Raw genomic sequence first — 72089 nt, forward strand, 5'->3', positions numbered from 1 at the left:
TTAAAGCCATCCAAAAAAATTCCTTCTTAACCTTGTGGTAAGTTTTTAAAAATCCCGAGTGCCCTCCTAAGGGGGAGGTGTTCTATTCCAAAAGAATATTTTGTTTGAGTTGGGAATTCTTACAAAGATATAAGAGATCTTTGGACCATAATGAATCATTTTTCCATCTAAATGTATCATATGTATTGGGATCTTGCTGCAACTTTTGAATGAGTGTCCACACCTATTTTTCATTCTTCCATTCATCCCTTGCTTCGGTTATCCAATCAAGATGGATACTGTAGATTTCACAAAGAAATGCTTCCACATCCTCATCCTTTCTTGAGAGTGCAACTACATAACAGTTTGCTTCCTTTTTTGTAGATGATTTCAAAGTCGTAACCCAACATATTTGTGACCCATTTTTGTTACTCTTCTAAAGAAAATTTTTGTTCCAAAAAGTATTTAAGATTATCATGATCTGTTTTTACCTTGACGTGTCTTCCCATTAGATAAGGTCACCATTTCTTTAGTGCATGTAGTATTGCCAACATTTCCTTATCATAAATAAGTTTGTGTAAATACTTTCATTTGATTGGACAACTTTCAAACGCAATGCATATTCCTTCTTGCATTAAAACAACACCAATTCCATTTCCTGAGGCATCACATTCCACAATAAAGGTTTTTGTGAAGTTTGGGGTAGCTAAAACCGATGCTTGACACATTGCCTCTTTAAGATGTTCAAAGGCCTTAGTTGCTTCTGGAGTCCAAGAAAATGCACCTTTATTTAGTAATATTGTTAGAGGTGTTGTTGTTATCCCATAATTCTTAAAAAACTTGTGATAATACCCTATCAACTCGAGAAATACTCAAATATGTTTTATGGTTGTGGGGATTTTCCATTCCTTAATGGCTTTAATTTTGTTAGGGTGTACCTTAACACCTTCATCAGATACCATATCACCCAAATATTCCACCTCTTGTACTCCAAAGAAACATTTGGAGGTTTTTTCATATAATTGTTTCTCCTCCGATAGTTTGAGCACCTTATACATCAAAAAACACTAACACAAATTTTCTAAGGAAGGGTTTGAAAATGGAATTCATCAAACCTTGAAATGTGGAAGTTGCATCAGTAAGGCCAAAAGGCATAACCAAAAATTCATAATGACCCAAGTGAGTTCTGAATGCTATTTTCAGAATGTCTTCAATCTTCATTCTAATTTGATGATATCCTCAATGAAGATCCAGCTTGGTGGAGTAAATTGCTCCATGTAATTCAACCAAAAATTCTTCAATTACAGGAATGGGAAATTTATCTTTAATAGTGAGCTTGTTGATCTCCCTATAATCCAAACACATACGCCATGATCCATCCTTCTTGTTCACCAATACTACTGGAGTAGAGAATGAACCTTGACTAAGTTGAATTATACCAACCTCTAGCATTTCTGCAACCATACGTTCAATTTCACTCTTTTGGGCATAGGGATATATGTAAAGCATGATTTCTGGAGGAAAACTTCCTGGAATCAAATGAATATCATGATCATGATCACGAATAGGTGGGAGGTCTTTGGGAGTCTCAAACATCTTGGAATGATTGTCCAAGCCTTTTTGTAGATTTGGAGAAATAGGATTTCAATGTTTGAACCTCTAGTGATAATAATTGTGCAATTACAACCCGTTGTTATTTTTTCAAAAGATTTTTCATGCCATTAGAGCTGCTTATCTTTCCTAGTTTCCTTGCGATACCCCATAATTCAGCTTCCTTTCCTTCCCAAAAAAAATCAAGAAAAGTTCTTGAAAATTAAAATTTATCATCCCAAAGGACTGTAACCATTGGACTCTTAGTACAATATCAGGACCACTAATTGGAATAGAAAGCATTGGTCTATTCAATACACATTCCCCCATGGCTAGCTTGATGTTATGAAAAATTCCAAAGGAATTTATAGTTCCTCCATTTTCAACCATCACTTGAAACTCTAATGCTAGTTATAGGAAGCAATTCAATTCCTTGGCTATCTTACAATGAACAAAAGTATGGGTACTACCTGAATCAATAAACATTATTACCTTTCTCTTCTTGATATATCCTTCTATCTTGAGAGTTTGAGAATTCGTAATTCCTACCAATGCATTACAAGATATGGTCAGATTCATTTCTTCTTTCTCTAGGGTCAGTTCCCGGTGTATATCCTCCTCTTTTTATGTTTCTTGTTCCTTTTCTTCCTCCTCTTCATGATCTATGTAAAATAATTTCTTCTCAACAAAGTTATGATCTTTAGTGTATTTTATTTCACAACTATAACAAATCCCTTTTTCTTTGTTTTCCTCCAATTGTTTTGGTGTCAACCTTGTAGATTATGGAAGGCTAGGAGCAACAACACTTCCATCTTTATAATTGTGATTGGTAAATTCCTTGTTGCCATAATTTTTCTTTCAACTTTTCTTACCACCCTGAATGCCTTCTCTAATGAATCAGGTTCCCAAAGGTGAACCTCATGTTGGATGTTATCCTTTAAAGTCCCTATGAAGAAATCAATCCTATTCTCTTTTGGAATATCAATTACCATGATATTTAATTTTTGAAAGTCCTCAGTGTGCTCTACCATTGAACCCTTTTGTTTGAGATTTATCAATTGGATAAAGAGGGTGTTGCTTTTTGTATCATCATAATGTGTTATCATTTCCTCCATAAAAATTGACCAAGTGAAAAGTGGTTTATGAGAACAAATCCATTGATACCATACAAACTGATTGGGTTCTAAATAAAAAGATGTAATTTGTACCTTTTGTGTGTATTGCACATCATGGAGATCAAAATATTGCTTCATATGTAGTATCCATGTTACCAGATACTTGCCATAAAACTTCCTCATATCTATATTTGTAATGTGGTTGGTCTTCAACCCAAATTTAGAGTCTTTAAATTCATTATTAACATTCCTTTTATTCCCATCATGAGTTTCATGGAATACCTTGTCGCCATTAGGAAGCATTTATTGTAGTAACTTTGTCAAACCTTCCTTCAAACCTTCCATATCCACCTTAAAACCTTCCATCTTAACATTCATTTCATCCTTCAAATTTTCCAGGTATGCTTTTAAACCATTCTTCAAAGCTTCCATTTCATTTTTGGTTACTCTTTGCGTGAGCAAAATTTGTTGCACTTGATCTTGTAATTTTGCTATATCATGTTGCATTTCTTCCTCTTCTTCATGTGCCATAGTAGAGCTTTATGGTTGCTTACTAGGTGTGTCTATTTTTTTATTCGAGGAATCGTGGAGTCAAACAACTATATCTATACTTCACTATGCCCTTTGAATAACTTCAAACTGATTTTTCAAACAAAATTTATGCAAATTTTTAAAAAATACACACCTTTTTCTTTCTTTTTAGGAGCTTGATATTGAAATCGTTGTATATCTATAATTTAGGCTCTCCAAGGTCTGAAATTTCGTCTTTTAGTATCCCTCTAGGTCTTCTTTTCAACCCCACAAGTCATGTCGATATTGGATTCTTCAAGAAAGAGTTATGCCCAATCTCCCACAATGACCTGATTATAGACTAGTTCAATAGAGCGAACTTGTAGGAGTGTCACATGTGACTCTTTCAACCTTTAGCACTAAAAATGATACACACAAAAATACAATCTGTGCATTTTCATTCATTTTTTTTAAAAATTCAAATCTGATGCTCAAAGAGAATGTTATGACGATTTCCCTAGGTCACTTGTTTGAGATGGAATTCTGGAGCCTGCAAAAACCCTAACTTCCTCGGATCATATCTCTGAAAATATAGTGAACCAAGATCTGAAATTTGTACATGAAGTTAACCAATATGTTGGCTCCACATTATTGCAATTTCATATTTTTAAGCCTTATGTAAAAAACATTATAGAAAAAATTCCAATATGACTTTTTCGTAGAAGAGAAATCCTAAAATCCAAAGCTTTGATACCAAATGTTATGCAACCATCTCACAAAATAGAAGAAAATATAGATGAGCTACTTAAAAATTAGCCTCTTCGAAGGGGAAACCTCCTTTAGATTACATAAATAAACAATTATTGGATGATATAAATGATAATACCTCCTTGGTATATATAAGTCTAAGGGATCACAATATAACTAGAGCCTACATAGCAATAATAATGTAAGGGCACAACAATAAAAATAGTGGGCTTCTATGGAGCACAACAATAACAATATGGGGAATACATGGTCAAAAACAAGAATATGTTGCTACAGTAAAAATAACAATAAGGGGGATACACTGGTATTATAGGGACCTAACAAATCAATAACCTCAATTCTCATCCAACCCAAAATACATTCATCAAAAGTAAGATAATTCAAGAAAGTCATGATTGAAATTGAAGCTAAAAGTATTAAATTTTGAGAAAAGGGTGTTGGGGAGCAAGGGAGTGTGGGTGGGGGGATAAGTAAGCTAAATTTGGGCTAGTTGATGCCTCAACTAGGTAATAACATTTTTGCAAAAGGTGTGAAGATTAATCTTGAGAGGGTTGAAGCTATTAAAATTGTATACCTACCTTGACAAGAGAAATTAATCTACTCCCTCTTTGGGAATGTCAATTTTCCTAAAATACTCATTCTTTGATTTTCAGAGATTGCTAAAGATGTAACAACAATGTTGAATAGAGGAATGGATATTAGCTAAACCAATGGAGCTAGGTATTCTTCTAATTAAATTAGGATATCCCTAAGATATGCTTCATTAGTTACCAATCCTATTTACACTAAAGGGTTTATGGTTTCCTCATTATCCTTCAATCACATAGTTGATGTTATTTTGTTGAAGAATAAATCCCAATGTTTTGAGAAACTTGACGCCTTTTCAATAAGGCTATGAGATGTAATGAATTAAAGTATAACATTGTGGAAAAATAAGCATATGCACTAGTGAAGGATCTTAGGGCTTATAAGGAATACATTTTTCATTCTTTTGTGATTTATTATGTATCTCATCACTTAACTAAGGAAATATTGTGTCAATAAGATAAATATGGAAGAAGAGTAAGGTGGATTACTAATATCCAAGAATTTGATTTAACCATCGAACCCACCAAGTCGACAAAGGGACAAGGGTTGGAAAACACTATGGTTTGTTCTAATTGTTAAGCTATTGGGATGAATCCTTGTGTGGCTAATAATTGGGATCATGCTCAAAGGTAGTTAGATTAGAGGCTTCAAGAGCTACCACTTTATCTTGAGTCTCTTATATTCTATTTTCGCTTGGATGCTTAATTCCCTAATGGTAAGGATAAATCTTAGAGGAGGTCATTAAAACTCAATACTATTTAGTATTGAATTCTAGGTAGAAAGATGTATCAAAAAGATCATGATGGTAATTTGTTGATGATATTAATGATAGAATATGATTATGAACATGCAATTAAGGATATGCATGATGGTGTATGTTGGGGAAATTAGCTAGTGAATACTAGAACAGATAAAAATTTAGGTTTGGTTCCTATGAACCCACCTTATTTTATAATGTGTATGAATTTGTTCAATTCCATGTAGAATTTCAAAAAAATGTTTGAAGGTAGAAGATTCCCAATTTACCCTTAATTCCAATCAAAGTTGAGGATTTATTTCAATTATGGGGTTAGATTTCATTGGAGATATTATACCTCACTCTAGTGGCTAACATAAATGGATCTTGACCATTACATATTACTTTAGTAAGTGGGTTGAGGTCATTCCCACCAAACATTACATCATGGATATCACCATCAATTGTTTGGAGGAAAATCTATTATCCAAGTTTTGGTGTCGTGTGAGGATAATAATTGATAATTCCCAAGCATTTAGAGCCACTAAATTTATTTTTCTAATAACTATAATGTTATCTTGGTTAATTCCTCTATTTATTATCCATAAAGGATTGGAAAGGTAGAGTATTCCAACAAAAATATAATAAGGATTATCAATAATCCCATAACAAACAATGAGAAATCTTAGGATTCCCATTTTACATATTCATTATAGGAATACAATTTAAGCACCAAGAGGGCTACTCGAAAATCACTTTTCAATTTTTTTATGAGGTGGATGTGGTCCTCCTACTACAACTTAGGTTTCCATTAATGAAAATTTTATAGGGTGTGTTGGAGTAAGCATACAAAATGAATAGAGGGGATAATAAATTGATAGAGATGTAAGAGAAAATAAGTCAAATGCACTTAATTTTTTAGGAGTATCATCAAATATGAAGTGGGTCTTTGATAAGAAGTTTTAGCCCCAAGATTTATGGTTAGGTTATCTGATCCTTCTTTAGGATAAAAGACACAGATGACATTGTAAGCATAAAAGGTTCAACAATATCCAACTTGGTCCTTTTATCATTGATGATATTTGTAGTGTCTCACTCTAGCTTACTGAATTTGATGTTAACTCAACCCTAATATAGCCTTATCACACATACATTATTCTTTAAGGACCTCAGGTTAAGGATATAGTTATTTTACTTTTATTATTAGAGGATGTGATAATAATTGTGATGTACCAATTTGATGTTATTTTATTTATGATGATGATGGTTGTGATGGACCTATTTGATCGCTCTGTAATCATGTTGACGAATTCATTATATGTTGTCTTGTTTACATATTCTGAGGATTAGCTTATTTATTACAGTTAGAAATTATGTTGATGATTATGTCATAATGATAATTTAGCATGTATAATTATATCAATGACTAAGATTATGAGAAAATATTAGTGATGATTATTGAGTGTGGTAGGGTACCACATGGATGCGCCTACATATGATGAGTCAATGACCTCTAGTTTGGTCAATTACATACTATTGACACTAAAATTTAAAGTTCAAATTACTTTTTTCTATGATTACTAATGACATGATAATGGTTGTAAGCATAGGTCAGTTTCTTGGCCAAACGACTCACACATCGGTGATGGGGATGTACAGGAAAAATGGAACTCCATGGGAGAGGTGGGACAGCGTCCCTGATTCTACCCACTAGCACTCGCACTGTAACTTGGGATGGAAGGAATTAGGATACCTTCACCTTGAATCTCACAATGTCATGAGGGTAGACCCTAGATTGGATCGCCCATGAGGAATTACTTGGGGGTGCGCATCAAGGAATATTCCTTAATTCCCAGCACCATTATTCTTACCATAGATGGAAACACAAGTGATTACAATGGTCTCCATCATCACACCCATTTTTCCCCTCGTAATCACAAGATGCTTGAAGGGAAGTAGTGTGGAAACCTTGGAACTTTGAAGAGAAGTTCTTGAAGGGAATAATTGACTTGACACCCTTGGCATCAGGAAGAAAAAGTTGAAAGATAATTAAGGGATGACCATGCAATGATGAGCACTACTTCACATAATATAGTAAGTGGTTTTTAGAATCAAATTAATTAAATCATAAGAAAATCTTTGGAAAAGGGAGAATAGGAAGAATTATAAAAACCAAATGAAATGAGTAACTCTTCCTTGCTCACATTTGGAAAATATTAAGTATATAATGTGTATTGAAATAACCCTAAAGTATGTAAGTGTTCTAATAAAAGGGGAAGGGGACATAGAGTTAAATTGAAAACACTAATCCAAGGGTAGTTTAACCTCTTACACTATAAGGAAAAGACCTTATAGCGGAGATTTTTGTGGAAGGCCCTATAAAAATAGCCCAAAAATATGTTTGTAGTGGAGTTGGGTGGGTGGATGTTTTAGCAGATATTTTTTAATGGTGTGTCTATAATACACTAATGCACCGATGTGTTATTATACCTATACGCACCGGTGCTTAATATCATATGGTGCATTGTGATAGAGTTAATTTTTTATAAAAATAAAAACATAACGGTGTGCTAAGTACATAATGTGCATCGGTGCGTATATTACTCGATAGCACTAGAAAAGAGTTAAATGTAAGAAAAAAATCAGTCGTAAAATTCATTTTTCCTAGTCCAATTCTATACTCTCATGATACCTCAGTGCTAAACCCATACACGAACTCCCCGGTGCATAGACAATATGGACACGCACCATTATGGAGTTTTTACTTAAACATAGTGGTGCGCTTATTATATTATACTCAACAGTGTCATTAATTGAACCAAATGCCTCGATGCTTAATAGAAAGTGGTGCACCATTGCCGGGTTATTTTTTATACAAATAAAAACAATGTGCGCTGCCTATATAAGGCATGCAGGTGTGTATACTACTCAACAACAGTGGACAAAGGTTAAATTTAAAAAGAAAAATGGTCGTAAAATTCATTTTCGCCATTTTGATGATATACTCACATGATGCACAGATGTTATTCATGTATTGAAATGCCCCGGTGCATAAATAACAAGGTGCACCATGATATGGTTTTTAATTTAACAAATAGTGGTGCAGTTACCCAAGCAACCCAAAACAAGGTTAAATAAAAAAAAACTACTAACCATAAAATTCATTTTTACCATTTGCATTGTTGTGGAGCTTTCAAGCAGTGGTGCTACTATTGCCTCTCTGAAGCGCCCTACTGTCAGTGCTTCCCTTTTTTTCCATCCTTTCGTTTGTTTCTCATTGTGTGGCTTTCAAATTTTCTCAAATGGTGGTCAAACCTACTTTTTTCATTTACGTGGACACCATGCCTTCCCAATGAGAAAATGTCTAGGTAACGTTTATGTTTCTCTCTGATTTAATCTTTTAGTGGAGTAGAATTGAAAATTAGGTAAAAACAATCATTGTTTCTTAAAATAAAATCCTACATGGTGTGTTTGACAGGTTTGAATCACATTGATTACAGTGCACCCTATAAATTTATAGGGTGCACCGCAAGTTGGTGTGTTCCGTTAATCCACCATATTATTGTCATGCATTTGGTAAATTGAAACACACTGGGAAAAGTTATAATTTAACAGCGATGCATCTGTTAAAAGTTACTTCCCAATTTTTCCCAAATGCATCACATCCATAATATTAAAAAATTATAACTCAGTGTGTTCGTTAGCCTAAACGTTTTGTTTCGGTGTGAAAAGGTTAAGGATACGCATCAATGTGTAATGTTATGTCAATGCACTGCTTTGAAAAATAAAAATAACCAATGTGTTTATATGTATGTGAATCAAAAGCGCTACGTCAAGTCAATGTACACACTATTGTCAGTGCTTTCAATTTTTGTAACGCACAATGTTCGGTTCATTCCTTTGTTTTGGCACACTAAGGATGATTTTTTAATTTTTTTTATTGAAATTTATATGTCTATATTTATAAACATATTTTTAATTTAATAAAAAAATATATGTTTTATGTATGAGGTTGATGTATTTTATATGTCAATCATGCAAAGATGTCAACAGAGGGAGGAGCAATAGTAGCAGGAGCAAAGGGTGGACCAATACAATATGGTCTGATTGTGGGAGACACAAAATAGGGAGAGAGGTTTATACCCTCGCCCTATTACCACAGTGACCCAAGTCCTCTTGAGGAATGTAGGCCTACTTAAGTACTATAAGGAGACTACATCCATGAAGGGGAACTCTGGGTTGTTGGCACAGCTAATCTATTGGTGGAATTCCGCCAACAAGCTTTTTGTGTTTGTCTTGATCGGTGGTATCAACCCATTAAGGAGTACATTTATTTTATCACTGGACTATCTTGGAGAGGGGAGGATTTTACCCAGTTCCCTTATGTCTCACATGGTGTTTCCGCAAAGAGTCAGCTTGTCTACTCCCCGAGATATGTTGGGGATCATGTAGTGTATCCAGAAAATTTTCAGGTGTCTGGTGGATAGCTATGGATCACTTATTTTGGTGTAGAGGAGGTTAGGCACCTCTCACTATTAGTGAGTACCATTACACATTATACTAGTGATGGGAAACAGATTATTTTCCCTCTTTTGTTTTATGTCAATTCTTTGGTGCAAAGGCCATGATGTATTAGATGGTCTGCCATTTTTTGGCAATAGTTTTGTATGGATTTAGATAGGTGTTGTGTTATGATACATGGGAGAGCGAGCTTCCCTTTTTCTTCAGAGATTTTTATTTTTTATTTTTTGAGAGGTTTCCAAAGACGATGCCTATTTTTTAGCGTCACCCTCCTAGGTCGATGATTGAGGCATGGATGCACATGTGGGGTGAGATGATGCCTAAGAGGAACCAGTGGGAGTATCTCTGCATGATTTATGTCGAGGCACTAGAACTACTGGCAAGTGAGGATGACCACATGTTTTTCTTGGAGTCGTGTCCTTATGCAGGGATGGATTGGTGATAGTGTCCCAACATCCTCTTCACACCAAATGAGCCTACAAATGATAGAGGTAATATTAGTGTTTTCTTTAAATTAATCTAGTTTCATTTTATTATCTTAATTAATTAGAATAAAATTTATTCTAACATGTTCTTTAACTTGTTTTATTAAATTGTTTAATGAAATTGTCTAATTATTGTTTTGTACTATATATTTTGTAAATATTGGCACATTCGTTGGGGACATGCATCCTCCTCCATTGGATGCATATGTGGAGATGGTCCAAGTCGCGGTGGGTGAGGCACATCCTCGGATGCAGATGGGCATGCGGCTGTGTACAATTGTTGTCAGGTTCAGGATGGAGTACTGTGACCGACTCTCTACACTTTTGGTTGAGGAGGGAGTCTGACTTGTGATTGCTCAAGGCATCAGGGTGGATCCTAGGCTCATAGAGCTCTTGAGGGATTCTCCCTGCGATATGATAAGTCTTATGTGTCATATCGTCGAAGCTACCAAGATATTGGTAATGAGGAGGGAAGGGCATGCAGAAGATACACATGAGTCTTCACCCAGTACCACCCCATCAAATGATGATCAAAGTACTGGTGATCCTTCTGGTAGTACTCCACCTCCTCCTCCTCCACCTCATGACCTAGTACTGCATGTTTCTCCTCAGATAGAAGACCAGCCACCTTCTCCTCCACCTCATAGTCCAACTATTGAGGCAGTTGACCGTCCATCATCTTCTACTGTAAACGTGTTTGCCACTACGACTATTGTATAAGATATTTTAAACCAGTTATTTGACTTGATGAAATTATTTGACTTGTTATATATATATATATATATATATATATATATATATATATATATATATATATATATATATATATATATATATATATATATATATATATATATATATATATATATATATATATATATATTTTATATTTATATTTATATTTATATTTATATTTATTTATTTATATTTATATATCATTTTTTTTGTTCATGTTGATGTACTTAATTTATATGTTGGTGTTGATGTATATATTGTTAGTTCATGTTAGATATGTTCATTCAATGTGCTTGCAGATATATGTGTATGTGATAGCAGTGATTTGACATGAGACATATATTTGAGGATCTGTGTGGTGATGATGTTAGATTACAATTCTTGTGTTTTGTTAAATGTGATCATGATGATGATGCCCTATTAGATTATTAGATTTGTGTGCTAGCTAATGATATTTATATGTGCTAGAGGTATATATAATTAGATGATGTTAGCGAGTTTGAATGTGTATTTTAGATGATGTTTATGTTTCTTAGATGGTTAGATCATCATGATGTTTATTTTTATGAAATGGTATTTATTATAGATTATGTATTGACAAACTTATATCAAAAATTTATATATGAAATTACATGCAAAATGACTTAATTTTAAAAAATGCAAAGATATTTTAATAAATTACAAAGTTAAATATGGTTGAAACTATAAATGTAAAATTGCCATAAATATTTTTCTATTGCTTAAATTGTGCATACATATTCATTCTAACCTAATTAGTAAAATATCTCAATATTCACAAGGAAAAAATAATTAAAGGTAAAATAATTTAGTTAGTTCTTAATAAGATGAAATGTGTAACTCATTCAATTTTTAATATGAAATATTAATAATAATAGTACATTATTCAAAAATACACATTAAACAATAAAAATTACACATGGCCTATATATAGAGATAGAAAACCACTATAGATCCATCTTAATCACATATTTATGAAATGATAAAAGATATTAAAGATTTTGACATGTACACCTTTTTCAAGTTTTGCATTAAAAATAGATTTTCATATAATGAGATTCGGTCTCTATTTGTTCTTAGTAGATTAGTTGTTAACATGGATCTATACTTGTTTATAAAATTCAATCTATTGTTAAATTTAAAAAATTAAGCGAGAAAATTTTAAAATTAATTTAGATTTAATATAACTTAAAATTTTATATTTTAATATAATTTAATTTATCACTAAAGTTATGAGAGTTTCAAGCAATTTAAATTTAATATTTATAGAAACTCTTACCAATTTAAATTAGAAATTTATCTCTCTAAAGATGAGGAAGAAATTTAAATAATGCTTGTAAAGTTAATTGTAGTTGGGGATTTGCTCTATTGGAAGTTCTCCCTTAAAGAGGAAGGTGAACTTTTTTCTAGTAATAAAGATATAACATTTTGGTGTTATTTTGGTTCTTTATTGTTGAAGAAAAGTGTAACTAGGTTCAGTGTTTTTAAATGTAATTTTGATCTTTGTACTTATCAAGAAAAAGAAATATAATTTTTGTAAATTATTCGAATGAGTTTCTTGCTCATTCCATATGTCTAGGAAAGTAAAAGAATCAAAATCATGTTAAAGAGCTCTTCTTGAGCATGAATATGGGTCAACCTAGTGTCAAGTAGCCCTCCAAGACAAGCACCATCCTCCAAAGAAGAAGATTGCTAGCAAAGCAATGAAGAGATCAGTTAAGTCGGCCTCAAAATATACACAAATGACATGTCGGCTCAATAAAAGAAACACATTAGTTCACATTGACATGTCATCTTATTATGGAGGCATAACACCTATAAATAGGCGGCTAGAGTCACCACAGAAACATAGAATTTCGGATAAGTATCTCTGCAACTTCGGAGGTACAGGAACTCGGATTTCGAATGGGTACAGGACTGTCTATCTTCGCATAAGGCTTAGACTTCGGATGGCATCATTGTAGCTTCAGATGAGTGCTACATAAATAGTAACATTCTTGGCATAAGTATGATGATAAGGGTTTCGGTGCAAGAGGGGAACACTATGTCTCATCATTCTAGATAGTATCATCTTGGCATAGCAGTGATGACAAGAATCTCAGAGATCCCACATCAATCTACACAGTCTCGACATAATTCGGAAAAGAAGGTCCTATAGTAACACTCTCTGTAGTCATGATCATAAGCATAGATATGATCTCAACGGAGACTCTATCACAAGGTTATGATCATAACAAAGGATCAGCAGTCATGACCTTGGTGAGACTAGGTACAGACCTTAAGAAGATCTCGGTGGTATAGTTAAGACCTCAATGAAAGGAAAAGATGTTGCAGCAACAGTGAAGATCTTGATGATGACCTCAGTGGTGCAGCAATGATGATTATCTCAATAGTGACAAATAAGAGGATTGGTGTCTTGGTATTGGAGTGGCATAGTAAGTCAAGGGTCATGGTCTTGGTGCTCATCAATTGGAATCTCTATAAGAAGAATTATGTGTGGGTTTTCCTCTCCAAGAGGAAGAAGCTTTAGCCCTAGAAGAATGCCAACATCTTTTGTTCTTGTATCTTTGTTTTTGGTGGCTACTTAATGAAATAAGAAACACGCACTCTAATAATAAAAAGAAGAATTTTCTAATAAGAAAAATAAAAATGCCTCACAAATAGTTATCAAGTCAAGAATAATCTCATTAACTACATGTGCCCTAGATTCTTCAACATGGGATTAGAGATAAGGTGCTAAAGTCTAAGGAATAGCATAAAAGAGACATTCAAGGATCAAGTTTGCATCTAAGCGAATCAAAAGACGAGTTTGAAAATATGTACAGTGTTGCATCTCATCTGCATATCAAGGAACAACCTTGGATATCATAGTCTTGTTGGAAATCACGGTTTCAGGTTCATACTACAAAACTCAAATCTATGTCACAAATGTTGAAAGCAACCATGATATTACAAAACCACAAATCGATCATCCTCTGCAATCTCAGGTCTGCAATTCTCAAGTGTACTTCACAATCTCAGTGCTTCCAATGATGAATGGATCAGTACACAGGGATGCTTTATGTCTCAGGCTCATAGTGATATTCTATACTACTACATGATTTAGGGATGCCACTACTGCAAGAAAAATAATAGTCTTAGATCTCCTTAAGAAGAATTCAAATAAGTGGCATTATAATCTCACTTCGTGGTGTCAAGATCATAGAACCTCCTCAATACAAATATCTCACACAGTTTAGTTTCACATACTTACAAGATATATTCATTTCGCAACATGCAATCATGGTGACATCATAGTATGCTGACTGTTTCATACTACCTCAATAAAGTCACAGTTTGGAGATAATGTTGCTAAGAAAAACTACGATAAATCTACTTGGGCTAAAGAAGTGTTAGCTCCTATATTATGGGCAAGCAGTGCTAAGTCTCAGTACCATAAAGAGATGATCAGTATCTATACATTGTTGCAAATACTACACAGTCTATTTATGTGTCAACAATATAGTAACATATATCAATAATCATAAATACCTGATAAGTCAAAGTGCCTAAGAAGTTAAGATGACGAAGCAATTTTGAACATCATAATAACATATAGTCTGCAGTAATTTTTGTCATGCTTGGTGCTAGACAATGCAAGTAGTCTTGGTAAGAGGTTTTCAATAATGCTCTAGCAAGAATCTCATTCAAATAAGCATCAAGGTAAGGATCTCCTCTTCATGTGCCAAGAAAGTATTTTTCATGGTTATGATCTATCTTTGATTTAAATGACTTCATTGTACAAATTGATATGTTGGTCCTTGTATAAGGAGGATAGTCTCAGTCTTTATAAATAGGTTAAGTCATTGAAATAGGTCTCCTTTGAATTCATGAGAAGAAACTTTTAAAGTCCTCTCACATAGATAATATTGGAGACTTAAAAGAAGATGGAAGAAGAAAAGATGGTCCTTAAAGGACAATATCAAATAGAGGAGAAAAAGAAAATTCATGCTACTAGTTAGGATGGAAGGAGTTGAATGGATTCCATAATAAGAGGGAATATAATTATTGAAGTTAGCCTCTCTCTATAAAGTCTCTTTCTGGGCTCCTATATTCTGCCTAGAATGTGACTACAATATGTTATAGGATGTGGTGTAACATTATGGAAGTATTAGAAACAAGATCTCGTGACATCATCTTGAGGGTGACTATGATCACGAGGATAAGTAAGATACCTTTGTCAACAATTTAGGGTTTCTATGAAAGAAGGAAAGTTGTAGGCAACAACTTTGCAGAACTCAAACATTTGAAGAATGACCATCATGCAACAAAATGGAAACATCTGTTGGATAGGGATCTTTAAGATCCTCAAGATTCTCTGATGGAATCTTCGCTAGAGGATTCACTGATTTAGGGATGAAGCAAGTGTTTCAATAGAGACTCCAACCTTTGGAGTTCATGAATAATTATATGATGATGTAAGAGCAGTTCAAGGTCTTGAAGATATTTCAATTAAGGAAGCTGCTGAAAGAAACCTGGACAACCTAAAGGTAAAATGAGGTATGTATACTTGTATTTAAGTTTTATAATGTCATGTCGTATGGTTGTAGATTGATACTTCTATCTTGAGAAGCATGATCGAAGGAAAAGGATCTCCTCCTCTGAAAGGATGCAAAAATACATAAGTCACACTAGATGAAATCAACATAATATGTCCTCATATGAAATATGAGGTGGTTGACTAAAATTACATAACTCTTATTAGAAAACTCCAAAAGGCACCTGGGAATGGAATGTGTAAAGAAGGAAGAGATCATGAGATATGCAACCCTGATGAAGGAAATCAACATCCAGAAATGTCAAGAATACTTGACTAGAAAATCTCCAAAAATATATATGAAGACTCTGATGGAAAATATGTAGACCCTTGACAATGGATATCTTTGGGAGATGTGTCGACATGAATGCAGGATGTTGATACCTACATAAATATGTCATGATGAAGAGCCACCTAGTAAGGTACGATTTTATTTAATGATATATTTGATTTATTGAATAATATCTAGATAAAGACTCATCCTCAGGACTGATTTACAAAGAAGAGAAGTGAACGTTATAATTATGGTCTGGAGTGATGTCAAGGTGGGGAGCCAGCCAGCTTAAAATGAAAGAAAATAATTTTTATTTATAATTCATTATCAATTTAATAAATTATTATTATTATTTTTAATTCCTCCATGAAGCTGGCTGAAATCTGTCTTCATTCCACTTTCTTTCCAAGTAGTAAAAGAAGTGGCAAACCCCCAAACTGCAAAGCTGGCTGAAATTTGTCTTCATTCCACTTTCTTTCCAAGTAGTAAAAGAAGTGGAGGACCCCCAAACTGCGAAGCTGGCTGAAATATGTCTTTGTTCCACTTTCCTTCCAAGTAGTAAAATAAGTGGCGGACCCCCAAACTGTGAAGCTAGATGAAATTTGTCTTCGTTCCACTTTCTTTCCAAGTAGCAACAGAATTGGTGGACCCCCAAACTGCGAAGCTGGCTGAAATCTGTCTTCATTCCATTTTCTTTCCAAGTAGTAAAAGAAGTGGTGGACCCCCAAACTGTGAAGCTGGCTGAAATTTGTCTTCGTTCCACTTTCTTTCCAAGTAGTAAAAGAAGTGGCGGACCCCCAAACTGTGAAGCTGGCTGAAATCTGTCTTCGTTCCACTTTATTTCCAAGTAGTAAAAGAAGTGGCAGACCCCGAAACTATGATTCTAGCTTAAATATGTCTTCATTCCACTTTCTTTCCAAGTAGTAAAAGAAGTATTAGACCCCCAAACTGCGAGGTTGGCTGAAATCTGTCTTCGTTCCACTTTCTTTCCAAGTAGTAAAAGAAGTGGCGAACCCCCAAACCATGAAGCTGGCTGAAATATGTCTTCGTTCCACTTTCTTTCCATGTAGTAAAAGAAGTGGCAGACCCCAAACTGTGAAGCTGGCTAAAATCTGTCTTTGTTCCACTTTCTTTCCAAGCAGTAAAAGAAGTGCGGACCCCCAAACTGCGAAGCTTGTTGAAATCTATCTTCGTTGCACTTTCTTTCCAAGTAGTAAAAGAAGTGGCAGACCTCCAAACTGCGATGCTGGCTGAAATCTGTCTTCGTTCCACTTTCTTTCCAAGTAGTAAAAGAAGTGGCATACCCCCAAACTGCAAAGCTGGCTAAAATCTGTCTTCGTTCCACTTTCTTTCCAAGTAGTGAGAGAAGTGGCGGACCCCCAAACTATGAATCTAGCTGAAATCTGTCTTCGTTCCACTTTCTTTCCAAGTAGTAAAAGAAGTGGCAAACCCCCAAACTCTGAAGTTGGCTAAAACCTGTCTTCGTTCCACTTTCTTTCCAAGTAGTAAAAGAAGTGGCGGACCCCCAAACTGCGAAGTTGGATGAAATATGTATTCGTTCTAATTTCTTTCCAAGAAGAAGTGGCGAACCCCCAAACTATGAAGCTAGCTGAAATCTATCTTCGTTCCACATTCTTTCCAAGTAGTAAAAGAAGTGGCAAACCCCCAAACTGCGAAGCTTGCTGAAATCTGTCTTCGTTCCACTTTCTTTCCAAGTAGTAAAAGAAGTGGTGGACCCCCAAACTGTGAAGCTGGCTAAAATATGTCTTCGTTCCACTTTATTTCCAAGTAGTAAAAGAAGTGGCAGACCCCCAACCTACGAAGTTGGTTGAAATCTGTCTTCGTTCCACTTTCTTTCCAAGTAGTAAAAGAACTGGCGGACCCCCAAATTGTGAAGCTGGCTAGAATTTGTCTTTGTTCCACTTTCTTTCCAAGTAGTAAAAGAACTGGTGGACCCCCAAACTATGAAGCTGGCTGAACTTTGTCTTTGTTCCACTTTTTTTCCAAGTAGTAAAAGAAGTGGCGAACCCCCAAACTGTGAAGCTAGCTGAAATCTGTCTTTGTTCCTCTTTCTTTCCAAGTAGTAAAATAAGTGGTGGACCCCCAAACTGCGAAGCTGGCTGACATCTATCTTCGTTCCACTTTCTTCACATTTCAGGGGGAAATATTTGAGCAAACATCGGGAGTGGCTATGGGATCACCTCTTTCACCTATTGTAGCTAATCTCTTCTTGGAAAAAATTGAAAAGAAAGCTTTGACGCCAATCCTCTAAAACCTAAGTTTTGGATAAGGTTCGTGGACGACACCAGTGTTGATTGGCCTCATGGGGAGGAAGAACTTAAAAACTTTTTAAACCATCTCAATAGCATGTTTGATGACATTGAGTTTACAATGGAGGTTGAGGAGAATAATTGCATACCATTTCTTGATGTCCTCCTCATTAGAAACAAGGATGGTACCCTAGGGCACAAAGTATTTAGAAAGAAGGCATATATTGATAATTACCTTCATGCTGATTCACACCAACACCCATCTCAAAAAATGGGTGTGCTTAAAACCCTTTTTACTAGATATTATAGAATATCAAACGATACCCACACTAAGGAAGAGATTACTTACCTAAAGAAAGTATTTACCAGCTAAGGATACAATAATAAAAGCATCATTAAAGCCATTCAGAAAACCAGATCTGGAAGTAAGAAAGATAAATCTGAGAACCAACCATCTACTAATTCTTACCTTCCATAAATTCGTGGGGTCACTAACAAGCTAGCTAAACTTCTCATGAAGAAAGATATCAAAACTTCATTCAAACCCTTGACGACTATTAAACAAAGAATGAAATATGTCAAAGACAACCCTCAGCACCTCTAGTAGAAAGGTGTTTATATGATCAATTGCTCTTGTGGAGAATACTATATTGGGGAAACAAGTAAGTCTGTCAGGATCAGGCTCAAAGAGCATGGTGCAGATATCCGTAATGAAATAATTTGTTCTTTAGCTTTAGCTGAGCATGCGGGCAAGACAAACCACCATATTTTCCTAGAAGACACAAAGGTCATTTCCATTGAAAAACATCATTTCAAGCATAAAGTACGGGAGGCACTCAAAATCATCAAAAACCCGCATAACCTCAATAGAGATGGAGGATTGGAAGTTAGCAGGAATTGGATTTCCCTTCTCCCCCTCATTGAATAAAAAATTCTCCCCTCCCCTTCTCATCGACCCTACCATTCTGCATCATGCCCTCCCTCAACCCCGACCCCTCACAATTATCTCTTATATCACGTTCCCCTCTCCTCTCAAAAACCTCTCATGATTTTTGTATGAATCATAACCTCTTTTTAAACCTCTCTCTTCTTTGGACCCTTCCTTAGTTACCAACTCCATCGCTCACATAACCTAAAAATAATATTAAGCACTATTGAGAAATACCACTTATATAAGCTAATAGCATGAACTAACACTAGGTATAATTAAGTTACATAAATGAATATATTAACAATAATCTAATAACATAGCCTTAAATAAAAGCAGAAACCTAAGTATTAGTAATATAATACATGAAACATAAGAAATCATTATTTAACCTAAATAAATTAGATTAAAAATATAAATTATAGAAGAATCAAAAAACTTATTACAATATGTTGAAAAGATAAGGTAACAATAAATTATCAGTATCAATAAATTATCAATATCATTATCAAATATAATTAATATAACAATAATCATATTGGAATATATCAACCATAATTAAAAGACATAATAGCAAAATAGTATTAAGGAGGTTTAAAATATAAATAATTTATTAACCATAAATAATTAATTACCTCTTTTAAATAACGTCACTAAACTAATAACACATGCTTATATAATCTAACAAATTTGAAACACCAGATTAACTCCTTTAACATTAAAACAAAAAATTAAATTTAATAAAAATAGAATTAAATGTAATTTATTACATAAGTTAAAACATAAAGGTAGTTATATAAATAATCAATAACATCATTATTTATAATATCAAATATTACATTAACTCACACTATAACTTATTAACAATAAATAAATAAAACCATAAATTATTATTAAACTAAAATAAAATAACATGGAGGAATTAAAAATAATAATAATAAATTTATTAAATTAATAATGAATTATAAAGAAAAAATGGTTTCTTTCATTTTGAGTTGGTCAGCTCCCCACCTTGACATCACTCTAGACCATATTTATAGCGTTTGCTTCTCTTCTTTGTAAATCAGTCCTGAGGATGAGTCTTGTTCTAGACTCGAAACATAGAGAACAGAAAATGAAGACTGTAGAAAATTTGAATCCTGAATCACAAAAACCACACCACAAAAATCTACAAACCACCAATATCTAGATAATTTCATGCATGGCTACTTACAAGCAAAACTAGCATTCATGTGATGAATGGAAGAAGCATAATGAGAAAGAAGCAATCATATGACGAAGGTTCCAGATATGGATAGGGCCACATTCCATGAAGAAAGGAATGACATGACGAACTAAGGAGGAAAGTGATCGATGAATGTTGCCCTACAAGAAAGAAGCTCAATTAACTTTCATGACATCAAGGATAAAAGTTGATCAAGCAGCTGAAGAACCCGCAAAGATGAAGTTGTTGATGTATAGAAGAGTCCCTAGCTAAGAGGGAGCTCTGACAGGTCCCTGATCAAGAGGGAGATTGGATTAGATTAGCCCTGATTAAAAAGGATGGATATTTGTGTTTTTCTATCTCATGTGTCATACACTAGACTAGGACTAATAGTCGTAATTTTATGTGAAGGCCATGAATGGAAATGTAGACACATGATAGACACAACATTCTTATCTTTAACTAGGAAGAAATAATGGAGGATTGGGTAATCATCCAACATCTGATGCTCTTTGAGGATGTGTAGGGCATCCAAGGTAAGAGTAGGCAAGAGGAATGATATTCTTTGAGGGTTGGAAACACAAGATAAGAATGGTCCTAGAAGGTCATACTCAGTGAACACACGGTGGGTATCTACCTTGAGAGACAATGATAAAGGTGACTATAATCATTTGTCTCACCAACATTATGCTTTGATCTTATGAGAGATAGAGTCATTAGTCAGGGCCTTTCTATAAACAATGTTCATTACTATGATGTTATAATAGATGGGTTACCAATTTGATTCTTCTTATGAGAAATTATTCAGATTGGCAATGACCAAGAACCATTGTAAATACCTCCCTAGTTAAGAGGGATTTTGAAGAAAAATGTAACTAGGTTCAGTATTGTAAATGTAATTTTGATCTTTGTACTTATCAAGAAACAGAAATATTATTTTTGTAAATTATTCGAATGAGTTTCTTGCTCATTACATAGGTCTAGGAAAGTCAAAGAATCAAAGTCATGGTAAAGAGATCTTATTGAGCATGAATATGGGTCAACCTAGTGTCAAGTATCCCTCCAAGACAAGCATCATCCTCCACAGAAGAAGACTGTCAGAAAAATAATAAAGAGATCAGTTAAGTCGGCCTCAAATTATATACAAATGACATGTCGGCTCAATAAAAGAGACACATCAGTTCACAATGACATGTAGGCTTATTATAGAGGCATAACACCTATAAATAGGCAGCTAGAGTCACCACAAAAACATATAATTTCATATAATTATCTCTGCAAATTTGGAGATACAGGAACTCAAATTTCAGATGGGTACAGGACTATCTATCTTCGCATAGGGCTCAAACTTCGGATGGCATCACTGTAGCTTTAGATGAGTGCTACAAAAATAGTAACATTCTCGACATAAGTATGATGATAAGGGTTTCAATGCAAGAGGGGAACACTATGTCTCATCATTCTAGACAGTATCATCTTGGCATAGCAGTAATGACAAGAATCTCAGAGATCCCACATCAATCTACACAGTGTTAGCATAATTTGGAAAAGAAGGTCCTATAGTAACACTCTCTACATTCATGATCATAAACATAGATATGATCTCAATGGAGACTTTGTCACAAGGTTATGATCACAACGAAGGAGCAACAGTCATGACCTTAGTGAGCCTAGGTGCAAACCTTAAGAAGATCTTAGTGGTATAGTTAAGACCTCTATGAAAGTGAAGAGATTTTCCAGCAGCAGTGAAGATCTTGATGATGACCTCAGTGGTGCAGCAATGATGATTATCTCAACAGTGACAAAGAAGAGGATTGGTGTCTTGGTCTTAGAGTAACATGGTAGGTCAAGGGTCATGATCTTGGTGTTCGTCAATTGGAATCTCTATAAGAAGAATTATGTGCGGGTTTTCCTCTCCAAGAGGGAGAGGTTTTGGCCCTGGCAGAATGTCAACATCTTGTGTTCTTGTCTCTTTGTTTTTCGTAGCTATTTGATGAAATAAGAAACACACACTCTAATAATAAAAAGAAGATTGTGCTAATAATAAAATTAAAAATTTCTCACAAATAGTTATCAAGTCAAGAAGAATCTCATTAACTACATGTGCCCTAGATTCTTCAACATTTATTTGCTATTGTGGTTTAAATTTATCATTTTTTAATAATAAATATGAGTTAAATAATACAAAAATCATACTCTATTAGATTTAACTTTTTGACAAATAATATATTTGATTATTTCTTAATGAAGAACTCAAGAAATATTATTTTTTCCACATACTTATCACGAGATAGTCACTAAAATTCATGTTTTCACATTTCTCCTAGCTAATACATCATATTTACAATGATAAAGACATGTCTACTTTAAATAATTTACTTATAGATACATCAAAATAGATATTTATTTTACATAATCTAAATAGGAAAGAAAAATGCATCGCCAAGTCTATTAGAAAGTCAAACAAATGCCTCTTAATCACCATAACACTATTTACCATTTAATTCTTAGCCATGAAATATTTATTAATTGAACTTTTATCTATAATTACCGTTGAAAAGAAAAGTCAAAACTTTTCCATTATTCATGAAGAAAAAATTAAAACCTCTCATTCATCCATGTACACCCATTGGTTTCTCTTATGATCCATAAAAAGATGTCTTCAACATTTTACACATGCACATAAGACCTCCCTTTTGTAACAACCTTGGTCAAAAACCTATGTAATAAAGTTAATAAAGGAAAAAATAATAACCAAGGTCATGGGACATGTATTCCAAGTTGAATGTAGGGCAGAAAGATAGTGATGGGGATCACTTGTGATTAATTAATGGCTAAGGAAATTGGTAAAAGCAATGGTGAAGCCTTTGGAAAGGCATGAAGCATTTATTGGCATTTTATTTATGAAAATAATGGAAATTAGGAGAAAAGGAAGGTGAAAGGTCACAAGTTGCATGTGAGGAGGAAAATGTAGGAAAACAATGGAAAATTGAAGAAAATAGAGGCATCATTAATAAAAAGGCTTCTAAGGATCATTTTGTAGCTTTTTGTCAGTTCGATTTTGGAGCTCTCAATTTCTACTCTCTATCTCGTAGCCTTGGACAGTTAGATTTTTCTTGGAGCACCCTTGGAGGAGTGTGGTATACTTGGGATTTAAAGAAAGAAGGAAAAAGAAGAGCAGGAAAGCGCGAGAGGACATCAGGGTCAACAATTATAGCAGGTTTTTCTTGTAGGTACCGAGTTTCAGTTATGATTTCCTTGCTATTTTTTGCATGCATGGCACATGCATGTGGTTTCTTGGTCGAGATATGTCATTGGCATGAAGGATTTCTTGGATTCATAGTGGATTTTCCTAGCCTTTCCATTTCCTGGATAGCCATGGTGTTGTGGGTTTTATCTCTTTTTTTTCTGGTTAGTTCTCATGTTTCTTTGGTTGTGGGTTGAGTTGTTAGTTCCTAAAATCCTTGGTTGGACAAACTCTTTAGAAGCCCTGTAACAACTTGGGTTGAGTTACTAGTCCTGGAAGCCTTGGTTGGATAAATTCTCTTGAAGCCCTTGGTGGGTTGAGTTACTAGTCCTAGAAGCTCTGGTTGGACAAATGCTCTAGAAGCCTGGTAGCAGTTGTGTGTTGAGTTACTAGTCCTAGAAGCCCTAGTTGGAACTAATGCTCTAAAGCCCTGAACGACTTGGGTAGAGATAAATCTAGTGATGGTTAGTGGTTTTCGACCGTGAGCTGGAATCATTGGTTGAGGGTTGAGGTGGTTTTGCCTCTGGAATCCCTATTTTGGTTTTGATTGACTTGTTTTATGAGATCCCACATTCATGCTTGGAATATGGAATGGGGGTGATTGGCTGAAAGAAAGATTTGGTTCAGTCAATCTATCGTCGGGTGGTACGTGGAAGTCCTAGACTTGGTTGCATTTTGCATATGTCAATAAGAGATCATTTCCTCTTGTATTTTATGGGTAAATATACTTGTTCATATGTGGTTTTTATGGCTGTTATATCTTTTTTATTTATGTTGAATATATATGTTGGTTAAGAGGATGTTTTATGACATTCTTGATGTATGGCTCTCAACATGTTTTGATTAGTAAATGAAAGTACAATGAATACATGACCTAACTGATGATAATTCATCTATTTTGATAGAGCAACAATGCTTCTTTATGAACCTTAGATAAGTATGAGACCCCTATGCTCAGATCTGTTGTTATGACCTATAGATTACATATTTGTGACATGTTTGATGAAATTCTTATCATGACTAGTAGGGGTCAGATCAAGTACTTGTACTAATGATTTTATTAGTATCCTTATTCCATTGTTATTTATCATTTCTGAAATTTTCATGAAATTCTGGGAAGTGGCCTGAGCCCTGGCCCTAAAAAAGTGGCATAGAATCTCGGGTCATTAGCTTAGAACTGGCTGAAAAGGTCCACAGTCACTAGCATGCCTTATTGTGGGTGCGACTGGAAGGCCTCAGTTGCATGCATGGCTTGTCATGGGGGCAGCTGAGGGTTCAAATCAGTGAAATTTCAAGTTGTCTCAAGGATTGGTTGGTTCCTGAAGGTTTTGTAGCATGTGTGGAAGGTCATAATGGTTTTGTTTTGTCATTTCCACTTCCTTAAATATACATGGGGAGTTGAATCACATCATAGTATCCTCTCATCACGTGTTTACCCCGGCAGACTAGTTAACTCTGGTAAATGTGGGAGGAGGGTGTTACAAAATGGTATCAGAGCATGGTTCACCCCTTGGACTAGATGGGTGGTGTGTTGGTCACGCATTCATATTGGTTGCATATATGTGTTCTTCATGCTTGTGGTTTATGTGTTTGATGTGTATCCATGGTGGTGGTCATGGTTGCATTTATGTCGCCATGTGAATGTTGATGATACTATTGTTGGGTTTAGTTGTCATGAGTGCATGTCAATTGTGCATTGGTCATGCATGTCAATGTTTATATGTTGTTATGAATATGTTGGCATGGTGATAATTGTCGTGCATGAGGTCATGGTATGTGGTTGGTACGGTCATGCATTGATGATTGGATAATGATTTAAATGATGATTAAATGTTGATATAATTATGTTTATATATGTATTGCACTAATCTGGTTGGTCTTATAGACAAGATTTCCTCCCCGAACTAAACTAAGGTATATTGGTTTGTTTAAGATTTGGTTTAGCTGATATGATATACCTTGCAGGAAGAGAAGATCAAATATGACTAGCGTAATGGTAGACTACAGTTCACGAGACTTTCTCTATGGATCAAATGAGCAACATGGTTTTGGGCACTCTCTGACATAGCAAACACATTGAGAATTTTGAAGGTAGAAATAAGAAGTTGCAAAGCAGATAATGACAGGATCATGTAGGCACGGGAGAAACAAGCAGAAGTTAATGCAATTATCTTTCATAGTTTGTGTAACACCCTCCTGGGTAAATATGAATATAAAAAACATAATAGGAATAGAAATACAATAAACATATCAGCCATCAAATCCATAAATACATCATTACCTTGCACATTAAAATCAAGGGAATGGATTTCTCATTAATGAATGAAATGAAACAACCGTAGATGGGACTACCACATTTCACCTAGCCATAGATTGGCTGAGCCAAGTCTCTCTTCAGCCAATCACCCCTATGCCATATTCCAAGCATGAATGTGGGATCTCAGAGAACACATCAATCAAAACTCATCCAGGGCTTCCAAAGGTCACCCACCTCAACCCATCAAACATTGATTCCACCTCACAGTCGGACATCACCAAAAACCATCATCTGATTTGTCTCCATCCAAGACTTCCAGGGCTTCCATAGCATTTTTCCAACCAAGTCTTCCAAAACTAGTAACTCAACCCACAGCTTATACATGGCTTCTAGAGCGTTTGTCCAACCAAGGCTTCCAGAACTAGTAACTCAACCCACAACTTATACAGGGCTTCCAGAGCGTTTGTCCAACCAAGGCTTCCGGGACTAGTAACTCAGCCCACCATGGGCTTCCAGAGCATTTTTCCAACCAGGGCTTCTATGACTAGTCACTCAACCCAAGCTGTTATAGGGCTTCCAGAGTGTTTGTCCAACCAGGGCTTCCAAGACTAGTAACTCAACCCAAGTTATTACCGGCTTCCAGAGCATTTTTCAACCAAGGCTTCTAGGACTAATAACTCAACCCAAGCTAAGGAAACATGAGAACCAACCAAAATAAAGCAATGAAAGTAAACCCACAATCACCATGACTATCCAGGAAATGGAAAGGCTAGGCAATCCTGGTCATCCTCCATGCCAATGACAAATCATAACCAAGAAACCACATGCATGTGCCATGCATGCCAAAACTAGTGAAGAAATCATACATACATCTCGGTACCTGCAAGCAATCTGATGTAGCTATTGATGCCAATGCCTTCTTTCGCTTTCCTGCTCTTCCATTTCCTTCTTGCTCCAAGAATCCAAGTATGCCACACCCACCAGGAGTTCTCCAAGAAAAATCTAAGTATCCAAGAGTATGAGAGAGAGAGAATAATGAGAGAGCTCCAAAATTGAACTGACAAAAAGGTTCACACTGAAAGGAAGAAGCTTGCTAACTGATCCTCAAAATACTTTTTATGTATGAGGCCTCTGTTTTCTTCATTTTCCATTATTTTCCTTCATTTTCCTCCTCATACACAACTTGTGACCTTTCACCTCCTTTTTCTCCTAATTTCCCTTATTTTCTTTCATTTTCCTCCTCACATGTAACCTATAACCTTTCACCTCCTTTTTCTCTTAATTTCCATTATTTTCCTTCATTTCCCTCCTCATTTTCTACCTGTGACCTTTCACCTCCTTTTTCTCCTAATTTCCATTATTTTCATAAATAAATGTGCCAAAATAACTTTTTGCCTCTTTAATACCTTAGTCATTGCCTTTTCCAATTTCCTTACCCATAAACAACCGAATGAACACCCACTAGGATGTCCTACCCACCATTCAGCTTGGAATACGTGTCCCATCATCTGTGGTATTTATATATTTTTACATGGAAATTTCACCAGGGTTGTTACAGAACCCTCCCTCTTGGGGGAACACCGTCCTCAGTGTTCAATGACACCTATAACCAACATGACTGCTGAAAACAAAACATACTACCCATGGAGCTTTATAACATATCTCATTGCAGTGTTTACAATGAATGACCTGCTCAAAAGCAAAACATCATGACAACATGGCCAGATAAAAACCATATCGCTTACTAGAGCTTTATAGCACAACTCATTATGGTATTTACAACGATATACACATATACACATTTTTCTTAACAAACAAATAAAGGATATGATGCCTGTATCAATCAACAAGGGAATCCAGAGACTCACACCTACACCCTCAAAGTAATACTGGGATTCACCTCCTTCCCAGGAAGTCCAGAATCCATTGCAAAGTCAAATATGCATCCAATGTCCAACGCTATAATCCTATGCCAATTTTCCTCTCAACAAATGGTTATAGACTCATTGTTATAGGGTGCACTCCCAATGTGCCTCTGGTTCCATCTAGAAATACTAATGAAAAAAACAAATCCATCTGTGACCTTCCCTTCTTTGCTACACAGTCCCTCAGAATCTAATCACCTCTTCCATGTAGTCACTCAACTTCCAAGTTTCGCTGGCACCCCCATCCCAGGCAGTGCATCCCTTGGCAAGTCTTACTAGCATCAGAAGATACAAAAACCAAGGCATATACCTGCCTTAAAACCATCATATCAACCATAGCATGCTCATGGAAATCAATGGAAACAATTGGGTACCAGTGTCCCACAATGGCCCTACTTCTGAAGTGCTCTACCAGTATACTGCTACATTTCTAATTTCTTTCATTGTTGTTGTTAATTCTTGCAGTTGATTTCAACCACCCAACTAGGCATGTTCATGCTTCCTGTGCCAAGCACATAACTTCCATTAGATTCAAAATAAATTGAAATAACTTCAAATCATACCTCATTGGTCGTTCGTCAATAAGGTACACTTGGAATCCTGTTCGCTTCCTGTCACAAGAAGTCAAACTAGCATCTTTGACCAAATCAACATGTATAAAAATATGACATCATGTTAGCTCAAACACAACCTTCATAGATAAAAATCATAAATCACATGTAACCATCATAAACAAGAATCATAGATCATAAACCAGAATCATAGATCATAGATCATAAGCCAGAATCATAATTCACATGTAATCATCATATACTAGAATCATAAGTCACATGCATAATAAAATTGAAATACAATACCGATACATATCCTTCGTCGATCCTTACTTTTGCCTTTATTCTTTTGTATAGACACTGGATCAGTTGCCACACCTAGCAAACACCTAGTGCCTTCTCCTCTACCAGGTGCACATACACATAGTGTGCGTCACACACATACAACCACACCTGACACACAACAACATGCAATACATGTACCTTCACCTAACGTACAATGCATACACCTACAGTGAGTGTACAACACAGTGCATCCATCTATACCCGATGTGCAATACCACCCAATACATGTACCTACACAAAGTACAACACAACGAGTACCCATGCCGCAATACCACGACTACATAATGCCACATGCCCTCAACACAGCATGTATGACATGAATGCAATACCACATGTGCACCAATACCATATGTACAACATGTACACATTACTACCGATGCACCGCACCCCCTACACAATGTGTGCACAACATCACATGTACACGACGCCACCTGCACAACATGTATACAACGCCACATGTACACCACACCACTTGTACAATGTGTAAACAATACCACATGTATACATTACCACACATGCAACATGTACGCGACACCACATATACACAGTACCACACACACGACATGTACGCGACACCACATGTACACAACGCCACCTGCACATAGTGCCACTTGTACAACATGTACAAAACACCACATTCACACAATACCACTCGTAAAATCATGCACACCGCACCATATGTACATAGCACCACATTTACAACATGCACGCAACACCACTTGTACATAGCATTGCATTCCCAACATGTACATAGCATTATCTGTACACAGCGTTGCATATCCAACATGCACAGAGCACCATATGCACACACGCCACATATACGTCATGAAGGAAATACCATATGTATACAACACCCCATATGCAATATTCGCACAACCCTACTTGTACCATCCTATACATAACATTGCATAAATAACATGTACACATGTTATGTATGCACAACACCACAAGTGCACACATCATAGGTGCAACATGTACAACATATACAACATATGCATAACAATAGTACCACACTGACTCTACCAAGAAACCATACTTTCGGTGTCTTATCCATGCTTGTCTTAGCATGTCGTAGACCACACTGCTTTCATTCTGCTAGTGTATCCTTTGGGATAACATGTTCACAACATAGTCATAATATAAATCACATTATATAATCACATAATATCAACTTATAACCACATGATACCGACCTCGTATATTTGTCATGACTACTCTTCCCACTTGATTCCTCATGAACCAGGAACCTCTTCATTCCATTTAGTTGCGTAAGCAATTATTCCTTCACAAGAATGATCCCTGACAATCCCTATCAAATAGTGACATAGATACATAGATACATACATATATAATCGTTAGCATAAAACAATCATCACCTTGTCAGACAACGACATACATACATTCATGTATACATATATAAACATCAGCATAATCATGATCATAACATAATTACCAGATAACATAAGGTCTAGGTTAAGAGAAATTCCTTTATTCATGCAACACATGTGCAACATTGAGAACAACAGTTCCCAACATAGCCAAGGCATATGATGCCTCAAATCCATTTACTTTACCTTTTCCTGTTACCTTTCTCATGACTATATTGCTATTGTCCATTTACCACAATGGACCCAGCCAGTCCAACCGACTGTCATAGCCTTACCTTTCGTTGCACTTACTCATGCACCAAGCTTCATCTGAATCTTAAATTACCATTTTGGTACCACACATCTCTCCCCAAGCTCCATCAACTTGCCTCTTTCCCAACCAATTCCCAAGACTCAAAACAATAAAAGAGAAGACAAGAAAATCCAAGAAGAAGACCATGAAAACCCATAATGATATGACACTACAACAAAGTGGCAAGGCCTTGCACCAGACATAAACAAAATTGAAAATCAAGTTCAAAGGACCAAAAGCACAAGACTGACACCATTTTTATAGACATATTTGGGCACTGCAACCCCAATCATACATGTCCATAAACCAAGGGCTTCTAAGTCCCTAAAAGTGTTGTTTCATACCCTAAAGGAGCAAGGTCAACTAATTACATCATCTCCCAGAAGTTTTCCATGAAAATCTACTCAGAACTGCTCAAAGCAGGACCATACAGACTGCCCAGTGCAAAGGGTGCGATGCATCTCACCTGCCACATGCAAAATTTGTGATGCATACTGGAAAGCCCTTATGTAGGGTGCGATGAGCGAAAGTAGACAAATGGCACAAGCAGTTTGCTAAGTGGGGAACCTGACAATCTTCTAGAAGTTGCTCATTTGACACTTGCCTCCTTGAGTTCGCCCAGGGATGAGTAAGAGATCTAAAATATCCAAGTGGAACCAAGAACTATCAGAGAGATGATACTAATCAAAATCCCAGACGCTGACTCACCCCACTGCAAATATCTATAAATGGATCCCTCATCCCAGAGATCCAAAGATTGGAATTTGGTAATTTGCAAAGAGGTGCTGCTGGTTTCTCTTTGAAGACATTGTTGGGTGATATTGCTTTGTGTGAGGTGAATAGGGCTTTCAATATGGGAGGATGGCACTGGGTCAGACCAAGTGGTTCTAATCCTCTCTTCTACTACTTTTACTAATAAAGCTATTTGAGTTTTCCTCGATATTCTTGTGTATCTCTGAATATTGGGTTGATATATGCATTTGTATGGTCAATATATATATGATCCTATATTGTTTACAATGAAATATCTCTATGCTTTGATGGTATTACGCTGTTGTGAATCTACAGGTGCTCTTTGAAGCAGGACAAGTAAGGAAGCAGTGGTGAGATTCTGTCAAAGGGGAAATGGAACTAGCAAGGATCCAAGCGGAAGACTGAGATTGGTACTCTCTGCTTCTTTCTCATCTCTCTCTTGTAAAGGAAAAGCAAGTAACTTTAATCTATTTGTTTCTAAGACAGCTACCCTTCTTAGTGGGACTAGCAGTTCTAAATAGACACTAGATTTCCCGATAACAAAATGGCGACTCCACTGGGGACCGATTAGTTTGATTGCTTGTCTCTATTTGTTTGATTCATAAACCACAGACGGAGCCTGAAGTTAAGCCAGCTAGCCTTCGAACTACATTTGTTATGCAAGTGCAAAGTAGATCAACGCTGCTTCAATCAATCTCTGGGTTTGTTTATGAACTGAACAATTGACTTGCAAACATCCTAAGTTCCCTAGAGGTAGCTTGAGTAACCTCATTAGATCAGCCCATGTACTTTGTAGTTACTGACTATCATTTGCTCGGCCTAAATCCATAAACTAAACTGCAAACTGTGACCAAAAACCAAGTTAAAGTCTCGTCCCTAGACCATCGCACCGTGTCTTCTTGGAAATCTGGATGCATTGCACCTCCCGTGTGCAGTAGGTGGGATGCATCCCTGTTTCCCTGTGTTACAGGTGCGATGATCAGACAAGACTAAATCTTCCTCCAGATTTTGGTTTTTCTTCATTCTCTTCAGTTTTATTTAGGAGTTTTGTTGTCTGTGATCAGTAAACCACTATTGAAACCCCATTTCTTTGCATCATCCGACCTCCATTGTACAAATAATTGTGAATGTTTTTATGTATTGTGCGCCATTTACAGTTCTCTTTTACGAAGAAGTAGCTTAATCGAACTGTCATTTTTTGATTTGAAAGTGTCGCAAGTGTCGATTTTAGTCAAAGAAAGGAATACTTCTCTTTTTGATAGTCGATTACACGGTTACTCTTGTGTTTGATCTGAATTTATAAGTATTTCAAGTGTCGAAAGCAGTTTTCAATTCAAAATCGCAAAGTGTCGTCTTGCCTTCCTGTCGTTTTTTGAAAAGAAAATTGTTAGTATTGTCGCTTTGAAAGAAGAGATAATTCAGATTTGTATTTAGCATTCTTTTTGTCATTCACACATTAAGAAAGTGGAAAACAAATACATTGCATGTGCATTTGCATTTAGACTGCTTGTTGATTTTGATTTAGGACAGTGCATCTAGTGTGTGCTACTTGCTCTTTGTTGAAAGGATTTCATTTCTCTTTCCTTAGTAGCAAGGATTTTCATTGCAAAAAGAAGATTAAATGATTGTTTATCATCAAATATTGTATTTTAGGAATTGTATATCTACATCGCGTGGTGAACCTGAAAGGAAAATTTCTTAAGAAATATCAACTATAACGCACAACATTTAGAAGTCTAGGCTAGAGACGTATTCTGGCGTCATAAAGCCTGGTAACTGTCACTTTCATCGTAGGTTGGGTGATTCAGCCTCTTTGAGATGACAAGTGCCAGTACAGACTTGTGCTCCCACGTACCGTCGAGTATATATTGGGAGACCACAATAGGCTATATCCTTTATCCTTAGGAAGCCATGTCTGCCACCCTATTGATCGCAATGCACTGAACACAACATTCAGGAAGATTGATTATCGTACCGTAAAAAGTATTTTGCAGTTTTGCGATTGATTTTCTAATCCCTCTATCTAGATTTCTAGAGTAGTCTCTTTCATTCCTTTTCAGACTCCTTAAAGGAAAAGGTCCATCTGAGCACTTGTCACTTCAGGCTCATTAAAAATCGAAGGCGACTAGATTCATCTTTAGCTTTTTCTCGACTCTTAAAAATTGAAAAAGCAAGTTGTGTCAAAACATCTAAAATTTATTTTAAGCGGAATAACGTCATTGTTCCCTCGTTGGTGTTAGGTTGAGAAAATGGAGTCCACCAACCAAGGATTTCCCCTTGGGGGAAGTCCTAGTCCTTTCTCCTCTTGGGGAGATGTTGGTGCACCTCATATGGCCACATTGTCCCTTCCAGTACTGACAATTAGCCTGCCAGTATGGCTTTTCTCGACCTCTGTCATTCAAAGCACCATTATTCCTGAACAATCAAATCAGTAACTAGATGATACCAAAGTTCCCCCCCAACCTTCTACTTCGTTTGTCTCTCCCTCTCCTTCTTCCTCTTCGCTTGGTAAAGATAGTAAAACTAAAAACCAAGTGACTGATAAGAAGAAGAAGGGGAAGGAGAAGAAGAAGAAGAAGCCAACGGCAAAAAGGGGCAACCATGCATCGTCTAGAGAAAATCCACACACTGCACCGTCCAAACCTAAATCTCCATGTGTCATCTGCAAAGGAGACCACTATCACCGAGATTTTTCTTGCATCCCACGGATTCTAAGGGACTGGTCTCCCTGCTTGCACAACCCAGTGTCATCAACCTCTAATGATCATGTTGAAAGTACACTGTCAACTAGTGAAAACGAAGTCACCAGAAAAAATGGAAAATCTAAATTTCCTTGCAGACTGTGCGAAGGTGATCATGCCCTCCACCGTTGTCCCTTCCTGGATGAAGCTAAAAGAGTCTTGGATAATCGTCCTGCATCACCACAGTGACTCCCTCCTGGGTACAAGAAACTCTTGCCGAAATCCATTTCTAGTTGAAAATCCGACTGACCCACCTTTGGAGTCGGTCTAAGCACCTATCATTGAAGATAAACCCTCTAAGTCCACATCGGACCAAAGTCAACAGGTTGAGACGGCAGTCGACCCCATCTTGACTTCAGAAAATTTACCTTCGGATGATACAGTCACCGAAGAGAACGAGAGCGGCACCGTTCAAATTCTTTTCGTAAACACAGACTCCGATGAGCATGGGGACAATCTGCCCATTCCTTTACCACAGGAAGGAAATTCATCAGAGTTGTTTTTGGCTGTTTATTCGGTCCCACCTCCAAGCAACCTAGTCATTTCGTTCGATTGGAATCTACTAGGCAGACCCTATGTACCATCTAATGTACCATTTCGAATCATAGTGTAAACTTACAAAATGGTCATGGTTGGTACCATCATAGATGAAGGGGCTTCTGTGAGTATCCTTTCCTCGACTGCTTGGAAAGCGCTTGGTTCGCCATCACTTTTGCCTGAGATGCAAAATCTGACAGGCTTTGATAAAGGAACCAGTCGACCATTATGGATCCTTCCAAGTTTGCCTATAACTTTGAGAAGGAAAACTGTTTATCTCAACGTAATGGTAGTCCAAGGACCTTTAGATTACAATCTACTCCTTGGGCACGACTATATTTATAGCATGGGAGCCATCATCTCCTCTCTCTTTTGAGTAATGTGTTTTCGCATGAAGGCAGAGTGGCCCATCTCGTAGAACAGCTTTCATTCCCAGGTTCACACATAGCTAATAGTCAAATTCCATCCCTAACAGGTCTTTTTGCACAAGGAATGTCTCGTCAATCTCCAGTCCGTCCACCTGATGAGCGCGAGTGATTCAGTGGTCGTGACTGAAACCCAGGGGGCATGCACCCTGGTCTTCTTTGGCAGGAAAACTTCAGGTATAGGGTAGGTTTCCGCAGAGGCTATATGACTGGTCTGACAGACCCGTCCATTTAGGAAAATGGGATTAGACCAGAATAAGATACCTTTGTATAAGGTAGGCCTTTCCCAATAGAACAAATGTTTTGTCTGTAAATTGAGGGGTAACCTGGATAAGGTAAGCCTTTCCCGATAGAACAAAAGTTTTGTCTGCAAATTGAGGGGTAACCTTGGAAACTCTACTTCGCTATACCTGGGGGCATGCAAACCTTTTGGCGTGAGAGTGAAAAGTGACCATTTATTTTCTTACTTTGTAGGTTCTTAACCCTTTAAACTCATAGGATTGGTCGTTCCTAGCTTACATAATAAAAGGAGTCAGAGCATAATTTCGAATGATGCAAGCTCCCTAAAAAGTGAACCTATCGATGAGACATCCTTATTATACGACTGGCATGAGCAATTTTACACAAAGTTCAAGCTCGTTAAAAATTAAACCTAGAAATGAGCATATGTTCCACCAGAGTTTAAGCTCATTAAAAAATGAACCCACCTCCGGTAAATAACCATTGTGAATGATTATCATCAGCTTTTGAGCCTTGGTTGTGTTCTTAACATCACCTCCACTCTGTTTTAGCCGATCATTCACCTCCATTTGATTGTTTACCCCTTTTGAGGAACAACTGCGACGAGTGATCCTATTAGCCACCTTCTTTACACTGCCGTGATTGAAAGTTCCAAACCTTACCTGGAACCAGCTACTATCTGAAAACATCACTCGTTCCTCAAAAAACGAGTCTCCTTTAAGATCTTTTTATCTTACTCGTAAAATATGAAAAGATTGTCGAGCAATTGGCCTCTCCAGCTCATTAAAGTTATTGGAAGTGTTATCCCTCCTCTAGATTTTAATCTTTTTGGATCTAAGGGATTATTACACAAAAATATTGAGCGTTTGTCTTGTTCGGCTCATTAAAACTATCGAAAATTCATCCCTTTCACATTGTTTTATACTTTTCCGGACTTAAGGGATTATATTACGAAAAAGGAATATTGGAGTCTTATTTTCATCTCTTTTCAGACTCTCTAAAATTGAAAAGGATCGAGTTATCCTTGTCATTAAAACTCGTTAAAACAATAGTGACAAACTTGTCCATTCAGACAAGAACAAATTTCACTGTCACTAGGCTCATTCAAACATAGCGACAAGTTTGCCCGAAGGGAAAATTATAGAACAAGCATATGTTATCCTCCTCAAGCTTGAAAAAAATAAAGAGGTACTGGTCAAAAATGACTGGGGAAAATTAGGAAGAAAACTTGAAGAAACTTTATTGGTAGCAAGTCGCTCTTGAACATGACATTTTCACTCCATCACCATGATTGAGTCGAATTGGGTTATTCCATCAGTCATATCACCATTGGTCCACCATACCATCCACTTTTGGGGTTAACGCTACCAATCCATTTCAGTGTCACTGATATGTTCAAGAGAAGTCACTCAGAGGATTCACCTACCCAGCTTGTGTCTCATCTGCTACAATACTTTCACGCTTCATCCTTTCATGACCGCCACCCTAAACCTTGTATCATCATATCGTTTTCACCCCTACAAAATCATTTGCTCCGTTCCGTGTCGTAGACGTGCAATCCATTAATGCCCTCCTACGACGGGTCACTTCTTGTCGACATCAGCTCATTATCCAAGGAGCTGACCTAGGGACAACCCTTCCAGTACTTTGAAGCTTGCATGCCTCAATGGCAAGTTTCTCACTTCCGGTGACAAGTTTACACTAATGGCCTTTGACCGAGATACTTTGCGTCGTGTTCAACATCAACTCATGTGTTCGCACCATGTGAATTGTATTACAGTACCTTGAGGGTCATCATCATTATCGGTGATTCCTCTTGAGTCTGTTAACAGCTTACATCATTGGCTGGTAATCAGGCGATGTCTTTCCATGTTCGACATCAGAACATCTATTCGCATGGATCGACTTGTACTTTGGGTGAAGATTGAACGATTTTTGAAGACCCCGGATCTAGTTTCATCCATTCGGGCTACGATATATTCAGGAAAATAAAGACATCAAATGTACATCATTATTGTACAGATAATCATCCAAACTAAGGGATGATGGCTCTACCAGAATCATCAGTCTGCATACAGACGATTGTCTGTCCTATGTACATGAAAATGAATTTATCAAAGTTTGGCATGGGAATGCTCGCCTCAGCTAGATCATGAAAATATTATGAAGATAATGTATTGTATTGTATCTTATTACAGGTCACCTTCCAGTGCGAAAAACCTCGGATCCTCACTATAAAGCATTTCACCCGACATCAAAAGATTTACGACCTCATTTTTTAGGGGGCAATTATTATAGACATATTTGGGCACTGCAACCCCAATCATACATGTCCATAAAACAATGGCTTCTAAGTCCCTAAAAGTGTTGTTTCATACCCTAAAGGAGCAAGGTCAGCTGATTACATCATCTCCCAGAAGTTTTCCATGAAAATCTACTCAGAACTGGTCAAAGCAGGACCATACAGACTGCCCAGTGCAAAGGGTGCGATGCATCTCACCTGCCACATGCAAAAAGTGCAATGCATACTAGAAAGCCCTTCTGTAGGGTGCGATGAGCGAGAGCAGACAAATGGCACAAGCAGTTTGCTAAGTGGAGAACCTGAGAATCTTCTAGAAGCTGCTCATTTGACACTTGCCTCCCTGAGTTCGCCCAGGGATGAGTAAGAGATCTAAAATCTCCAAGTGGAACCAAGAACTATCAGAGAGATGACACTAATCAAAATCCCAGAAGCTGACTCACCCAGATGCAAATATCTATAAATGGATCCCTCATCCCAGAGATCCAAAGGTTGGAATTTGGTAATTTGCAAAGAGGTGTTGTTGGTTTCTTTTTGAAGACGTTGTTGGGTGATCTTGCTTTGTGTGAGGTGAAGAGGGCTTTCAAGCTGGGAGGATGGCATTGGGTCAAACCAAGTGGCTGTAATCCTCTCTTCTACTACTTTTACTAATAAAGCTATTTGAGTTTTCCTCCATATTCTTGTGTATCTTTGAATATTGGGTTGATATATGCATTTGTATGGTCAATATATATATGATCCTATATTGTTTACAGTGAAAGATCTCTATGCTTTGATGGTATTATGCTACTGTGAATCTACAAGTGCTCTTTGAAGCAGGACAAGTAAGGAAGCAATGGTGAGATTCTGTCAAAGGGGAAAGGGAACAAGCAAGTAGCCAAGCGGAAGACTGAGGTTGGTACTCTCTGCTTCTTTCTCATCTCTCTCTTGTAAAGGAAAAGCAAGTAACTTTAATCTATTTGTTTCTAAGATAGCTACCCGTCTTAGTGGGACTAGCAGTTCTAAATAGACACTAGATTTCCCGATAACAACCATGACTCAACCCTTGTGGTTCCCAAGGAAAGCTCAACCTAAGCCATCTTCAAGATTTCATGGCAACCTGTCTTGCCATGCAACTCCCTACATCATGCTACCATAAACACATAACTATCAATGTATAATTAAGCATAATAATACACCAATTATCTCATCTAATTGTGCCAAGCACACTGCTTGCAACTGAACACATCCACTCCATATCTCAAGGGACTCAAATCCTTTAACAAATCCACCTATAGATGAAGTGTATCTGATATACTTGTCAAGTGCATGTTCATGAATATAGCACATATCCACATAATGTCAAGCAAAATCAAGGTTAAGAAGACTTCTTGTGTGCAAAGCACTCATTCGTTTGAAATTCGGGTTTCCAAACATAGCCAAAGGAATTCTTGCCCAATTCCTTTCTTTTACCCTTTTACCTTGTTGGAATTGAGGCTTACTATATGCTATCACACCACCTAACTTTTAGTTATATAAACACATCAAATATTACCTTGTCATGCTAATACCAAGCGTGTTACTCTGCAACTTCTCACACATGTCAACAACATGTTCCAAACATCAAGACAATCATATCTATTAATTTGAAATCAATCCTTACCGAGACTAACAATCATGTCTTAATCCATAGTCAAATCATAGTCATCAGTCATAATACTACAACTATCACCTACCATACTCAAGTACATATCAACTGTCTCAACACATATATTTTAGTACAATCATTTGAACACATATTCATATTATGCAATTCATCAAACATTCATACCATGTTAAATAAATCAACTAGATGACATAATCAACAGTCAAGCACCAAATATATGACATAAGAAACCTATACCTTAATTTATCTCAGGGGAGGTGATCTTGTCTGCACAATCAATCTAGTTAGCATGATATAACTTTACAATGCATCAGCTCAAGCACTCATAATATCATGATATCCATAACAATTATAACTAACATGTTCACACCGTAAACTCATACACATATGCAAAGTCAATCTAAATTAGTATGACACCATCTCACAAATATGTTCGTTCATACCTGAATATCGCAACCATAATCATTTGCATAGGTCAAACCAGGTTAACGCAATAGATATAACATCAAGATCTTCAAGGCAATGAACATAACCATTATGCATATGACTAATCCAAATTATAACATCAATATATCAATGAAATGACCCTAATCATCAAGTAAATAACGTATAACAACAATAAGCTATATATCATACTCATCAACAACATACAACATAATCATCAGGTTATCTAATATAAAACAACAATAGCAATGAATATAACTATAGGTTACTATCATTCTTAACTATCTGACACATGTGCATATAACCAAACTAATCATCTAACATCTATCATGAATGTAACCATAACATCAAATACATGTTCATAAACCTAATGTATATAACACTAATGCATATAATAATCCTTAACTTACATACCTAAATTCCAAACATACACTACTTGTATGATGATTTTCTCTTATCCAAAATTCTAATGCCGCAATCTCATTATGATGATTTTCATCCCTTTCTCTATCTCAACTAGCTCATTAGCATCATAACAGCCAATAGCATCATGGTGACCTAAATTGCATATAATGACTTCACAAGGCATGTTTGACCTACTATACATGCATAACAACTACATATACACGCATAACAAATGAGTACAAAACCATATACATATCATTCTAGCTAAAGTCCAGTCATCAATGCATGACCATATCAAGTACAAAAACCATGACCTCATGCATGACAACAACCATTACTCCATTGTACACATTGCCACATGCAACCAACAATATGCATAAGAAATGCCAAATCAACTACACCTACGCATATACGCATGTAGTCGAACATAAGCAATCAATTCTTGTAATCGACCTACAAGACTGATACATGTAATCAAAATATTCAAAAATGTAACCTAACATACAAAGGTGTAAGTAGGTATCATGAAATCAACATGTAAGAAACATATAATTCATAAACAGTCAGTCACATGTTTCAAAAATCAAGGCATCGTGTCTATTAATTTGAAATCAACATTCACTAATACTAACAACATATAAGCATACCCCCTTACTATACATGGTCCACTCTAAGGTAGAAGGAGGAAGCTACTATAATGGCCCGATGTCCAATGTCAAATCATGGAAATGGGATCTCCAAAACACTACTAAATTTAACCACACTTGAAAATAAATTAATTTTTATTTCTCATACATTTGTATGAGACTAAGTCAAAAACATTGCACTTATTCCACTTGTAACATAATAACTAAAAACATGCCACTTTTCCATTTCCTTACATCCAACTTTTCAAATTCCTTGCATGCAACCTTTCAAATTCCTTACATGAAACTCTTCAAATTATTTGCATGTAAATAGGCATAGATCAGCTACATCCATATTATCATACTACAATACTATCCCATCCAAAAAAATAACATTTTCTTCAAACAATTACCATAATTTTACATTTTTCTTCAAACAACTATTATACTATTACATTTGCATGTAAGCATTTCTTCAAACACTTTACATGCAAACTAATATAGCAAATTATTTGCATACAAGCAAGCATATATCAACTACAAAAATACTATTACACATAAATACTATCCCTAACCACAAAGAACATACTCATTGGGGCATGTTATCAAATAGTTTGTATGCAATTAATCATTGAACCATCGAAGCATTTCATCAAACACTTTGCATTAAAACAAATATAGCGAATGATTCAATGCATATATCCTAAACTGTAGTAGTAAAATTTATGGAAACTAAACCATATGATCAGTGGTATTATCTGTCACTATGGTTCAAGTTTCAACTTTTTAGATTTCATAGATGAAAAGTTATAACAAAATACCAACAAAAACCTATTTGGTGCACAATTCTAGGAGTATCCAGAAAGATCAACTTACACTGGTCATTTCTCCTAAAATATAGTGAATAAATGTCTGAAATTTTTATCACAATATCAGTGGGATTTCCTCTCATTGTGGAAAACATTTCAGCTCCTGAGAGTGCCCAAAAGAAAATTTATAACAAAATGTCAGTGTGACCTGTTTGAGGCCTGATTTTAGGAGCATTCAGAAGGTTTGATTCCTTCTACTCATATCTCCTAAAATATTGCGACCCAATATCTAAAATTTCTACCACATAATCAATGGTATGTCCCCTAAATGTGTACAATTTTTCAACTTCTGAAAGCCGAAAGAAGATACGTTATTGCAGAAATTCCAACATGACCTATTTAAAGGTGCATTCAGGAAGGCCATCTTCCTTAGATCATAATTCCTAAATTATTGTGAACCAATATCTGAAATTTTGACCACATTATCAGTGGTATTTACCTTAAATATGGACAAATTTTCAACTTCTAATATTCCACAGAATAAATGTTATAACAGATATGAAAGAAAGGTCTAAAATTTAAACCTTTGTTCTTCATTTCACCTATGATAGAGCCCATCCAGTCCAAGTGTTTGAACCATGATCTAATACCACTCTGTAACACCCTACAAGGTAAAATTTCATATTAAAAACATAATAGGAACATAAATACAATAAACATATCAGCAATCAAATCCATATATACATCAGTACCTTTTCACATAAACATCAAGGGAATGGATTTCTCATTAATGAGTGCAATGAACCAACCGGAGATGGGACTACCACGTTCCACCTGACCATAGATTGGTTGAGCCAAGTATTTCTTTAGCCAATCACTCTCGTGACATATTCCAAGCATGAATGTGGGATCTCAGAGAACACATCAATCAAAACTCATCCAGGGCTTCTAGAGGGCACCCACCTCAACCCATCAAATAGTGGTTCCACCTCACAGTCAGACATCACCAAAAAAAATCATCAGATTGGTCTCCATCCAAGCCTTCTATGGCTTCCAAAGCGTTTTTCCAACCAAGGCTTCCAGAACTAGTAACTCAACCCACATCTTATACAGGGCTTCTAGGGTGTTTGTCCAACCAAGGCTTCCACAACTAGTAACTCAACCCACAACTTATATAAGGCTTCCAGAGTGTTTGTCCAACCAAGGCTTACAAGACTAGTAATTGAACCCACCAAGGGCTTCCAAAGCATTTTTCCAACCAGGGCTTCTAGGACTAGTAACTCAACCCAAGCTTTTACAGAGCTTCCAGAGCGTTTCTCCAACTAGGGCTTCCAGGACTATTAACTCAACCCAAGCTATTACAGGGCTTTCAGAGCATTTGTTCAACCAGGTCTTATAAGACTAATAACTCAACCCAAGCTAAGGAAACATGAGAACGAACCAAAACAAAGCAATGAAAGTAAACCCACAATCACCATGGATATTCAAAAAATGGCAAGACTAGGAAATTCATTGTCAATCTCGACCATCCTCCATGCCAATGACAGATCATAACCAAGAAACCACTTGCATGTGCCATGCATGCCAAAACTAGTGAAGAAATCATACATGCAACTTGGTACATGCAAGCAATCTGATGTAGATGCTGATGTCAATGCCTTCTTTCACTTTCCTACTCTTCCTTTTCCTTCTTGCTCCAAGAATCCAAGTATCCCACACCCACCAAGAATTCTCCAAGAAAACTTTAAGTATCCAAGAGTATGAGAGAGAGGGAATAATGAGAGAGATCCAAAACTGAACTGACAAAAAGGTTCACACTGAAAGGAAGAAGCTTTCCAACTGATCCTCAGAAGTCCTTTTATGTATGAGGCCTCTATTTTCTTCATTTTTCATTACTTTCTTTCATTTTCCTCCTCATGTGCAACCTGTGACCTTTCACCTCCTTTTTCTCCTAATTTCTATTATTTCCTTCATTTTCCTCCTCACATGCAACCTGTGACCTTTCACCTCATTTTTCTCCTAATTTCCATTATTTTCCTTGATTTTTCTGCTCACATGCAACCTGTGACCTTTCACCTCCTTTTTCTCCTAATTTCCATTATTTTCATAAATAAATGTGCCAAAATACCTTTTTGCCTCTTTAATGCCTTAGCAATTGCCTTTGCCAATTTCCTTAACCATAAACAACCAAATGAACACCCACTGGGATGTCCTGCCCACCATTTAGCTTGGAATACTTGTCCCATCATCTGTGGTATTTATATATTTTTACATGGAATTTTCACCAGGGATGTTACAGTTTGTCGGACTTGCAGATACAGGGACCACTTAGAATCAGTCATGGGAAAGAGGATAGGACTAATGGAGCATATGGTATCAGGTCACATGGTGGGCATAGGTTAAACAAATATGACACCATTAGGGATGGAATATTCTTGGATATATTGAATAGGTGAGGCAGTGGACTTGGGCTTTACTCTAGTTCTGGCTCAAACATGTATCATGGTCATCATCGTTATCATCCTTATAGGAGGAGTGCCAAGGGATATTTTCCTGATGAGTTCAAGAAAGAAAATATGCCTACATTTGATGGATAAAAGAAGAAGTCATAGGATGTGTAAGCATGGTTACTTGGAATGAATAATTTCTTCAGATTGCATGATTACTCAGCAAACATGAAGGCCAAAATATCTACATTCAGTCTTAAAGGTAAAGAAGATATCTAGTGAGAAGATGTAAAGAATGTCAGAGTTATTCATAAAGAGGATTTGACTTGGAGTGAGTTAGAGAGACTATTTAGAAAGAAGTTTATATCATAAAGTTACTATGATGACATAGCAAAGGAATTCTGTTATGAAACCAGCTCACAAAAAGATAAAAAAGATAGATCAATGCCTTAGAAATAAGCCTCTTTGAGGGGGCAACCTCCTTTACATTACAAAAATGAACAATTCTTGGATGATACAAATGACAAGACCTCCTTTCTATATATAGGAGTCTAAGGGGTCATAATATAATCAGAGCCGATATAACAATAATAATGTAAGGGCACAATAATAACAATAATGGGTTACAATAGTAGTATAGGGACCTAACATGCCCCTTTCCTTCAAAAAGTGTTGTCCTCAATGCTTGAGTAGTTCTTGATGCTTCTGTATAAATTCTTGTCCTCCCATGTGGAATCTTCAGTGAGTAAGTTTTTCCACTTGATGAGATACTTTAAAATTGATATATTTCGTAGCTTTCGATTTCTCAGTTTTGTGACTGCTTCAGGTTCCAATATGATTTTTCCTTCCTTGTCAAGTTCTGGCACTACTGTTTGAACTGGGATCTTCTGCAACTTTTAAATGAGTTCCCACTCCTTTGGGCATATGGATATATGTAATGCCTAATGTTTGGAGGAACACTTCGTGGAACCAAATGAATAGCATGATCATGATCACGAATAGGTGGGAGGCCTTTTGGAGTCTCAAATACCTTGGAATGATTGTCCAAAACGTTTTGGAGATTTGGAGAAATACATGATTTCGATGTGGGATCCTCTAGTGAACATAATTGTGCAATTACACCCCATTGTTCTTTATTTAGAAAATTTGTCATGTTGTTAGATTTGATTATCATTCCATGTTTTCCTTCGATACCCCTCAATTCAACTTCCTTTCCTTCCCAAAAAAATTTCAAGAAAAGTTCTTGAAAATTGAAAGCTACCGTACCCAAAGATTGTAGCCATTGGACTTCTAGTAAAACATCAGCACCACCCATTAGAATGGAAAGCATTGGGCTATTCAATACATATTCTCCCATGGATAGCTTGATATTATGGCACTTTCCAGAGAAATTTATGGTTCCTCCACTTGCAACCATCACTTGACACTCTGGCGTTGGATATGGGAAGCAATTCAATTCCTTGGCTATCTTACAATCAATAAAATTATGGGTACTTCGTGAATCAATCAACACTCTTACCTTTTTCTTCTTGATATGTCCTTCTATCTTGATAGTTTGAGGAGTGGTAATTTCTTCCAATGCATTACAAGATATGGTCGGATTGGTTTCTTAAGACTTGATGTGATCTTTCAATTCTTGAACATTTTTCTTCTTGATATGTCCTTCTATATTGATAGTTTGAGGAGTGGTAATTCCATCCAATGCATTACAAGATATGGTCAGATTCATTTCTTCTTTCTCGATGTGATCTTTCACTTCTTGAACTGTTTTCTTCTTAAGATATCCTTCTATGTTGAGAGTTTTAGGAGTGGTAATTCTTTCCAATGCTTTACAAGATATGGTCAGATTCATTTCTTCTTTCTCTGGGGTTGGTTCCTGGTGTATATACTCTTGTTTTGACGTTTCTTGATCCTTTTCTTCCTCCTCTACACAATCAATGTAAAATAATTTCTTCTTAGCACATTTATGACCTTTAATGTATTTGTTATCACAATTGTAACAAAGCCCTTTTTCTATTTTTTCTTCCAATTGTTGTGGTGTAACCCTTGTAGGTTTTAGAAGGTTAGGAGAAACAACACTTCCATCTTTATAGTTGTGAGGGGTAGACTTCCTTGTTGCCATAATTTCGCTTTCAATTCTTGTTGCCAACTCGAATGCCTCCTCCAATGAATCAGATTCCTAAAAACGAACCTCATGTTGAACGTTATACTTTAAAATCCCTGTGAAGACATCAATCCTTTGCTTCTCTAGAATATAATTTACCCTTCTATTCAATTTTTGAAAGTCCTCAATGTGCTCTTCCATTGACCCCTTTTATTTGAGATTTATCAATTGGCTAAAGAAGGAGTTTCTCTTTGTATCCTCATAATGTGCTATCATTTCCTCCATGAAAATTGACCACGTAACAAGTGGTTTATGATAACAAAGCCCATTATACCATAAAAATTGATCCGGTTCTAAATATGAAGATGAAATATGTACCTTTTTTAATAGTTGCACCTCATGTAGATCAAAATATTGCTCCATCTGTAGTATCCAATTTACCGGATCTTTGCCATCAAACTTCCTCATATCGTCTTTTCTTGATTTTAGGAGCTCGATATTGAAACGACTATAACTTTATAATTTCGGCTCTTCTAGCTCTAAAATTTCGATCTACATTAGGCCTCTATGTCCTCTTACCAATGCCACCAGTCTGATCAAAATTGGATATATATGCACAATCTCCCAAGATATGCACAATCTCCCAAGATGACCTCATTATATACCTTCTAAGAAGAGCGAACTTGTATGAAGTGCCACGTGTCCCTGTTTTGACCTTTGGATCTGCAAAATATGTACAAGAAACTGCAGTCCATCCTCTCTCTGTAACTTCTTACGAAATTTCAATCTGATGCTCAGAGAGATAGTTATGACGATTTTCCCAAGGTGGCCTATTTGGAATGTAATTCAAGGGTCTGTAAAAATCCTAAATTCCTCAAACTATATCTCCGAAAATATATTGAGGCGGGATCTCAAATTTAGAGCGAAGGTTCAAACCGATTTCTTCTAAAATGGGTTTTTTTCTTAGCTTCTGAAACTTTGTAGCGAAATAGTTATAGCTAAAATCCCACGATGACTTGTTTTAGCTTAAATTGTGGAACTTGCAAAAACCCTAACTTCCTCAGATCATATCTCTAAAATAATAGTGATACAAGCTCTGAAATTTAGATTCAAGGTTCAGCACAATTTCTTCTCAAATGGGATTTTTTTTTAGCGTCTGAAATGGCGCATAAAAAAGTTATAGCAAAAATGCCACGATGACCTGTTTGGAGCAGCGAAACCCTAGAATCCACAGCTTTGATACCAAATGTTATGAAACTAGCTCACAAAAAGATAGATCAACATCTTAGAAATAAGCCTCTTCGAGGGGGCAACCTCCTTTACATTACACAAATGAACACTTCTTGAATGATACAAATGACAAGACATCCTTTCGATATATAGCAGTCTAAGGGATCATAATATAATCAGAGGCGACATAACAATAATAATGTAAGGGCACAATAATAACAATAATGGGCTTCTATGGGGCACAATAATAACAATATGGGGACTACATGGTCACAAAAATATAATAAGGGGGTTACTAATAACAATAAGGGGTTACACTAGTAGTATAGGGACCTAACAAATTCTATGAGCTGAAGATGGGATGTATGACCGATAAGGAGTACACTAGCATATTTTTGGACTTATTGAGGTATCTTCCTTATCTAAAGGAGGAGAAAGAGAAGATTCATAGATTCATAGATTCATAAGTGGGTTTCGGTAGCATTCAAAGACAGGATTGAGTTTAGTTAGCCTAGATCATTGGAGGAGGCCATATGGAAGCTAAAGCATTGTTATGAGAAATCAAAACACAGATATGAGACTAAGCAAGATTAGAGAGGTAATGAAAAGAATAAAGGAAAATTGGGATAAGAAACGAAGAAGGCCATAAGACACGAGTAATAAAAACAATGTAACACCGCATAAGGAGTTCAATGTATCTGACAGAGGATGGGAATTTTAGTCTAAGGAGCATAACAAGGGTGCAAGTTGGAAGCCCTTACAGTTTTGGACTTTTGGCAAGGATCATCATCAGAGATATTTCCCACAACATTAGAGTGGTAGACCGCATATTTATAGTGCCCAGGAAGCACAGATAGTGGGGGATGTTGGACAGAGTATTCCTCATACTTATGTAGCATTGGATAACATGCAGGAAGATCATTAGGCGTATATTATCGAAATGAACGATAAGCTTTGTGATCAAGTTGTTTCTATTTTGTTTGACCCTAGATCTAATTATATTTATGTTAATCCTGGCCTGGTGGACAAGTGTGGTTTCAATAAAGAAGTGCATGCAGAATCTTGGTTAGCGCAGTTGGTTACAAGTACAAAGGAGATGTAATTGCCCAAAATAAAAACATGTAATTAATTAGATTAATCATGTGAATTATAATCAACACGCAATTTATCAACTAATTAACATCGAATTTCACAAATATGAGTAGAGACAACTTACATATGGCAATGATGTTTCTCACTTGTGATTTCAGGGTTGAACGCTAGTTGAATTCTGCTATCTGCAACAAAGTCTTGAGGATGACTCTCCACTCAACCGTAGGCTCAATTTCACAAAATCTTGCTACAACTATCCACCCCTGAGCCCTCAATCAACGTACTACTGCCAAGGAATCCTTTGTCTCACAACACTATTCTCCCAAGAGAATGGATGATGGAATCATGGAATGATGGAATGCCTCTCATCTTCCTCACCATTTATTAAATAGAGCAAACGTTGGAAGGGGAACCACACACACCCACTCCATGTGTCCCCATGCAACTTTACTGCTTTCTTGTTTTATTTCTTTTGTTTTTACTTTTGGATGGCTTTACTGATTTTTACTATTTTTCTGTTTATTTTTTTTATATTTATTTAGAGCTTTAGTATTGTTATTTATTATTTTATTATTATTTATTATTTATTTACTATTATTATTTTTTATTTAATGTTTACTATTTATTTTCTTGTATTTTAATATTATATTATATTATTTATTATTGAGGGACATTACATACTCCCACACTTTAAGGAACTTCGTCCCAAAGTTAAATTGAATTATTTAACATTTTATTTTTTTTATTTATTACTTCATGTTCGCTGACACCCTCTGCTGAACTAGTATAACCAGCAGGGATCGAAAGTTTCACAACACTCGGGAAATCCCAAGGAATCTCTGCCCTTTTTCCCACTTTCAGAACCAGGCATAAGCCTCCTCGGTCTGTATCCTAGTCCAAGGCTGGCCCCAAGGCTCGCGCCTGACTTAGACCTCATCTGCCCCAAGGCAGGCATCTGGTACAGTGCTCAATGTCTCCGGGCATCTCGCAAGGTTGGCCCACTCCCCCCACAACTCACTAAGACACACAACCCCAGACATCGAATTCCTTACATCCTTACCAGACTTTGGCATCCCAATACAATACTAGGCCCTAGTCTTCAATATCAAGCACTTGGCCTCCTCAAGATGGTCCCATAGCCTTCAAGAGCTATCCATCAAGAGCTATACAAGACAAAGGAACCATTGGCATATGTAGTGTTGATTGATTTTGTCCCTAGCCCAGATGGTGTTACTTATTCTCCCTCGTGCGTACGGTCTCACACGAGATCATCAAATAAACCAGCCCTCTCGGCCCATTTGTGAAGTCCTATCAATCATCACACCTCAACATGTAACCAATGCATTAGTTATACCATCATAGTATCATAGAAAATAATCCACATGTCAAGTCTTGTATGTCATCATGAGAACATTCATCATTGTTAATTGCAACATTATGAATAATAACGAACTGCATGCTCATGCATTTCATAAATTTGTATGCAACTATGACATGCTTCACCTCATGAAATACCATCATAAGTTATAACATCAACGTATTTGTATCAAAGACATATCATGACTTCACATAATAAATGAACCACATGTCAATAAACCTCAAATTATAGCATCACAATTCCTATGCCACGTTATGCATATCATATCCATCATGAGTATTCAACATTAAATACCTACCATCACGTAGTAAATGAATATGTCAATATACCTTGACATAACATCATAATGCCTATGCATATCATCATCATCATAAGGATACATCATCACTATAAGAACCACATGTGCATCATTATCCTCCTACCATTATATCACGAAGCCTCATGTAACATTATATTCAACATCATAACAGTTAATTAAACTAAACTGAAATCATAGTGTACGATTTAGATGTATCATAAAGTTTAAACAATAAAACATGATTTAAATGCTCCATAAAAGTATCTGTCTTAGCTAAGTAAGCACTCCTAATTAGTAAGCATCTGCATACTAATTTGAGCGATAGTTGATGCTTACTAATAGCATTCAACATCATTATCATAACAAATAAATAAATAACCACCACATATACATCATTAACCTCTCATCAAGACTATATCCATTTACCACATACAATCATATCATGAAACATCATTAATATGGTAATAATCTCAATATTTATCCAATATAGAACAAAATACACTATAAGCATTCTTATCATGAATTAATTTTGTTTACATATATAAACAATTAATGCTAGCTATGAATTAACATTATTTAACATCCCTCTAGGATCTATGTTATCTCATGAGTACTATTAGAGTCATGTTCTCATCAAGTTACCAATTTATTTTCAATACTCATTAAGTTAATCATTTACATTGTATGTATACTCATATAAGTACATCGTTAAATTTTAAATGATCACTAACTTTTAGCCATGTATTCTTCTTTCTCAATGAAATTTAGTGAAATTCATCATTAAGATATTATTGGTTGCACAATTATTTTTAAATCATCAACACCAAAATTAAAATTCCATAATCACTATCCATATTTTTCTTATCCATTCTAGTATCATTCTACTCAATGGCACACAACATTAGGTCATCATTGTTTAATTCTTTTGTCATAATTAATTCAGTTATAGCAATATTGTGTGCAATTGAGCCTACGGTTGGGTGGAGAGTCGTCCCAAGACTTACCTTATTGCCACTTACATTAATTAAATAAATATTTAACCTTTGTCACATGTCCCATCATAGCATTCTACCCCATTCACTTTTAATATACCCTAGTAATACACTCTTATTACATCAATACATCTTAATTTTTCACAATGGTTTCATAAACACCATTCTCTTCAATTATTCATATACATCTATAGGTCACATTCATGTCATATATGATTATTTCGTAAGGAAACTACATTTTTCTAGGATATTAGCAAAAATCTAATAAATATTATTTCTTACTAATAACACAACCCTTAAACTAGCCATCAAAATTTAATATTAAAATTCTAATCCACTACCATTAACTTCACACCCCTCGAACCAAATCCATTAATAATTCTGTGTAAATCAATCCTTCATTTAAAACATTACTTCAAAACCACAATCCAACTCATATCATATCATAAACTATTTAATTTATGAGTTTCATTATTTTCTATATCAATTTTTATCCTAAAACTTTACATTAAACAAAACTCAAACTAAACTCCTATTATAATAACTCTGAAATCCATATTTATATTTATTACAAAATATACATTAAATACACTAAGCACATAAAAACCTTTACATAAATATTTCATTTTTCATTTCTTATTCAAATATTTTCAACTCCACTCAAATAATAATTTCATAATATTTAAAAAAAAAATTATAAAGAAATAATAACACCTCAACCGAATTTAAATTTATTATATTAAAAAAATGGTAATCAAATAATAACTTCATAATATTTTAAAAATATATATAAATAAATAATAACACCTCAACCAAATTTGAATTTTTATATTAAAAAAATTGTAATCTATGATACTCAATAAAAAAAAAACAACTTCAATGTTATATTTAAAACGCAAATACAAAACATAATCACATGAAAAGCAACAATTTTATTTATTTATAATTAAGAAAGAAAAATAATTAACCAAGACAACCCAAGAATGCACATCGTTTGTACAAACCACAAAGTTTATTTTGCGTTACGCATTCTAAAAAGAGGTACGCTCATTGGATATTATCGTGAAAAATATCAAAATAATTTTAAATACAAAAATATATAAATAGTACGTTTTAATTTCTAAACATAAAACATCAAAATTTATAAAAAATTAAACCATCTCTATTTATCCAAACAAAATTAATTATATTATTTATATTTAAAAAGATTTTATGAATTAATTTATATAACATCCTTACTCCATTATACAAATAAAATTAACTATATTAAAAAATAAAAAACAATATAATATATTTTGAAATCAAACGATCTTGTAACTATTCCTCTTATGATTTTTTTTCCAATTGTTATTTATTTTTCATAATCCATATTATGTAATATATTGAAGAAGTGTATAACCTTACATAGATCATTTTTAAGGTTATTAACATATTCATGTCATGAGACTGGAACTCGAGTGGGAGGTTATCATTAAACCCTTCCAACCAATGACAATTGTATAATAAACCATATGAATGTTATGATTAGATGATCATTGACGTGTGGCCCTACACATGTCATTTAAGAGCCACATATTTTTATTTTTTTATTTTATTTAAGTTGTGCCATTGCTGCTCGGTTCAACGAAACCGCTCACGATGGTGGTTGGCTTTCTGTCCCGAATTTCCTCGCCTCCAATTTACCACCGACGGCGCTCAACAGTGTTGGAAATAGTTGGCCCAGTAGACATGTTGAGCACAAGTGACTTGCCTAGCCTGGAATTTAGAATAGTTTGTATCCTCTGTCGAAACCAGATTCATATCCTTCAATCCCATGCTTCACAATCTCAAAGGCTTCCTTCTTCGTTCACACAAAATAAAAGATATGTTCTTACCCACAAAAACGAGGTTTCAAAACCCCAAACATCCAGTCACTATGAATTTTGTTGATCGTATAGCAGAAATCAAGCTCAACGAGAAGCAGAGGTGGAGAAAATAGATATGCTCATGGAAATCTGGATTTAACATATATATAATAAAACAGGTATAATATTCAGTATATATAATAAAACATATATGATATTCAATATATATAATTATTTATTATATATTTAAAAAATATTAATCAATCTTAAAATAAGACAATTCCAAGGTGCAATAAAATTGTTAATTAAGTTAACATATATTTTATTAATGAATTTATATATATATATATATTATTATAGATATTTTATTTACTAAATAAAACTATCAAAATACTTTATTAACATATTTTCTAATATTATATCAAAAAATATTAACATATTTTCTAATTTTATATCAAAAAAAATATTATATTCACATATTGCAATTTTTAAAAATTCCAATGGTTTTATATTGAAGAAATCCCAGACGCCATAATGGGTTGGAGCCTGTGCTCTGATACCATATGTAACAGCCCCAAAATAAACACATATAATTAATTAGATTAATCATGCGATTTATAATCTACACGCAACTTATCAACTAATTAACATCAAATTTCAAAAATATGAGTAGAGACAACTTACCTGTGGCGATGATGTTTCTCACTTGTGATTTCAAGGTTGAACGCTAGTTGAAACTACAACAAAGTCTTGGGGATGACTCTCCACCCAACCGTAGGCTCAATTGCACAAAATCTTGCTACAACTAGCCACCCCCGAACCTTCAATCAACGTACTATTGCCAGGGAATCCTTTATCTCACAACACTATTCTCCCAAGAGAATGGATGATGGAATTATGGAATGATGGAACGCCTCTCATCTTCCTCACCATCTATTAAATAGAGCAAACATTGGAAGGGGAACCACATGCACCCACTCCATGTGTCCCCATGCAACTTTATTGCTTTCTTGTTTTATTTCTTTTGTTTTTACTTTTTGATAGTTTTACTAATTTTTATTGCTTTCTTGTTTTATTTCTTTTGTTTTTACTTTTTGATAGGTTTATTGATTTTTACTATTTTTCTGTTTATTTATATTTATATTTATTTAGAGCTTTAGTATTGTTATTTATTATTTTATTATTATTTATTATTTATTTACTATTATTATTTTTTATTTATTGTTTATTATTTATTTTCTTGTATTTTAATATTATATTATATTATATTATTATTTATTATTTTTATTATTATTATTATTATTTATTATTTATTATTGAGGGACATTACAGGAGAGAGTTCATCACCAGGTAAGAGCTTGTGCATTTGAGTTGAATGGTATGTCTACTTCAGCACATTCAAATGTACTTCCATTGGGATCATGCAGTATGTTGTTGGGTATGGACTGGTTGTATCTTTGTAGGACCAAGGTGGATTGTTGTGACAAGACTATTGAGTGCCTGGATGACAATGGGGAACAAAGAATCTTGCAGGGTAAGAAGAAGGCAACATCAATTAGAATGGTGACAACTATGAAGGTGAAGCATAGTAGTAGAAAAGGGTGTGTGTTATTTGAAATGCATATTTCCAGTGAAAAAGGTAAGGAATTTGAGGATGTGTATGTCTTGAGTAGGTACACGGTTTTACAGAAGTTTTAGGATGTGTTTCTGGCGGAGATTTTAGAGTTTCCACCTCACAAAGAAGTGGAATTTTCCATTGAGTTGATACCAGAGGTAGCACCAGCGTCAAAGGCACCATACAGGATGAGCACACCAAAGTTGGTGGAGTTGAAGTTGCACTTGAAGGAAATGCTTGACAAGGGATACATTAAGCCAAGTGTGTCGCCTTGGGGTGCACTAGTGTTGTTTGTGAAGAAGGATGGTACTCTCAGGTTATGCATTGATTACAGGCTGTTGAACAAGGTGACCATTAAGAAAAGTATCCATTGTCGAGGATTGATTACTTGTTTTATTAGTTGAAGGGAGTAGTAGTGTTGTTGAAGATTGATCTGAGATCAGGAAACCATCAAGTACGCATTAAATAAGAGGACGTATACAAGACTACTTTCCGGACCCGGTATGGGCATTATGATTTTGTTGTAGTTCCTTTTGGTCTAACTAATGCTCCATATAATTTTACATGCATGATGACTAATGTGTTGCATCCTTATCTGGATAAGTTTTTTATTCTATTCATTAATAACATATTGATATATTCCAAGAATGAGAAAGAACATATCGAACACTTAGTAATAGTATTGATATTTCTAAGGGAACATCAATTGTATGCAAGCTTAGCAAATGCAATTTATTTCAGATAGAGGTACACTACTTGGGGCATGTGGTTTCCAAGGAAGGCATAGGAGTAGATCCAGAGAAGATAAGGGTTATCATGGAATGAGTAGCTCTTAGAAATGTGGATTAGGTAAGATCATTCATGGGACTAGTAGGTTACTATAGGAGGTTCATCATGAACTTTTCTCAGATTGCATATCTTATCACATCATTGTAGAGGAAAGGTAATAAGTTTGAATGGACAGAAGAATGTGGAGCAAGTTTTAAACAATTGAAGCAGTTGTTCACAAATAATCTAGTTTTAAAGATTGTAGATCTAGACAAAGAGTTTGTGGTATGTACATATGCTTGCATGAGAGGGCTTGGTGGAATCCTTGTGCAGGAAGGACAGGTAGTATGTTATGAATCAAGGAAATTGAATGAACACGAGAAGAATTATCTGACACATTATCTTGATTTGGCAACGAGCATCCATGATTTGAAGATGTGGAGGCACTATCTTCTTGGCCGGAGCTTCATCTTGGTGAGTGATCATAGTGGATTAAGGTATCTATTCGACCAACCAAATCTGAATTCCAGGCAAGCTATATGGTTGGCCACGATCATTGAGTTCGACTTTGAAATCAGGTAAATTAAAGGTAAAGAGAACAGGGTTGCAGATGCTCTTAGAAGGAGGATACAAGTGAACCATATAGAAGCTATGAACTCCTAGTGAACAGATTTATAGGATCGGATCTTGCCGGAAGGTCAGCGGGATGACATGTACATGAAGTTTATGCACAAGTTACAACAAGGTATATGTGATCAAGATTATGACTATTATCTCACAGCAGATGGTTTGGTCAGATTTAGGGACAGGATATATGTACCAGACAACAGGGAGCTCAAGAAGCATATCTTGAGGTAATTTCATGCTAAGAGATATTCAGGTCACCCAGGATATCAGAAGACATTGACAACAGTGAAGAAGTTCTACTATTGGTCGAACTTGAAGAAAGAAGTGGCAGAGTTTGTGGCTAGGTGCTTGGATTGTCAACAAGTAAAAGAAGAGTGTAATCATGTAGTAATCTCCAGAGTGGAAATGGGAGGTCATTTCCATGGATTTCATTATAGGTTTTCCGAGGACATCTAGACAACATGATTCTATTACAGTTATGGTTGGTTGGTTTACAAAGGTAGCGCACTTTATTCCAGTGAAGCCTACTTATTTAGTTAATGATGTAGCACAATTATTCATCAGAGATATAGTGAGGTTGCATGGTGTACCGAGGAGTATTGTGTCAGATAGGGATGCTAAGTTCACTTCCAAGTTTTGGAAGGAGTTGTTTGCAGGTTTAGTGATAGAGTTGCCCTTAAGAACAGCTTATCATTTGCAAATAGATGGACATACAGAGAGGGTCAACAGGATATTGGAGGACATGTTGAGGATGTATGTGATGCATTAGCAGCATAAGTGGGAGGAGTATCTTACGTTGGTTGATTTTCTTACAATAATGGGTATCAGGAATCTTTGAGGATGAGACTGTTTGAGGCATTGTATGGGCATAGTTGTAATACTCCCATCATTTGGAGTGATTAAGTTAACAGGTTGTTGATAGGGCCAGACATGTTGGCAGAAATGGAACAGGAAATGCAGGTAATTAAGAAGAATTTAAAGGAAATACAAGAAAGATAGAAAAATTATGCAGATCATAATAGGATATTTAAGGAGTTTCAGGTAATGGGGAACAGGTGTACTTGCACATCAATCCAAAGAAGAGCTCCTTGAGGATTGGACCATGTGCCAAGTTGGCACCTTAGTTTTATGGACCTTTCAAAATTCTTGAAAGGATTCGACTAGTTTCCTATTGACTTGCACTGCCTTCAACTGTGAAATTCTTTGATGTTTTCCATGTGTCATTTCTTAAAAGGTATGTTAAATATGATAATCATGTGATTGAATGGTATGTATTGTAGATGGATCCAGAAGGATAATTCTAGTTGGAACCTTAATGTATTTTGTAGAGGAATATGCTCATCTCTGGAACCGATAAAATCGAGCAAGTTTGCAATGGAAGCACTTTGGTCCTGATGAAGATACATGAGATATGGGTAATTAGATGTGGGCTATTATCCTTCTTTATTCGTTGGTTGCGCGGATGTTTTTGGCATATTTTTTGGTGTGATGTTTTTGGTATATATACATATGTATATGTATGTAAATAGCGGTATGAGTTGTGTTATAAAGATCCAATAAGTAGTATGGGTGTCATGTTGTTATGATTGTCATGTTGTTATGTTTCCCATGTTGGTTTTCTTTTCAGCTGGTTGATCATTGTAAATGTTGCATCGAGCTAAGTTATAAATCTCCATGGGTATTATGTTTTGATTTTCAGAAGTCTTGTTGGTTATAGGTGTCATTGAACACCGAGGACAGTGTTCCTCCAAGGGGGAGGACTCTCTAACAGCACTACTCAAAAACTCATGTAATAAAGTTAATAAAGGAAAAAATAATAACCAAGGTCATGGGACATGTATTCCAAGCTAAATGATGGGAAGAAACATAGTGATGGAGATCACTTGTGATTAAATAATGGCTCAGGAAATTGGCAAAGGCAATGGCGAGGGATTTGGAAATGCATGAAGCATTTATTGGCATTTTATTTATGAAAATGATGGAAATTAGGAGAAAAGGAACGTGAAAGGTCACAGGTTTCAAGGGAGGAGGAAAATGAAGGAAAATAATGGAAAATTGAAGAAAATAGAGGCCTCATTAATAAAAAGGCTTCTGAGGATTAGTTTGTAGCTTTTTTAGTTCAATTTTGGAGCTCTCATTTTATACTCTCTCGCTCTCATACTCTTGGACACTTAGAGTTTTCTTGGAGCACACTTGGAGGAGTGTGGTATAGTTGAGATTGGAAGCAAGAAGGCAAAAGAAGAGCAGGAAATTACAAGAGTACATCAGGATCAGCAGCTACAATGGGTTTTGCTTGTAGGTACCAAGTTTTCTATATGATTTTCTTGTTAGTTTTGGCATGCATGTGGTTTCTTGGTCAATATTTTACATTGCCATGGAGGATTACCTGGATTGACAATGGATTTTCCTAGATAGCCATGGTGTTGTGGGTTTTATCTGTGTTTTCTGGTTGGTGCTCATGTTCCTTTGGTTATGGGTTGAGTTATTAGTTCCTGGAAGCCTTGGTTGGACAAACGCTCTGGAAGCCTTGTAACATCTTGGGTTGAGTTACAAGTCTTGGAAGCCTTAGTTGGACAAACACTCTAGAAGCCCCTTATGGGTTGAGTTATTAGTCCTAGAAGCCTTCGTTGGATAAACACCTTGGAAGCGGCAGCAGCTATGGGTTGAGTTACTAGTCCTGGAAGCTTTAGTCGGAACAAACGCTCTGGAGCCCTGGACAGCTTGAGTAAAGACCAATCTAGTGATGATTAGTGATGTTCGACCATGAGGTGGAATCACTGGTTGAGGGTTGAGGTGGTTTGGCCAATGGAAGCCCTAGTTTGGTTTTTATTGAGTTGTTTTATGAGATCCCACATTCATGCTTGGAATATGGCACGAGGGTGATTAGCTGAAAGAAAGATTTGGTCCATCTAATCTATGGTCAACTGGTACGTGGAAGTCTCGAGCTTGGTTTCATTTTGCATATGTTAATAATAGATCCTTTCCTATTGTATTTGATGGGTAAATATACTTGTTCATATGTGGTTTTTATGGTTGTTATATCTTCATTATTTTTGTTGAATATATGTTGGTTAAGAGAATGTTTTATGACAGTCTTGATGTATGGCTCTCATCATGTTTTGATTAGTAAATGAAAGTACAATGAATACATTACCTAATCAATGATAATGTAGCTATGGTAATAGAGAAAAAAATGCTTCTTTACAAATCTCAGACAAGTATGAGACCCCTATGCTCAGATATGTTGTTATGACCTATAGATTACATATTTGTTACATGTTTGACGAAATTATTTTCATGGCTAGTAGGGGTCAAATCAAGTACTTGTACTAATCATTGCATTAGTAGCCTTATTCCATTGGTATTTATCATTTCTGAAAGTTTCTTAAAGTTCTTCTCAGTGGCCTGAGCCCTGGCCTTGAAAAAGTGGCACTTAATTTGGGGTCACTAGCTTAGAACTGGCTAAGAAAATCGATAGTTTTTGGCATGCCTTGTTGTGGTAGTGACTGGAAGGCTTCAGTCACATGCATGGATTTTCATGTGAGTGGATGAGGATCCAGATTAGTGAAATGTCAAGTTGTCTCAAGCGTTGGTCACCTAGAAGGGTTGGTTGGCTCTTGAATGTTCTATAGCATGCATGGAACTTAGGCTAGAATGGTTTTGTTTTATCGATTCCACTTCCTTAACTGTACATTGGGAGTTGAATCACATCATAGTAGCCTCTTGTCACATGTTTACCTCGCTGGTCTAGTTAACTTGGGTAAAGGTGGGAGGAGGGTATTACACTTTTAGTTTACATAATGTTTCAAGAATTGGAATTTAAATATAGTAAACATGACTTTATCTCTCTTGTCAAGAATTTAATCTTACAAATTAGTGCACAATTTTTTCATTATTAAAGTCCTCATAGATTTATCACTACATGATTTATATTGATTTTGATATAAACTTAAAGAAAAAAGCATGTGAAATGATTAATAAACCAATAAGTATCCAACATCTAATTATACATTTCTTCTCTTTAATTCCTTCATCTCAACCATTTTATGTCAAGTAAGGAAGAATAGACTTATTTTATCGAAATTATGGAGTGCCCTTGTGAACCTTTCTAGAATAAATCTTCAATGTTGTTTCCAAATTCTCTATTTTCTCATTTTTAGGATATTCTTCTCATTTTCCTATTTGAGAAGGATTGTCACCTTGAAACCTTATTATCATAGATATTGTACACCATGTTTTAAACATTGATATTTATGAAGATATGTTGCATAGTGAAAAGAAGGGAGGTTATTTTATTGTATATAAAAACTTTGACGATGGATGTACTAGGCCTATTAGTACACATATATAACATAGATATGATTTTCCTTCTCCATTTTCTATCACTTTGTGAGTTATTTTACATTGACATCGACAATGTCATTTGAGAAAGGAGATAATTAGTATATTTATATTGGTATCTTAAAAAATTATAGTTATAGATAAGCATTCTTAATGGAGTACTCACCTTTAGGATTGAAAATGGACTTGATTATTATCTAGAGTACAAAATGTTTTATATTAGAAATATATGGTTCGGGTCACAAAAGTACAAAAAAAGAGTACAAAATTGATAACTCATGCTTTGAATTACAATCTTTTGATCCATCCTGATGTCTATCCAAAGCCTATAGAAGAACTCTACTATAAATTAGAATTAAACAAATATGTTAAAATTTAAATTTTTGAATTATAAATTACACAATTTGAAATACTTAGTTTTAAGCATAAAAACATTTTCACTGAAGAAAAAAAATTAATTAATTAATTAATTAAAAAAAACAAAAAAAGAATAAATAAATTAAAAAATAAATAAATAAAATAAAATAAGTAAGTAAATAAATAAATAATGTATATATATATATATATATATATATAGCCAATTATATAAAATTCCAACAAGATGAATAAAAAACAATATAATTAGTGAAATAAAGAAAACAAAAACATACAAAAATAGTATAAATGATGGAATAACACAAGTACATATCACCCTTTGTTGTCATCACCTGGATTATCTTCCTCGCTTGGCATGATAACATTGGTGTTCTCAAAAATATGTAGGGTCATGTCTTAATATGAACCATCAACCCCTATCCAACAAATCTAGGTAAAAAAAACACTTGGTTGCAGTGTTTGGGGAAAACACAATGCTCCCTAGCTTCATGCCACATATTTCTAGAGTTGATACATATCATCCCACTACCACGATCTTCCTTTACATTATTCCAATCAAATGTGTCCCACCACTCGCACCTAAAAATAACACATTGGAATGAAGAGAAGTCCACTTCAATGATCTCTTGTATCTTTCCGATGTAACTTAGTGTCTCGTGTATTACGTTTTGATCATGGTGGCTAACATGACTAGATTGGTCTATCTCGACTTCCACTCCACAGTCTTGTGTCATGCATCCATCATCGGCATCCTCCGTGTGAAATTATGTCTATATGCCGACATAGATGAGAACAAATGCACCTATAAAAAAAGTGAAAAAAAATCACAGTGTCATATGTCTAATAACCCAAACATAATTAAAATATAAAATATAGATGTTACAATTCAAAGGTGCATTATGAATTTAAAAATGTTCAGAAAGAGATTATTACCAAGTTGTTGCACCAAATCCCTATGTTTAGTGCATCCTCTTCAGCACGCAATTAATGACTAGATTCACTATATTATCTCTCACTTGATCAACAAACCAACTGTTGGGGCATATCATTGGCATATTCTATTTTAAATGATTAGGATAAGGCACGCTTATACCTCTCAACCTTCTAAATTATTTCTTGCCACTATCCCATTTCCTCCTCTTATGTTCGTTCAATGCGACCCACAATTGTTCGCTTTTTAATTGTAAAAAATGAATTTGTTAATGGTTTCAATTTATGAATTTGTTGATGAAATCAAACCAACATATATAGTACGTATGAAATCAAAATATGCATTATGAATTTCAGCGTGAACAATTACTATGTAGAAATTTGATAAATGATAAGTCACTTACTCTTTATCATACGCCTTTTTTCCATTCGTTTGGAGAAGCCCCCCTTTCTTTTGTCTTCATCCCTTTCATCATCCCAAATCACCACACTTGGTGTGTGTTTTATCTGCTTGATGTACTTGTTGGCATAATAGAAAGACTCATACAATATTTACTCCTCTTCCGTAGACCCCTCAGTTTTTTCCCTTTTTCAAACAAAACCTTTCAATTTTTCATGTAGCTCTCTAAGAAGAACATCCAATGACAATAAACCACCCCAACTAATTCAATCTCGTCTACTAGGTGAATTAGAATATGAAACTGCAAGTCCATGAAACTCGACGACATTTCCTTCTCAAACATACAAACAATCTCAACTATCTCTTGACGCCACCATGGAATGCTAGCCATATGAATCTCCTTTGATGTGATCCAACATACAAATGTAGATAATTTATATATGGCACATCGTAGGTATTCAAGGAAGTCATGGTTCACACACCCATGCACGAGTAGAGGATAATGACATTGCAAAGTAAACACATACAAAATAGATTATATTTTATCCCATTCCATAAAAATAATAACAAATAATAATATCATGTTTTTGACATACGTACACTTAGAAGGTTTAAATGGTCATGTGATTTCAACCCCGACAAATGGTATTTCACAATGAAGCAGTGCCATAGTGAAGACCCATATAAAGAAGGTACCCTCACACCCATTATAACTTCCTTTTCCAAATAAATATCATCTTTCTTTAAAATCCATGGGACATCACCTTCTTTGAAAGACCAAGAGGGACTAGCCTCTCCTCTACTTTCTTATCTTGGCCAATGTTTCTTTTTAGTTTTTGAAGAAATAAGATCTCTCCTAACAGCTAATGTGCCATTTTCTTTTGATGATATGTGCCTCCATAAAGAAGATGAAACATTTTTAAATATATGCATGGGATCTAGTAAGTGGGAAATCTTAAGATGCTCCCAATATGGGAGCTCATAAAAGACAGATTTCCTTTTCATCCCAATGGGAAATTTCTCAACATAGGTGTCAAAGAATTTTGGATCATTGAACATAGGCTCCCCATTTGAATCGAACATTTTTGTAATCTCCTTCTCCTTCTCTCTCTCATATGCTCTATCCATTCAGTTGATTTAATTATTGCATGCCTTTGGGTTCTCTCTGGTTTACCATTGAAAGCAAATGTTGCTCTTTTGTAAGGGTGTTCTTTTAGGAGGAATACCCTGGAGTAGTCATACATTGGCTTTCGTAGGTTGTTGGACCACCTAGCCTTTAGAGAAGGTCCACAAAATTCACATCCATGATACCCTTTTGTTACAAGACCTATGAAATTATTGTATAGAACAGGTCATGTTAGCAATCATGAAGATCAAAGAAATTACAATGAATTAAATTAATATGCAAAACAGTATTGTTACATATATAAACAAATTATTAAACATGCAATTTACCAGAGAAAACTCTTAAGCCTGGATAATCATGTATGGTGTAAGCACATATGCCATATAATGTATCCCTTCCCATAATTACTTCAATTCATCTACCAATGGTTGTAAGTAGACATCCATTTTATTTAATTGTCTTCTACCATGGACTATCATACCCAACATAAGATGCTCATTTTTCATGGACAGCCATGGGGAGATATTGTTACTGATCACTACCAAAGGCCAAAGATAATAGTTGGTGTTTTGGAGGGAATATGGGTTGACACCATCCATGGTTATGCTAAGTCATAGACTTCGTACTTCATCCTTGAATTTTTTGGGTGATGTATCCTCTATATGCTTCATGGTTATTGAAATTGTTGGGATTCATATTACTCTTGACTCACTTCTATGTGAGGCATGCCATACTTGCAACATAGCTACAAAAGAGCCTTTAAATGCTTGGGATTATAAGCATGTGCCTCAATATCTTATAAGGATGACCATGTGATTTACCTTTTTTATATATATGGTAACCGTCATGTACACATTTCGGACATATCTCTTTGTCTGCATATTCTCCTCTACATAGAATACAATCATTTGGATATGCATGATATGATATGTACTCAACATCCAACATTTTCAACAACTATTTTGCCTCTTCACAGCTACTAAGCAAGACATTATCACTCAGAAGAACCTTATCTTTGAATAACCTGTAGTTGGTGGGAAATATAAATGTACAATGTCAATATTTAACATTCATAAAATCGACCATTTTTAATGTTGATTATGTGACAATATTTCTCAAAATATAAGGGACTTGATCATGGTCAATTACCTCAATATTGTTGAGAAACATGCATTTGACATGCCAAACTTTGCTTTCAAGTTGTACAATAACATTGTTGTCCCCAACTAGGTAGACTTTGACTGGTTGTCAGGTCCAAATATGGGTGGTGGAAGCAGATTTTAGGCTTTAGAATAAGGTATCAATGATATGAGCATCATCCTCTAGCTCATCATTTTGGAATTCATCTAATTCCTTCATTTAATTTGTATCCTATAAGTAATCATCCATACCAATATTTATTTGATTTCCTCCATTGTCAACTTGTGATGAAGAACTACTATTGTTGTAGTAATTCTTAATTGGTGAATCTAGATGTAGTGGGAATTGAATAGGTGGTTGATTCAACTATTCTTTGTATTTTCCTCTCCGATTTTCGCTCCTAATGCAACCTTCTCTCTATTTAACATTGTAATGGGTGCCCTAGAAGATGGTAGGTACATCATCATTGGAATCCTAATTTCAAAAAATATTGAACATTAGTACATCGATGATATTATTAAGCACAATGCAATTGGTTTGTTGAAATTACATTATACCAAACAATTATTACCATCCCTGGCCCAAGATTATGGTTGGAAGATTCCATGTTCCAATTGGCAGGGTGAAACAGTTGTCCATTTTCATCTACCAACTGCTTGCGGTATGTTTCTCCTGATAAGAGCTTCCGACGTTTTTGAAATGGTGGAATATTTTTTGCATCTGAAATCAATTCTGAATTAGGATCCTCCAAATTTGGATACATTTTTGTTCAAATTGACATGGATTAAAAAATAAAATTAGATAATTGAAATATAAATAAAATTTTAACTTACTATAGATTGAAAGGTAGAACTCCATGAAGGAATTTGAGAAATATGGAAAGACATGGAATTTGAAGAATTGACCATTTGATATTATGATATTTTCTCCCTACATTTGAGAAAAATTAACAATAATTTTTTGTGTACATACCTAAAATTAATTTCGAGAACCATATAACCACAATCTGAATTTCAATATAGTTTTCAAACCATTTTTCAAAAAATAAGGTGACTTTAAGCGAAAAATGTATACTATGAACTATTGTAACTCATGTGGATGCATCATAAAGGATAATTTGAGATGAATATTCCATTTTATGTGAAAATAAAAATTCATATAACATTTAAATAATATCGATGTGCTTGTAAAACTAGCTACATCGATGCATTTAAATAATAACAGCATTGATGCATTAAAATAGTAACCACATCGGGTAGAATCTTTTTCGCGCGTCACTGCTACCTTTGCGAGCACTCTCCTGCAACCCCTCCTCACAGCCATGGCTCCAGAGGGAGGCTCTGAGCCTCCTTCCTCCCTCCCCCTGAGCTCCTGGCCTTCAAGCAGCTAGTGGGCGAATGCAGCAAGCGCCCAATTTCAACCTCCTAGTAGAAGTTTGTCAAGAAGATGGAAGTAATCTCGAGCATCACTCTTCTAGCTGAAGAACCCTCTCATGCTGCCCTGGATATTGCAGAAAGAGGACTCATCGGCCAGTTCACTGGGTTATGGCCATCACCAAGAGCCATTGAATCGTGGGTGCAACGCAACTAGAAATGGCTGGTTTCATAAGGAATAAAATGCCACTTCGTCGGTAAGGGTTATTTCGTTTTCATTTGTGACTGCATTGAAGATAGGAACCTCATCTTTAGAAATGGGCCATACTTCATGGATCCCCGGGGTCTGTACCTGAAAAAATGGACAACAGACTTTGATCCTGCCCAAGATGTGCCCTCGGTTGTTCCTGTCTGGGTGTGCCTCCCTCATGTACCCTTGCACTATTGGAGTTTGAAGACATTAAAAACCATAGGAAACACCATTGGAAAATACATTGAAAAGCAAATAGGAAGGGACAATACTCCTGTGCCAGAATTTGTGTCGAGGTTGATCTGGAAGTTAGGCTTCCATAAGCCATAAAACTAATAGTGGCAGAATGGTCTCATGTGCAAGAACTGGATTACGAGAAACTGCCCTTCAAGTGCAGACATTGCCATGGGTACGGTCACTTTGCAAGAAACTGTAAAAAGAAAATCGAAGAAGAAGCAAAGAAAATGAAAGGAGACCAATGGAAAACGGTGCAGAAGACGGCCTCATCAAAGCAGCACAGCAAACCGAGAGGGAAAGGGGCACAAGCGAGAACCATTATGCCATCCACAGACCTACAACTGGAAGGGGTAGTACCCCCTAGAATAGACCTTCCCTCAAATTCCTTCGCAGCTCTCAGCACACAGGAAGAAACCCATGTTACGAAAAGTGATGCAGAACAGCAGGCAAACCCCTCATTAATCGAGGACGGAAATGCATGGGCCTCCCCTGCCCAAAACAACTCCCCAAAAAGAGGCTCTCTGCCATCCTCTTATGCAGACATGATAAGAAAGAAGCCCTTGGAATTGACAGGCTCATCGGAAGAGGAGACATTTGAAAGGCCCTCGAAGCAGAAAGGGAGGAAATCCCTTAAGGAAGCAATAGAGGACAAAGTAGAGAGGAAAAAAATGCAAGGAATTCAATCCACTCTAGAAATGTCCATAAGTCAAAATACTAGAGCACTGCCACCAAAGGGAGGCCTCTCCTCCACTACCCCAAATAAATAATGCGTATAGTCTCTTGGAACTGTAGAGGCTTGGGGAACCACATGAAGGTTGCAGTTGTTAAAGATCTCATGAAAATAGAAACCCCAGAGATCCTCATGCTCCAAGAGAAAAAAATAGAAGGGGAAGCCCTTCTGGAGTTAAGCAAAATGAACTGGAAGACCAAAGCTGGGATGGTCATGAGTGCAAGGAGAACCTCAGGAGGAACTGCCACGGTCTGGATGGAGGAATTGTTCCAGCTGGAGAATTCCTTCGAGACTCAACATTGGATTTACACCGAGCTTTGACATAAAGCAAGTAAGCTCACTCTCACCCTGTTTAATCTTTATGTTCCTGTTCTTTACCTTGAGAAAAAAGAGTGTTGGCAAACACTTATCGATTTTGTAGATAGCTATTCTCCCATGAACATTGTAATAGCAGGAGATCTAAACATCATTCTTGACCCAAAAGAAAAAAGAGGGGGTAACAATAGCATAGATCCATTGCTACCCCTTGTGGAGGACATAATTCAGCAGTGGGATCTTCTTGATCTTAAACCCAAGAAGGGGAGATACACTTGGACCAACAACAGAACAGGGGCAACCCACATCTCAGCCAGGCTCGACAGATTCCTAGTGCAGAGCACTCTTTTGATGGATAAGAGAATAGTATCAACGAGAATCCTACCAAAGCTCACCTCGGACCATAAACCCATCCTCTTACAACTGGATGAGGAAGAAAACCTAGGGCCTATACCATTATGCTTCAGCCCTTTGTGGATAGAGCAGGAAGGGTTTATGGAAGTCGTTGACAAGGCTTGGTCTATCACGGTCACTGAGACACCCAGTTATGTTTGGGAGCAAAAAATAAAAGAAACCAAAGCAGCTCTGAAAGAGTGGGTCAAAATGCCTCCCAACACCTTCACCACTCATAGAAAATAAACTGTCCAACAGTTAGCAGATTTACAGTTGGAGATGGAGGACAAAGGCATAACCACACATGAATTGGAGAAAGAACAAGTAGCCCAACTTGCTTCTTTCAGCTCTTTTAGAAAAGAAGAATAATTTTGGAGGCTTAAGTCCCAAAGCCTATGTTTGAAAGCAGGTGATCGAAACATAGCCTTCTTCCATAGGAAATTCAGAGCGCGCCTCGCCTGGAATCACATCTCAAAAATCACCTCAGCAGATGGGACAATCGCCAAAGGTTTTTCCCAAGTTAAAGAAGTTGTTGAAACTCACTTTCATCAGTTATACACAGAGGATGGAACAGGAGACGAGGCGATTTCCAATGACTTCCTCTCCCAGATCCCTTCCTTGGTTAACGAGGAGAATAACTCAAATCTTATATAGCCCTTCACTGACGAAGAAATCAATAATGTAATTTGGGACATGGAGCCTGACAAAGCCCCGGGACCAGATGGTTTCTCAACACAATTCTACAGAGCTTGTTGGACAATAATCAAATCTGACCTACTAAGAATGGCAAAGGCTTTTCAAAAAAAGGTTAAATTGGGAGGTAGCACCAAATCCACATTTCTGGCCCTAATACCCAAAGAAGTGAATCTGGCTACCTTTCACAGATTTAGACCCATTTCACTATGTAATGTCTCTTACAAAATTCTTGCTAAATTTCTCGCAAATAGAATTTAACCTCTACTAAGTAAGCTCATTTCTCCCAATCAAGGAGGGTTCATAGCAGGAAGACATTTTTTGGATAATGTGATACTTGTTCAAGAATCCATGCATTCCAGTCATCAGAGGAAGGACCAAGTGATGTTGATCAAGTTGGATATGACCAACACCTTTGATCGGGTAAAACTTTCATTCCTTTACAAAGTTCTACTCTCCTTTGGATTCAGCCCAGCTTTTGTGAACCTGATCAAGGCCTGCACTGACAAACCATGGATTGCCCAGCTGGTTAATGGTCAACCTGCCTCTTACTTCCAAGCTTCAAGGGGGATAAGGAAAGGATGCCCGCTATCTCCCTTTCTGTACATAATAATGGAAAAAACCTTGAGCAAGAAATTGATAGCGGAAAGAAATAAAGTTACTCTCTCGGGAATCCGACTGACGACTAGATTAGAACCAATCAACCATGCCTTGTTCGCAGATGATTCTCTTCTATTGGGAGGAGCTTCCACACGAATAGCAAAGGAATTCAATGGGACCCTGCATAGCTTCTGTATCATTTCAGGAGCGCTTATTAATAAAAGAAAAAGTGCAGTGTACAGTTGGAACACAGAGGAGAAAACCACACTCCGAATTGCTAGAATTCTAGACTTTCCAGGCTATGCCTCCTGGGACAAAATTCAATACCTGGGACTGCCTTTAACTCTGGGGGCTAACCGAGCCTCACTCTGGACTGAAGCCATCAGCAAGATCAAAACCAAGATAGCTACTTGGGGTGGGCAGTGGCTTAACTACGCTGGCAAGCTAATCCTCATAAAGTTTGTCCTTTCCTCTCTCCCTATCTATCAGGCCTCCTTCCTCCTGGCACCAAAGACAATCACAGACCAGATTTCACAGTTGCTCAGAAACTTCCTATGGTAGGGAGGCAAAGGAAACGAGAAGAAATTTCACTTAGTAAGTTGGGACAAAGTGAAAAGGCCAAAGCTGGAAGGAGGTCTTCAGATTAGAGACCCTGGCTTGGCCAACATTGCCTTAGGTGGCAAAATCCTTTGGTAGCTCTACTCCAATAAACACCACCCAGTCAGCCAACTTCTCCAGAATAAATACTTCAAAGGAGCCTCATTGAGAAACCTCCAAGTGGATAGAGTTCCCAAAGGCACGCCGCTTTGGAACCTTTGCAGAAAAGGGCTTGCCACCTTCCAAAACTAGCTTTACAGGGTGCCTGGAAATGGAGAAAATATTATGATATGGCAAGATAAAATCATGGGCAATTCCCCCCTTGAACACACAGTGGAGTTAGCTAATCTCCATGACTGGCTCTCCCAGCACGGATTGCACAGTCTAGCCAACATTTCTGCTTGGGACAGCCAAGGGAACTGGGAAGACTGGGTCTTCCCCAACCTGCCAGCACATTTACTTCACCAAAAGCACCTTCTCTTGGATAAGCTGAAGGGCTCGGCACTAATTAACCTACATACATCAAATCTCTGGAGATGGGGGAAGACAGGGGTCTACACCCCTGCGCTTGGCTTTGCAGCCTTGCAATCCACACAAAATCAAGTTCTCAACCCTTCCATCTGGCAGTGCACATGGGACACATACGGTATACCCAAGGTGAATTTTTTCACTTGGTTACTTATCCATAGGAAAGTGTTTATGGGTAAAAATATTTCCCACAGAGGCATTATCGGGTCGCATTGGTTCATTTTGTGTAGATCGGCATCTGAAAACGTGGATCACCTCTTTGTAGGTTGTGCCTTTGCACAATCGGTATGGGCTCTCGTCGTACATGGTCTCGATGAACCCACCCCTCTCTAGTGCACAATTGTGGAACTCTTCTCCACCTGGACTGCTAGGTACCCTAGGGCTCTCAGCCCACAGTCTTTGTGGAATTGGATCTGGCACACCATTCCCAAGTTCATTTGCTGGAAGCTCTGGCTCGCCTGAAATAACTGGATATTCAACAATGTAACGCCCTCTCCCTTGTTTGTGGTATCCAGAGCTAAGGCGTCCTTGATGGAAGCTCTTTTTGAGATTGCAACAAGATGATGGAGCTTAGTGAAAAGAGTCGCCTTCACTAAGTGGGCCCGCAGGCAAATTATGGCGCAAGTTCTATTTTTGGATCCCAGCAGGGATGATCACAGCAGGAGTGACCACAGCAGGAATGATCACAGCAGGAGTGACCACAGCAGGAGTGATCACAGTAGGAGTGACCACAGCAGGAGTGATCACAGCAGGAGTGATCAAAGTCTATTTTTAGACTAGCTATCCAAAATAGAAAAGTCAAATATTATTGTCTCATAATAATATTTGGACTATAAACTTGATCTTATTCTCTTGGAGAACTTCAGTTTGAGCTACAGATGTGGCCCATGCAGCTGTCATAAGGAAGTACACTTTTCTTATGAGTCAGTTGAGATGTTGCATGCATGACTTCAGTTAGAACTCAATCAGTTGAGTTTGGTGGAGTTGATGGAGTTGTGTTCAGTTTGACTAGTTGTAGTTAGTCTAACTGCAAATAGACTAATGATGAGTTGTTAAACTAGTTATTAGCTCATAATGCAACTAATGAATACATCAGTTAACTCAGTTGCATGTCAGTGCATGTTCAATTCAACAGGGATAGGTGTTAGAGAATCAGATTGCTATCAGTTGTGACTATAGTTGTGCATCAGATCTTGCACAATCAAGGGATTGAGTATGCCAATGAGTTTGCTCATGTATTTGCCCAGTATTATAGCCTTTTCTCACGTCTAACACAGTGTGAGTGATTCTTTGGAGGTGAAATACGAGTTTGGTAAACCATTCTCATTCATTCTTGAGCAGGTATTGAGCAGTGGAGGCAGGCAAGCAGTGGAATAGATTTGGAGATCAGATCTTAGTTGTATTGTGTGTAACAGGTGGAGTTGGTACTGGATTGCTTGTGATAAGCATTGCACTTTCTAATGTTACATGGTCTCAATCATTAATATACAGATAGTTGGGGTTTTTAGCGAGATGTTTTCCCCGGGTTACATACTGTGTTAATGTGTGAATGCTCTTGATGTTTTATTGTTATTGATGTTGCTATATTGATGATCAACGTAGAGGAGCTTATGTATTGTGTAAGTATTCTGCAATAGTACATGATCAGGATAATCTCTGTTGAATATGTGTTAAATTATTCAAAACTTCTACATGGTATCAGAGCTAGATGATTTGTAGAAAAAGTTTCTACATGGTATCAGAGTTGTTGATCATCAAATCTACTATTCATGAAGTGTTTACATTCTATTTCTTCAGGCAGAGCTTGTAATCGGGCTAGGTAGCCTCTGGATTCATCCTTCCTTTGGAAGGTGAGATATCTGGTGAATGCCCATACAGTCAATCTCTGTACGAGAAATATTGTGTTCTCACGAATCTTAGATCCGAGGCGGTTGAGTTTGGAGCTGGTGGAAATCGAATTTGCAGTAGTGTTGTTGAAATGTCTTTCAACGGATTGCAAATGTTATTCCAAAGCAAGAGCGACCTGGCGCTCAAGGATAAACTCAGAAACAATAAAGGTGAGAATGGATCTTCATCAAAGGTATCTGATGAAGAGAATTGCGCTTTGGCTGCCAAAGCAAAGAAAGGGAAGAGCAAGAAAGCTTCTCAGTCTGGTGTGAAAGGCAAGAAGCAGGATATGTCCAAGGTGAAGTGTTTTCATTGTCACCAGCACGGACACTATGCCACCAATTGTCTGCAGAAGAAAAGAACAAGTAGGCTGCTGGATCTACAGCAGGAGAGGCTCTAGCCTCGCAGTTTGAGCTTGATTTTTCATTGATCGCATGCTTGGTTTCAAGTGTGATGGGATCGGTGTGGTTCTTGGACAGTGGTGCGTCTTTTCACATGACGAGAGATAGATATTTGTTCTCTGATCTGGAGGACAAAGATCTTGGAGTGCACA

The sequence above is a fragment of the Pinus tabuliformis genome, chromosome 1_2, assembly GCF_031772625.1.
Source record: "Pinus tabuliformis cultivar Carrire ecotype Pingquan chromosome 1_2, CPIR1, whole genome shotgun sequence".
NCBI lineage: Eukaryota > Viridiplantae > Streptophyta > Pinopsida > Pinales > Pinaceae > Pinus > Pinus tabuliformis.